Source organism: Lepidochelys olivacea, assembly GCF_965140295.1.
Source record: "Lepidochelys olivacea isolate rLepOli2 genome assembly, chromosome: 6".
Lineage (NCBI taxonomy): Eukaryota > Metazoa > Chordata > Testudines > Cheloniidae > Lepidochelys > Lepidochelys olivacea.
The window spans coordinates 10783783-10853950 of NC_140416.1; the positions used below are offsets into that span (position 1 = coordinate 10783783).

The 70168-nt window shown below is 52.6% G+C and overlaps 2 protein-coding genes and 2 pseudogenes across 4 annotated transcripts in view; all 4 read left to right on the forward strand.

Annotated features, from left to right (window-relative positions):
* Positions 1 to 2925: 2925 nt before the first annotated feature.
* On the forward strand, positions 2926 to 12639 carry LOC311522736 (zona pellucida sperm-binding protein 1-like; the record flags this gene model as incomplete). The annotated part of the gene is given in 19 exon segments (XM_084632219.1): positions 2926 to 3055; positions 4208 to 4396; positions 6273 to 6394; positions 6680 to 6832; positions 7403 to 7417; positions 7419 to 7445; positions 7447 to 7473; positions 7475 to 7547; positions 8328 to 8471; positions 9138 to 9322; positions 9408 to 9427; positions 9429 to 9503; positions 10415 to 10542; positions 10636 to 10657; positions 10659 to 10823; positions 10912 to 11062; positions 11892 to 11976; positions 12516 to 12595; positions 12598 to 12639. Coding segments are annotated over 19 exon segments (1833 nt in total).
* Positions 12640 to 19642: 7003 nt separating this feature from the next.
* LOC311523082 (zona pellucida sperm-binding protein 1-like) lies at positions 19643 to 30849 on the forward strand (annotated as a pseudogene). The gene is made up of 13 exons: positions 19643 to 19885; positions 20579 to 20691; positions 21097 to 21240; positions 22324 to 22777; positions 23980 to 24123; positions 24929 to 25113; positions 25200 to 25297; positions 28003 to 28130; positions 28224 to 28413; positions 28502 to 28652; positions 28864 to 28948; positions 29984 to 30109; positions 30676 to 30849. The product of its transcript is annotated as a zona pellucida sperm-binding protein 1-like (transcript).
* A 10418-nt stretch (positions 30850 to 41267) lies between these two features.
* LOC311521604 (zona pellucida sperm-binding protein 1-like) lies at positions 41268 to 53193 on the forward strand (annotated as a pseudogene). The gene is made up of 12 exons: positions 41268 to 41493; positions 43247 to 43368; positions 43538 to 44158; positions 46322 to 46465; positions 47284 to 47468; positions 47555 to 47652; positions 50343 to 50470; positions 50564 to 50753; positions 50842 to 50992; positions 51204 to 51288; positions 52324 to 52449; positions 53019 to 53193. The product of its transcript is annotated as a zona pellucida sperm-binding protein 1-like (transcript).
* A 10436-nt stretch (positions 53194 to 63629) lies between these two features.
* The window catches only part of LOC311521854 (zona pellucida sperm-binding protein 1-like), an 11608-nt gene continuing 5069 nt past the window's right edge, over positions 63630 to 70168 (forward strand). The window contains 7 exon segments of the mRNA XM_084630533.1: positions 63630 to 63855; positions 65609 to 65730; positions 65900 to 66491; positions 66494 to 66514; positions 68366 to 68509; positions 69327 to 69511; positions 69598 to 69695. Of these exon segments, the coding sequence (XP_084486659.1) occupies positions 63669 to 63855; positions 65609 to 65730; positions 65900 to 66491; positions 66494 to 66514; positions 68366 to 68509; positions 69327 to 69511; positions 69598 to 69695 (1349 nt within the window). The 5' untranslated portion in view covers positions 63630 to 63668.

A 70168-nucleotide genomic window follows, 5' to 3' on the forward strand; every position in this document is an offset into this window, starting at 1 on the left:
GCAGAAGTAACTGGTGGATAAGTGGTAGGGACAGTGCTGTACGGAGTGTATGGAATTAGCTGCTCCCTGTTTGTGGGGGGAGGGAGAATATGTTGCTTCGGATGGGGAAGGCTGAGGGGTGGGGAAAGGATGGAAAGATTTAGACTGGAGAAGTGAGAAATTGCCTCTTCCATCCCCCACTCCTTTAATTTCTCCCACCTAAATTCCACTCTCCCATCAAAGCCATTCCCGAGCCAGTCTCGCCCCTTTTTTTACCCAGCCTGGTTTTTCTCCTCCATTTTACAGTAGGAAGGGGGAAAAAACCAGGACAAGGGGGACTGGAGAGACAGAGCACCCCCAGCGAGGGCACTCAGCTACCCCCACCCTGCCCCAGGAGGAGCCGAGCTAGAACCAGGACAACCCTTCCATCATCCCAATGGGCAAGGAGCTACCAGGCACTCCCCACCCCTGTAACCCTGTTACTAACCCCACACAAACAGGGAGGCCTAGGTATGAACACGCACATGCCCAGGCTGGACAAACACAGGGAGTGGCATGAGAGGATATTGCCCAATCCCCACACACTGCACAGGAAGGGGAGCTGGAAGTCCCCACGCCAGCAGCAAATGTTTTCAATTTCAAACACACACTGAGGATTTGGTTAGGACCCATCTCAGTGATGTTTTTTCTTAAGCACAGTAAAGGGATCAAGTCCCCTCCCCCCGCATTCCTCTTTGTCACTTGCAGACTTTCCAAAGTTCTGGCTGCTGTACCTTAGACCCTGAGACAACATCTTTTGCTTTCCGTTTCTGCAGGCTGGGGCATTTTAGTCTGAATGCCAGGGGTTTTCCATGGTGATAACCCAAACATCCCCGAGGGAATGACCCAGGACAACAGAGCAGCACAGTAGGGTTACCATATTTGAATATTCAAAGAAGAGGACACTTCACGGGGGGTGGGGGGGAGGAGGAGGATTTGCCCCCCGGCCCTGCCCCAACTCCACCCCTTCCCCACCCCTTCCCCAAAGTCCGTGCCCCAACTCCGCCCCCTCCCTGCCCCATTGGACCCCTTCCCCAAATCTCCGCCCTGGCTCTGCCTCCTCCCCTGAGCGCACTGCATTCCCCCTCCTCCCCCCTCCCTCCCAGCTGCGCAAAACAGCTGTTTCACGGCGCAAGCGCTGGGTGCTAGGGGGGGAAAAGCAGGCACTCTCTCGAGGGATCAACATTCACTTTCCTTCTCAAATGATCAACATTCACTCTCTTTCTTGAATGATAAACTCTTCTTTGGGGAAAAATAATAATGGCAAAATCCCAGACGTTTTTAGATATTTAAAAATTCCTCCCGGATGGCGATTTAAGAACCAAAAAAGCTGGACATGTCCAGGAAAATACGGACTTATGGTAACCCTACAGCACAGCAGAACTGCCAGGCTAGAGCCATCAGAATAATAAACTGTGGATATGGGTCAGCTGCTACCTAAGGTAAGTGGGTGAGGTGGTTCTGCTGACTAACAAGGACACCTTGAAAGAAAGGGGTGAAGGAGGAACAAGGACAACAGTGCAAAAGAAAGCTTAAAATAAAGTTGAGTTTATTTAATTTTGCAAACTTGCCACCCGAACAATCCAGCTTTTCTCTTTATCAGTCTTTGTTTTTCTCCCCTTTTTCTCCCTTTTCACATTCTCACCATTTCCCCCTCTTTTTCTCTTATCCCTGACCCTGTTTTTTATCAGTCACTGAGATGATCTTTGTGCCTTTGAGACTGAGACCGATCTGGGTCGCCAAAAATTAGGTAAAAGGAGCCACTTGATTCTCAATCAGGTCTAAAATCCTCACCTTGTGAATGTTTAGGTTTCTTTCCCCGCACCCCACTCCACCCCACCCCACCCCAGTAGGATTTGTTTGAATTGCTTGAATTTGTTTGAAGGCAGTTGTTTCTGTAATGTTATTTCTGGATTCAAATCCTCAGTTGCCTCAGTGATAGAACAAGTGTGGTGAGACTTTGGGTATGTCTGACTTGGGTTTGATTCCAAGCCCCACTCCTGTCCACACACAAATCTGTCTGACTCAGGTCAGCAAGCACTCAGGACCCGGGTCCTAGGACCCTGCTAGGGAGGTGGGTCAGAGCCCAAGTCCTACTGCGATTCAGGTCCAAGTCCTATCATTTTGCAGTGTAGACACCGCTCAAGGCACAGGCCCGAGTCAGAAGGTCTGCGTAGTGTGGTATGGATGTATTAGCGTGGCTGAGAGACCTGGGTCTAGCAATTATAAACCCAGGTTTACAGTGCAGTATGTATGCTCAAGTGCAGGCTTGGAAACACGGAGTCCATAAGCCTGGATCCCACAGACGCAGGCTTAGTGTACAGTGTAGACATACCCTACATGGATCCATGCTGAGAAATGCTTCAAGTCCATCAAAAGGAAAGCATAATAGTGAAAGACGCCAAGGGTTGGAACCAAGAGAAATCCCTAGTGTAGACAAGGGCTAGGATCAGTAGCCTCTTGGGGCAAGGTTTGTGTCTGTATTTGTTTCGGGGAAATGCAAAACACACTTTTGGGCGCTACAAAATAATAAGTAATGATAATGGCTGGGTTGGGGGGGATACTGGGTGTAGCAGGTGGAATGTGTGGGGGTAGCAGGTGAGCATGATGGGTGCAGTAGTTGGGCATAACACCCTAATAGGCATTTTCTGGTGATAATGTCTCCAATTCTTCTGCTCCTCACCTGTCATGTTAGGTTAGTCAGAAGGACGGCTGCTCAGCAGTGCTGCAGGATTATCCCACCCATGTCTGCAAGGCTCCCTTGGAAAAGGCCGCCCACCCACAACCCTTCACCTTTGGCCCTGAACCACCGACCAACACCTGGGTGATCCTGAACATCATCTGCATAGACTAGAGAACACTGTGCATGGAAGCCAATCTCCAGTTAATCAGCTCAAGAAGCAGATCATGCAGAAGATGAAGTTTGGTGACTTGGGGTCCATTAATCTGCTGTATGAGGGCTGGGAACTGAAAGTCCCAGACAACCTGGAGCAGCAGGGAGTGAAGAACCAGCCCAACCTGGTCAGCTTATTCAGATGTGCAGGAGTGGGAGAGGAAGGGGAAGAAGGAAAAGGGTGGGGAGAGGGTCCCTTATCAGTAGAGCAGGAAATTGTTGGCATTTGAAGGAATCCAAACTGCTTGTATTTCTCCCAGGCACTTCTAGGGCACCAATCAGCATCACATCTAGGCACTGGTTGCTGTGTCCAGCTTTTCACACTACATAGGTTTGAAAAGTGTCATTTAAAAGACGGAATCTCAATGCTTTTTTCAAAATACAACCCTTGGATGGAAAATGGAAATAAACTAAGAAGAATATTAGCAAACCAGCTGAGTTTCTTTTCTCCTGTTTCTTCCATTCACCTTTTTGTTTTCAATTCTGGTCATGCTCCCCTCAGAGGAGGTTTTCAGACTTTCATGTTGAAAGAGGGGCAGTGTGATCTCCTGGTCTGTGCACGGCACATGCAATCAAGACCCCTGGGGTCTAATCTCAAGCCTGATGCTAATCCCCCTCTGTGACCTTGGGCATGTTGCTGTGCCGCCCTGTGCCTCAGTTTCCCCATCTGTGTAATGGGGATAATGATACTTATTTCTCTCACCAGAGGTGTAGTGAAACTCAATGAATGTATATCAAGAGCTCTGAGCAGCTTGGAGGGATGAGGATGTGGAGGAGGGAAAGAGAATAAATGTAGTCAAGGGAGGAAAATATATGACTGGAAAGGAAATTGTGGGACATAAAGTGCAATCCCCTGCTATCGCAGGCAACCTCATCAAACATGCCGCCTCCTCACTGGAGGATCAACCCCCAGTCACTTGCATGGCAGGCACAGATCTGCACCACTACATGAAAGAGGAACACAGAGAAACAGAGTGGAGAAAAAGATCATGTGGAGAAGGAAACTTCAATTCCCATCACAATATCAAAACAAGAACCGGGAGGAAGGCAGGAGGCTGGGGTTGCATTTGAAGATGGGGGTAGGAGCTTTGCTGACATTTTCTTTTCCCCCTGAGCTTTGCACTTGTGACCTGGCCCTCAGCAGCAGCAGGGAGCTCCCCAGGTGCAGCCTCTCTGCTCTCATGCTTCACACCCCTCCCCTTCCCACACGGATCCTATAAAGTCCCAGTCCCACAGCTTCCTTGTATGGGAAGTGGCTGCTGGGCAGGGTTTTACTAGCAGCGCCTGATACTATAGGGCTGGGCTATAGGCATTTTGTGGGCTTAGTGCTGCTCTGGTCCCTAGGGACAGCCCTTGGGCAGGGGGACTTCCGCAGGGTCAGTTTCTCTGTCTTGCAGCATGGATATGAGTATGACTGTGGAGACTATGGGATGCAGCTGCTGGTCTTTCCCAGCCAGGGCCGCACTGTCCGCTTCAAAGTTGTGGGTAAGTGGCTGCCTGGAGGGGTCCTCCTATGCCTTTCCATCTGCTAATGGTGTTAACTGGGAGCTTCTCTGACTTAATTACTTCTGTTGGGCAGGCTGGAGAAGAGATGTGACCTCTTCCTTTTGCCATGATCTCAGCTGGTCTGCCTGTTAACCTTAGATCTTGAGCTCATGGGCTAGTCTGATAGGGCAATTTCCTGCATATCCTTGGGAGGCTTTGTTGAATTAAATGAGTGTCCATTGTCCTAATGACTGGTCTAGGGCTAACTTATGCTCCCCTTCATGGGGGAGGGGCTACTGCAGCTCCTCCAGGAACTAAACAGTGGATGGCCATTAGGCAATCTGGCTGATTTGCCTTCTCCCCTGGAGAGGCTCCCATACACTAGTTCAAACTGGGCTCTCTGGGGACCAATAGACCAAGAAAGGACTGCTAGATAAAGAGCCTGAGTTTAAACTGACTCAGCAAAGGGACAGACCTGTCTCACCAAGGGTTCGGGGGGGATGCTTGGGGAAAGGTTGAAGGAGTGACACCTACCAGAGCTTGAGTTAGCAGTTGCGGTGACCTTTGGTCAGCTTCTTTGCATGCATGTAGGGTCTTATTTTTTAACATCTCCTCTGTCTCAAGAATAAATGTGCTTGCTTAGAAGATGCTGAGTGGTAACTTACAGCAGCTGGCAATACACTGGTCATAGCTAGGGCCCTACCAAATTCAGTCCATTTTGGCTACTTTCACAGTCATATATTTTTAAAATTGTAGAAACTTCATGATTTCAGCCATTTAAATCTGAATCTTTGTGGTGTTGAAACTGTAGGGGTCCTGCCCCAAAAAGGGTGCATGGGGGAAGAGGGGGGATTGTGTGGTATTCCTACTTCTGTGCTGCTGGTGGGGCGCTGCCTACAAAGCTGGGCACCCTGCCAACAGCTGCTGCTCTCCAGCCTCTCAGCTCTGAAGGCAGCTCAGAACTGAAGGTGGCAATACTGTGACACCCCCTAAAATAACCTTGTGACCTGCAACTTCCTTTTGGGTCAGGACCCCCAATTTGAGAAATGCTGGTATCACCATGAAATCTGTATAGTATAGGGTAAAAGCACACACGACCAGATGTCATGGTTGGTGACCATTTTTCATGGCTGTGAATTTGGTAAGACCCTACCTATTGGAAAGAAAGGAAAGAGCAGGTGCTGGCCATTTAGGCAGTCTGGCTTGCTGGGGATACTGCTGTGTAGGCAGGGAACACACTGGTCAGGAGGCTCAGAGGTGCAGGCCTCTGCCCAAGAGAGGTGATGGCTGAGGGCCTAGAGTGGATGTCCTCAGGGGACCACAAGGAGGGAATACAGGTGTAGTTACTCTGAACTGACACTCTCCTTTATGCCACACAGCACTTCCTGTGAATATCCTAGGCTGTATCTGGATGGCCTAAACAGACTGGTGCCAGACCTAACTCTCTTCCTTCTAGCTTATGTTATTGCACATGCTCCTGCTCCAAAATAAGCCTCTCAGTTGTGAGGCCTGGACAGAAGGCAGAGGACACAAGCCTTCTTGTAACCTCCCAAAGGATTGGCTTTGAGTTCTCAGCTGCTTATGTGGCCTAGGCTTGTCTTGTGGGATAACTTGACATTGGAGTCACTGCAGTGCTCTGAAAGGGCTATGTCCCAAAACCTCACTTGAGAGTCAGCTGATCCCTTATAAATGGGGAATCTCTCCATTTTAGGATCAGGCCTCCCTGAGCTGCACTGAGACTCCACAATGTAGTGGACCACTATCCCTCCTCCAAATAGGAGTACTTAAGAGACTTCTGCACTACTGGGGTGGGGAGTGGGTGCCAAAGGAACTCTCATGTCAAACTTCTCCTGCCACTTCCATGCTATCTCCACAGATGAGTTTGGGACAGCCTTTGAGGTTACCAACTGCTCCATCTGCCTCCACTGGGTCACATCTAACCAAGAAGGGGTGGTGACCTTCTCAGCAGGCTACAATGGCTGTCATGTGCTGAAGAAGGTGAGTTTCTGACCTCATGGCATTCTCTGTGATCCTGTTACGAAGACGTGTGCCTGCATCCCAGCAAAGCACAGTCCCTGGCTCTGGTCCAGAAACTGTCACTGAGCTATTGCAGCCATGAAGTGTTTAGTTGGACAGCCCACAGTAATCTTACTCTGACCTCTTCCATAACCCCCTGCAGAGAGGTACAGCTATTGGCTCCCTACTAGTCCCCCTGCACCTAGTTCTATTAATGCCTCAGGGTTGATTGACACACCTAATACTTCTACTTCCTTTTCTGTACAGGATGGCCGTAACCACCTGCAGGTCCGAGTGGAGGAACTGCTGAGCACCAGGGCTGTTGCTGCCACCCATGATGTTAACTTGACCTGCCCCAAGCCCACTGAACGTGACTTAACCCCAGAGGAGATGGTGCCCCAGCCGGGCCTGGTGCGCCCCGGTGCCCCAGCCGGGCCTGGTGCGCCCCGGTGCCCCAGCCGGGCCTGGTGCGCCCCGGTGCCCCAGCCGGGCCTGGTGCGCCCCGGTGCCCCAGCCGGGCCTGGTGCGCCCCGGTGCCCCAGCCGGGCCTGGTGCGCCCCGGTGCCCCAGCCGGGCCTGGTGCGCCCCGGTGCCCCAGCCGGGCCTGGTGCGCCCCGGTGCCCCAGCCGGGCCTGGTGCGCCCCGGTGCCCCAGCCGGGCCTGGTGCGCCCCGGTGCCCCAGCCGGGCCTGGTGCGCCCCGGTGCCCCAGCCGGGCCTGGTGCGCCCCGGTGCCCCAGCCGGGCCTGGTGCGCCCCGGTGCCCCAGCCGGGCCTGGTGCGCCCCGGTGCCCCAGCCGGGCCTGGTGCGCCCCGGTGCCCCAGCCGGGCCTGGTGCGCCCCGGTGCCCCAGCCGGGCCTGGTGCGCCCCGGTGCCCCAGCCGGGCCTGGTGCGCCCCGGTGCCCCAGCCGGGCCTGGTGCGCCCCGGTGCCCCAGCCGGGCCTGGTGCGCCCCGGTGCCCCAGCCGGGCCTGGTGCGCCCCGGTGCCCCAGCCGGGCCTGGTGCGCCCCGGTGCCCCAGCCGGGCCTGGTGCGCCCCGGTGCCCCAGCCGGGCCTGGTGCGCCCCGGTGCCCCAGCCGGGCCTGGTGCGCCAGCCGGGCCTGGTGCGCCCCATCTATCCTCCACTGAGTAATATAGGTACATTCTCCTGTGTCTCCTCCACTGGGATTCAGGGAAGCTGTCTTGGCCCTTCACCCTTGCCCAAGATACTGCAGAACACCTTCAAATTCAGAACTTAGCCCATCCTGACTCTGAGGCCTCTACCGAGAACTATCCTGGTTTGTGTCAGGGCTGGATGATAAAACCAGAACTATGACCTTTCTTGTAACTAATGTGCTTGGGAGTGGTGTGGATCTGAGCATGTGGTATCAGGTCCATGGGTATTGTGTAACCTGTTGTGGTGATTGGGTCTGCAAACTTACTCTAATTGTGAGATTGACTGTAAAATATGTGAAAGTTCATAACATCATGAAGTAGTGATGGGGGAAACACAGGGAAGGGATAAAGGAGACAGACTGAATTGGTCTAAATGAAAAGGCCTATTGATACAACTCAAGGACCAAGTTGAAACCATACTCAGTAAAAACAGATGTGGAACCAGAAACAAGTGCTCACTTGTTTACCAATGAGCCCTAATAAGGGTGAGCTAGTCTAAAAACCATAAGAAAATAGGTAAAGACAGTAGCTGTGGGAGAAGACCAAACAAATGAAGCCTACTAGAGCAAGCTTCACCATTATAGCTACCACCCCACTATCTCCTGGGGCCCTGGTCCTGAGGCATGCCCTAACCAGGCCAGAGAGGGATCCAGATGACCTCTCCACACAATCAGTGGTACCCAAAAGTATCTTGGAGTAGAAAAGTGGCCATGTACTGTGCTCCCAACAATCTTCAGTACTGTCTCTAACCTGATCTTCCAGGTGCCTGCCTAACACAGGAGCAGTGCCAAGTGGTGGCTGGGAAGATCCCCTGTGCAAATGCCCTTGACCAAGCTGCTTGCTTCCAGGCTGGCTGCTGCTATGATGGGACTGACCCAACTACTCCTTGCTACTATGGAAACACAGGTAAGGGACCAGCTGGAGGAGCTCTGGCCCACATTGCTCAGGGCATGTTAACATGATAACACTCAGTTGGAAGAGGGAGCTAGGCCACAAGTCAGCTGCCTCATTCCATTTCCACTGGGCAGGGTGAAGAAGCAGGGAATGGAAAGTGTCTCCAGGTCACTTATTCAGGGCCCAGAGTTGATGTAAACTAAGTACATCCATAGATGTTCATACTCAGGCTTGGGGTCCTTCCCATTTAAAGCATGGGAGCTCTCCACAACAATTCCCACTACCCCAACTGTAAAGGGCGGACAGGAAATGGCTCAAGAATACAAGCCTGAACACTCAACACCTGAGAAACCTCAGTCTATGAAGGGCCTACAGTGTGAGCTCTGCTACTGCAAAATAAGTGGAAAGAATCCATCTTATCTCTGGGGTTCCACTGTGGGAATATCCTGGCTCCAAGCCCTCTTTTCCATAGCCTTCTCTATTCTACTCAAGGAGAAATAAAACAGGGGGTGTACTAGCCTGTGTTCTGAGGCATGGTGAATATTGGCCTCTCCCTCAGTATGCCTGTGCCCAAACCTAACTCTGGCTTGTAATAAAGGGTTGGGAGTTCCTGCCCCCACATGTTCCAGCATCATTGGGTTGCAATTGCTGTGCTTAACCTACTCCTTTGTGTTGCAGTCACTGTTCAGTGCCTTATGGATGGTCACTTCATTCTGGTGGCCTCCAAGGACATGTCTGACCACCCCATCATCCTGGACAGTGTCCGGCTAGCCTATACCCAGGCAGGGTGTGATCCTATCAGGATGACTGAAGCTTTTGTGCTCTTCCACTTCCCTCTCACACAATGTGGCACCACAGTCCAGGTGACAATACATTCCCTGACATAGCACAGAACCCTTTCTGCTTCTCAAAGGGACTAAACACCTCCTGTTTCCCATTCCCCTCCAGATGATTGGGGACAAATTGATCTGAGAATCAGCTGATCTCTGGCATTGACATACAGACTGGGCCAGAGGGCTCCATCACTCGGGACAGCACCTTCACGTAAGTTGGTCTACTTCTGCCCTGGAAGAGTCTTTCAGTGAGACAAATCCATTCTTTCTGAGGAATCTAATAAACCACCTGTCAACTCCCTTTAGTTTCTAGTTCTTTTAGGACCAAAGAATCTCAGGGCTAAGAGTTGGTTGACAGCTGACTTTCCAGTACCCCCCAAACACTGTCTTTCAGTTCAGGACTGCTAACGAATACTAGAGCTTGACAACTCTACATTTCAGTGGGAGGGAAAACTGACTCTGGAAACCAGAAATCAAAATTCTGGACTCTAGTCTGTTAGAATTTGTCATCAAAGGCTAACTTTGATTAAAATCATTCTAAAATATTCTGTAGAAAATTGACACTTTTGACCAGCTCTTGGTGTGTGTGTCCAATTTCAATGAGAAGGAAGAATAAAACCACACTGAAATGTGGCTGAGATACTAGGGTAATGGCTTCTACTATGGCAAACCACCATGCAATTAATGGCGAGTAACTAGAGCCTCTTTCTGAACCTCCTAGTAATGACTGCCCACCTCTCCCTATACTAGGTTACTCACTTGGTGCTGACTCTCAAGAACACGTGTCAATGACTGAATTGTCAACTCTCCATTGGAGACTTCACTTGGATATCTTCCATCCAAGTGCTGACTTAAATCGGCCAACCAGGTTCAGTCTGACTAGATCACTGCTTGAGGCAGTAAGGCCAAAACCTGAGTGGGCTGAGAATGAGCAATTGTGTAGGATCTTATGCACTCAGTGAGTGGCCCTTGGATCTTGCCATGTTGAGCAGTGGTGGCCATTTAAACTGAATGGGTACAAATAGCCTCAGGGCAGGGGGAGGGTAAAGATGCACAATGTGACTCCTAAAACACCTTAGCTTGGCTAACAAACCTCAGCTCCATCTCCTCTCTCCTGTGCAGCCTCCATGCTCGGTGCATCTACAATGCCAGTGACTTTCTGCCAGTCCAGGTCGAGGTCTTCTTGCCCCCCACACCTGCTCCAGTCACCCAGGCAGGACCCCTCCGGCTTGAGCTGCGCATCGCCACAGGTAGGTGACCCCTCACTCCAGCACGGAGATCCCATCCCCCTGAAGGACCACAGGTGTCTCAGCTCTGCTCTCCTCCTACCCTCTCCCCCACAGACCCGAGCTACAGATCCTATCTCTCAGAGAGACTACCCTGTGGTGAAGGTGCTCAGGGACCCTGTCTACATGGAGGTTCGCATCCTGCACAGAACAGACCCGTCCCTGGTTCTGGTTCTGCACCAGTGCTGGGCCACCCCAAGCGCTAACCCCCTGCAGCAGCCTCAGTGGCCCATCTTGGTGGACGGGTGAGTGGCTGGGGGTGAAGGGAATTACTGGCTCTCAAGGAGTGGTAATCCTGGGAACCTGCTTAAATCTACCCTTCCTTGTTCCTAGGTGCCCATTCCTGGGAGACAACTACAGAACCCAGCTTGTGCCCATGGGCCCTGCATCATCTGAGCTGCCCTTCCCAACTCACCACCAGCGCTTCATCCTCTCCACCTTTGCCTTTGTGGACTCTGCTGCCCAGATGGTGCTTGAGGGACTGGTAAGGGGGTGAGGGGCTGAATGCCCATCTTTGGTAGCCATTCCTACTACAGCCAGGGTAGTGACCCCAAACAGCCTCTTTCTCGAAAGAAGAACATTGCCCATCCAACTGGAAAAGCTCCATTTTGGAGGGTGGTGCAGGCTGCAACCCCTGTAAGGAGGTGTGGTGAATCTTGGTACCTTGTTCACATTGTGGTAGGTGAGCATGTGGGGGCACCTGGCTCACATGTTCTGCAGCCCCTCTTCTCTTCAGGAGCAGTGCTCCTCTATCCTAAGAACATTGGTCTTCATCCCTATGACCACTGAACTGCATGGTTCTAGTCACTGCTGGCCTGGGTACAAGACTGACCTTGGGTGGAAGCAGCTCTAGCACAACCTGCATCAGCCTTCTACCAATTAGAAAATAGCATGGAGCTTTAGCTGCTGGAGTAGGGCCTCCTTGGGGTGAACAAATACCACCCCAGTTCTCAATCCAAGAATAGCCTACTCATAGGTTTTGCCTGCCCAATAAATCCACCGGAGGAACTCCTCCAGTGACTTGTACACACTGGCACCTGCTTGGCTGGTGATATACCAGGGTGCATTGCCCTCTGCTGAATGCCATGACTAGGGACTTCCCCAGTGAAGATGCAAGCCCAGTATTACAGTAACATGACCCTGAAGGTTAAAGGGGTGGGGGAGGGGGCTGAATGGCTATCTTTGGTAGTCATTCCTACTACAGCCAGGGCCAGTCCTTTTTTAGGAGATGCATGTTTGAGGCTGTGCACTTGCTGACTAGAATGACTGGCCAGTGCATTATCTAACTTGGGTTCCTGCCATGTCTGGTTTAGGTGTACATCTTCTGTAGTGCCTCAGCCTGCTCACCATCCCAGCTGGAGCCCTGCCAGACCATATGCCCATCAGGGGTGACTGCAAGTAAGTCTGGCCTCTCTGTGCTAGGCATGGATATGGCATGCTGCTGGTGCCAGACCCACACTAGCTGAAGCTTATCCAGAGCTCTCAATTAGCTATGTTCTAAGCCTAGAAAGTTGGCAAGGAGCATGAACTTTCGCTCAGACCAGTGGATCAACTGCATGAGTAAGGTACTCAACAGCTTCTAAGAGCATCAAATAGCTATACTGAGTTACTTCACACCAATGCATCTGACACAGACCACAAAGTCAGATTTCCCATCTGGCCATCCTTTTGGCAGCCATGATAGGACAATGGCCTGACTGTCCCCTGTAGCTGTGTAGGAACCAGTAAACGCTCCTTGGACTCCACAGGCCAGAGTCCTAGTTCTGTCTCCAGAACAGTCCTGAGGCCTAGACGTGTGAGCAGAGATCACTCCTTGTCAGCTCAGCAGCTGGTTCTGAGTGAGCTCTGCTTCAGCTTGCTGACTGCATCCTACTGGCAACCCTGAAGAGCCTCCAGACTCTCTAATTCTCTCTCTCCTTCTCCCCCTGCCCCCCCAGGAGGCCGTCGGTTCCTGACTATCCAAAATGGGATAGAGCCTCTCGATGTGGTGAGCTCTCATGGGCCTGTAATTTTTTTCCAGGACAGGCCAGAGGCATTCAAAGATTCAGTCTATGGGAATGAAGGTAACTCTCCTCTCAAACTCTCACCCCACTCAGTGGTGACTGGCACCATGGCCAGGCACATGGCAGTCCTGTCTTATTAGGAGGCACTGTCTCTTGCCAACATGTGAAGGGGTGAGGTGGGGACTGAATCAATGACCTGCCTTGTAGGAGGGAGCTGGTTAGATGCTTGGTGGTACCAGCAGAGGATGCATGGACTCCCATCTGGCCTGGCTCTTACTCATGCCCCCCTATTTGGAGAGGTGGGGGACACAGGACTGAGATAAGAGTAGCTGAGGATGTCCTATTCAAAAGCATGTAGCTGGGGTTTAAGTTGCTGGATAGCAGTGGCCCAAAGGGGCAGGGATTAATGCAAAGAACAATCTAACTGCATCCAATTTAGAATTAGTGAGTAGGGATGGAGTCAAACCACCATCCCTGGTGGGGATGGTAGGATACCTAGATTCACAATCTCCTGGCCACCTATGTAAGCTATAATCTCCTTTTCCCACAGATCCTGTCTCTAGACTAGATTTGTCCCCTGTGCTCCTGGTTGGGCTCTTGCTGCTGGCTATGATCTCCATTCTCACTGCTGTGATCATGCTCTGTAAGAGAAAAGGTTGGATGACAGGGTTCCAAAACCCTCATGAAGGAACATTTTAGCAAAAACCAATAAAACTGGTTGTATCCTACTGGTCACTTGTGGCCCTCATTCTCTTGGGGTGGGCTAGGGCATGTAGTACTCAGAAATAGCAGATGGCATCTTTCTGTAAACCAAAGGTGGTATCCTTCCCCACTGCCCCATGAGTAGACTTCTAAGGTTCTAGAGGCCCCACAAGTTCAGACTGCATGCATGCACCAGTCCCTCCAAGCAAATATTAACTGCATCAAGGCTGCCTCAACCAGCACAAGTTTCCATAGCTCAACTTGCAAAGAGCAAGAAACAAGCCTTGTGTATCTGCAACTATGGTAAGTGTCTGTTTGTTGCAAGTGTCTCCTTCAAGCATCCATGAGAAGAGGTGCTCCCTCTACACCACCTAAGGGCCAAAGTAGAGGAGCTCAGCTCTAAAGAGGTCCCTAGGAGAATTCCATTACCACCCTCAGAGGACCTCTACATAATATGCCAGGACTGAGGCACCATGCACTGAGTGAAGGGCAAAGGCAGCTGATATAGCCAGCTGCCACTACCATTCAGATCCTCCAAAGCAGAGGTCAAAAGTGCAGGGCAGTAGATTCCAGGTGTACAGCAGCCAAGAGCTGACACTCTAAATTCTTTAGAACTGAGCCCAGGTGTTTCACATTGCTGAGTTGGGAGAGCCTTTAGCAACCATGTGCTACACCACCAATGCATCTTAGTGGTGAAGTATGACTGGGGAGATTTTGACAGCCCAGCAAAATGTCTAGGCCAGGGCTAGTACTAGAATATCTTATGTTTATTGCCAAAAGCAGCTGGCAGCCTTACATAACTAGTCAGTAGGGGGTTGACCATAAGATGCGAGCATGAGCCTGCTGCCTTCCATGGTCAGCAATTTTAAAAGAGCTTAAGTCTGTCTTTTTTTAGGCCAACTAATGAACTGTTATGCAGGAATAGTCCTGCACCTGTAACATTAAAAATCCTTAAGTCTTTCTTTCTCTCCTGGACATGTTGATGTGATTTCTAGTAGTTTCTAATAGAAAGGAGCTAGACAGGTCTGAGGAATCTTGGATGTAACCTTTGGGACATCTCTTGGAATCCCCAGTGATGGGTGGATAGCTAGCCACTTGAGACCCTCCCTCCAGAGCATGGGTAACTCATGCTAAAGGGTTAGAGCACCCCAAACAAAAGTCCTTGACCTTAATAAACACTTGTTTTGGGGGTTTCTGGGATTAAAAGCAATTTGGGTTTGTGCTAATCTTTAATTAGACAGATGTGTTGTGTCCCTTTTACTTCTTCCTTGCAAAGGGTACAATTACCCTAAGGCTTGGGTTGAGAGATTCCCCAGGTAACATGACTGGATCAGCTGAAGCAAGCTCAGTGATTTAAGAGCTAATAGGGTAGGTCTGAACAAACAACCCACTGGCAGGTACAGCCAATTCTGCTGGTCAGTCCTCTGACCAAAAGGTTGGTGTGCAGAGACAATTTCTTGATACTTTAAATCACCACTTCTTGGAGTGGCTGGTACAGGAACCCACAAGGGGAGAGGCAATTCCTGATTTTAGTCCTGAGGGAGCACAGGATCTGGTCCAAGAGGTAACTATAATAGGACTGCTTGGAAATAGTGACCATAATATTTAACATTCCTGTAGTGGGAAGAACACCTCAGCAGCCCAACACTGTAAGGGGAACTATGCAAAAATGAGAAGGAAATTAAAAAGTACAGTGAAATCCCTGCCAGCTGCATGAACTCTCTTTGAAAGACACCATAATAGAGGCTCAACTTCAATGTGTACCCCAAACTAAAAAACACCATAAAAGAACTAAAGGGCCACTGTGGCTCAACAACCATGTAAAAAACACAGTGAGATAAAAAGGCATCTTTTAGAAAGTGGAAGTCAAATCCTGGTGAGGTGTAAAAGGGGCATAAACACTTACAAATTAAGTGTAAAAATGTAATAAGAAAAGCCAAAAAGGAGTTCTGAAGAACAGATAAAATGTTTAAGTACCTTTTGAGTTTTTGGTTATGACATCAGAAGCAGGAAGCCTGCTAAACAACCAGTGAGGCCCCCTGGACAATCAAGATGAAAAAAGAGCACTTAAAGACGATAGTCATTGTGGAGAAACTAAATGAATTCTTTGCTTCCGTCTTCATGGCTGAGGATGTAGGAAGATTCCCAACCTGAGCTGTCCTTTGTAGGTGACAAATCTGAGGAATTGTCAGACTGAAGTGTCATTAGAGGTGGTTTTGGAATTAATTGATAAACTTAACAGTAACCAGTCACCGGGACCAGATGGCATTCACCCAAGAGTTCCGAAAGAACTCAAATGTGAAACTGCAGAACTATTAACTATGGTTTGTAACCTGTCCTTTAAATCAGCATGTCTACCCAGTGACTGGAAGATACCTAATGTAACATCAACATTTAAAAAGGGCTCTAGAGGTGATCCCAGCAATTACAGACCAGTAAGTCTAACATCAGTACCAGGCAAATTAGTTGAAACAATAGTAAAGAATAAAATTGTCAGACACGTAGAACATAAATGGGTGGGAAAAAGTCAATGTGGTTTCTGTAAAGGGAGATCATGTCTTACTAATCTATTAGTTATTTGAAGGGGTCAACAAACAAGTGGGCAGGGGGGGATCCAGTGGATATAGTGTACTTAGATTTCTAGAAAGCCTTTGACAAGGTCCCTCACCAAAGGCTCCAACGTAAATTAAGTTGTCATGGGAAAAGAGGAAAGATCCTTTCATGGATTGAGAACTGGTTAAAAGACAGGGAACAAAGGGTAGGAATAAATAGTACATTTTCAGAATGGAGCAGGGTAACTAGTGGTGTTCCCCAAGGGTCAGTCCTAAGACCAATCCTATTCAACTTATTCATAAATGATCTGGAGAAAGGGGTAAACAGTGAGGTGGCAAAGTTTGCAGACAATACTAAACTGTTCAAGATAGTTAAGACCAAAGCAGACGGTGAAGAACTTCAAAAAGAGATCTTGGAGTCATTGTGGATAGTTTTCTGAAGACGTCCACACAGTGTGCAGCAGCAGTCAAAAAAGCAAACAAGATGTTAGGAATCATTAAAAAAGGGACAGAGAATAAGACGGAGAATATCTTATTGACCTTATATAAATCCATGGTACGCCCACATCTTGAATACTGCATACAGATTTGGTCTCATCTCAAAAAAGATACACTGGCATTAGAAAAGCTTCAGAGAAGGGCAACTAAAATGATTAGGGGTTTGGAACAGGTCCTATACGAGGAGAGATTAAAGAGGCAGGACTTTTCAGCTTGGAAAAGAGGAGATGAGGGGGGATATGATAGAGGTATATAAAATCATGAGTGGTGTGGAGAAAGTGAATAAGGAAAAGTTATTTACTTGTTCTCATAATATAAGAACTAGGGGCCACCAAATGAAATTAAGGGACAGCAGATTTAAAACAAATAAAAGGAAATTCTTCTTCACACAGCAAACAGTCAACCTGTGGAACTCCTTGCCTGAGGAGGTTGTGAAGGCTAGGACTATAACAGGGTTTAAAAGAGAAATAGATAAGTTCATGGAGGTTAAGTCAATTGATGGCTATTAGCCAGGATGGGTAAGGAATGGTGTCCCTAGCCTCTGTTTGTTAGAGGGTGGAGATGGATGGCAGGAGAGTGATCACTTAGACAGGACACTGGGCTGGATGGACCTTTGGTCTGACCCAGTATGGCCATTTGTATGACCACTAGATCTCTGCTAGAGAGTGCCAATTTTTCTTTATTTTCTTCTTGCTGTTTGCTCACTACAAATTTAAAAAAAAAAAAAAAGCCCCAAGCCTTTCTGGACACTTCCTCTTCTCCAGCCAGACTACATCTTGTGATGCTATGCCACTGCGATGCTTGCTGGGGTACCCAGGTTTGTAGGAGACTTTGCTACCATCTTCCCTTAGCATGAGCCAGCCTTGTCTGTGCCTGCAGTAGGTTAGCTCCCCAATGTCAACAGCTTCTGACATTTCCGGTCTCTGCAGGTCCCCTTCTCTCTGTACAGATTAACAGGCACGCTCCAACCTCTGAGCATCCAGCCCCAACTCCATTGGATGCTCACAGAATTCAGAGCTGGTACTCCCAAAGAAGTACACCCCAGCCTACCAGTTCCACCTCAGCTCACTGCTCTGCTTAACACACAGCACTTGGATAAGTTTGCAGAAAAAACAAAAATAAATTTATTTAACAAAGATCAGAAATTCATGATGAAGCGAGTAGAATTAATGGAAACAAATGGTTACAAACAGTGGTGTAGTCCTAATCTGCTATTCCCCCACCAGCCTGATCCTCTCACCCTACCCCCATGCTGCTTTCACCCTACCCCCTCGCTTCAGGGGGAGGGGCCATAGTGGTTTAGTGGTAGCGGAGCCTGTGTGCGCCTGACCCACCACACCTTTCGTATAAAACAAAATCATAGCATGCTGTCTAGAGCCTAAACTTAACTGACAAGACATTCCTCTGTCTCATAAAGATTAGTGCAGCCAAAGTTTGTCTCCCAGCATCAAACAGCTGTGATCTTCTGTTCATAACACAAGCTAGCTGGCAGCTTGTCCCCTTGTGAAAGATAACTGGGTGTATCGCTGCACCCCCAGTTATAGTACCAATGAGCCATTGTCTTCACTTGCAGACAGGATAGTCTCCTGCTTGTTTATTTCTTCCTGTAAACTCCCTTTCTTGAAGATATCATACTCCCTTCCCTAGTATTCAGCTTAGACTGTAGCTGGGCATCTGTTGTGATTTTAATGTACATGTGGTCAGACAGATAAGCGTCTCTTGTCTGAAAGAAACTTTTTATCACCTTCTGGTGACCCGCCCCAAGTCACAGACCTGAAGAACATAATTTTCAGTATATATTCATATCTCCTTACACATTGTCCATCCATACATTCTGCAATGATTATGAGGACCAATGGGGTACAGGCTTTCAGGAAAGACCTTCCATAACACCCTTTGATAAACTAGTATGTTGACATGAGACCCAGTGATCTCTGTAACCCTTTACACCCCTTTGCCCTCTGCCAGTTGGCTCCAATAGTTCCCCGGGTCCCAAACTCCCATGGTGCAATGTGGTACCTCAGCAGAGAGAAGACTGTGGTGTATCATGGGAAATGTAGTCCTTCTAGACAGCACAGCCCATAGAGGAGAATGGGACCATGAGGCACCTGAACTACACCTCCCACAAGACACCATGACAGTATTTCCCTGTCAAAATGTTGTTTTCAGTTGAAAATTAGGGCCCAGAAATGTTTGGTTTTTCACCAACATTTTTTCAGTTTTAGTCTGAAAATTTGGGGTTTTTCAATATTTCACCAAATAGTCAAAAGTTTCTATAGGGGAAAAAACCAGTTGCAGAGCAGCTCTAACCCTTACTTACACTGAGCAGTAACTTGCTCTGGGAACAGTCCCATTTAAATCAACAGGAGGATGGGATGCAGAATCTGGCCCTTGGGGCAGGAACTGCTTCTTACTAGGCGTTATGTCCGGCACCCAGCACAATGGGGCCTTGACCTCAATTGGAGCCTCTGGGTGCTGCTGTAATACAAATAATAATAACAGTCAAGTGACTTGCCCAAGGGCATGGAGAATCTGTGGCAGAGCCACATTCAAATTCAGACCATAATGGCAAAGCCCTGGCTGGGATGATTTAGTTGGGGTTGGTCCTGCTTTGAGCAGGGGGTTGTACTAGATGACCTCCTGAGGTCTCTTCCAACCCTGATCTTCTATGATTTAGTGATTCTATGACTCACAGTCCTGGATCCACCCAGACCAACCTGCCCCCAAAAGTCACTGTACTGACCTGGGACTAGTGTGCTGCCCCTTCCTGTATCTACTGCAGAATTGGTCACAGGCCAGGAATGGCTGTTATGGTGACACAAGGGAGGTCACAGGTTAGGATAGATGAGGACTGGAAATGGTGGGCATTAGGCCAAGATCGGGGCAGGTCTCCAATTATTCCCTCTCAATAGCAGTTTCTTCTAGCTCCTCCTCTCCCACTGGGAAGAGAGTGACTCTTGGAAGGAGTTTCCCTTCCCTCCCACTGACACCTCGCAGTGTGAGAGAGCGAAAAGGGGGAGAGTGAAGGTCACAGGGAAGGAGAGGGAGAGAAAGACAGAGCAAGAGAGGGGACATCCCAAAAGCCAGAGTAACACTAGGATTCACTGTGAGGGGTTTTTGTTTATTTGATTTTGGTTGGGGGATTCAAAGGTTATGTTTCCGTTTCATCCTGAGCTTTGCACTTTTTACCCAGCCCCTCAACAGCAGCAGACAGCTCCCCAGGTGCTGCCTCTCTGCTCACCTGGTTCACATGCCGGTCCCACCTCTCCGCTCACCCTACAAAGCCCCACACCCACAGGTTCTCTAGCTATGAGAAGTAGCTGTGGGGTTGCTGGGCTTCTTCTTTAGTACCTTCAGCTATGGGGCTGGGCTGTAGGTATTTTGTGGGCTTAGTGTTGCTCTGGTCCCTGGGGACAGCCCTTGGGCAGGGGGACTTCCGCAGGGTCAGTTTCTCTGTCTTGCAGCATGGATATGAGTATGACTGTGGAGACTATGGGATGCAGCTGCTGGTCTTTCCCAGCCAGGGCCGCACCGTCCACTTCAAAGTTGTGGGTAAGTTGCTGTGGGGCTTACTTAATAAGCAGCCAAGGACACTCCCATCTATGCTCAGGGTCCTTTTTAAACAAACATGCTGGAGGGTTTCTTAGAGGCTATTGAATGTTCCCCTGTCTCCAGTGGGTAACTCTAGCCTGGCAGGAGGACTTCCTTTCTCTATTAATTGTGGATCTAATTTTTCAGTGTCTACTATAACTCTTTCTCACTTAGTTGCTGTCCTTAACCCTAGGAGGTGCTTCTGACTGAGGAAGCCAGCAGGTATTATCTGGCTGACTTCAGTGGTGCCTCGTCTGACTGTAAGACAAGAGTGCCTGATGAGGGTAATACTCTGAAGGGAGGCCTCCCAAACTCTGGCTTGGCCCCCTGAAATGTCTCCACTCTATCACACAGTCAGGTGGGAGTCCTAGAAGCTAGTATTGCTGTTGCCATGCATTGCTGCAAGACAGCGCTTGTACTGCCAGGGTTTGGGGCCCTTCCACTCTCCTTGGTGGATTTAGGAGAAACTTGGCAAATAAAGACTAATTTGGGGGTGGCTGGAAACCCAAATCCAGCTACCCAAAGATACCACTGATGGAGCAAGACATAGTCCCTGCTTCATACGTTACAGCCTTCCTATGTCTCTGAACTAGAGTGCCTTAACTTACCCTTGCCCATGGATGAAGGTTTGTTTGAGTGTGACTCTATCCACAGATGAGTTTGGGACTCGCTTTGAAGTTACAAACTGCTCCATCTGCCTCACGTCTGGCGAGAAGGGGGAGGTGACCTTCTCCACTGGCTATAACGGCTGCCATGTGCTCAGGCAGGTGAGTGAGTTGGCACAAGAGGCTTCAGTGTCTCCATCATCCCTGCTGCTACATTCAACACTTGCCTCTAAATCACAATGTATTGATGTAGAGAGGTTCTTGGCCTCATATGTAGGACAATTGACAGCCACGTTCTTGATGAGCTCCAGCTACTGTACCCAGGCTGCTGCAGTTCCCTACCTACTGTCACACAGCCTGTGCTAAGCTTGCCAACCCTCCTGGATTCTCCTCGGTCTCCAGGAATTAACACTTAATCTTTAATTAAAGACTGTCATGTGACACAACCTCCGGGGACATGGCCAACCAAAATTGGCGACCCTAGCCTGTGCAGAGGGGGCCTGGGCTGAGCAACCAGGGACACTCCATTTCACCACAACCTTACTAATCCTTCTGCTTTCATTGCAGGATGGCCATAACCACCTGAGGGTCCAAGTGGAGGAACTACTGAGCACCGGGGCCATAGCTGCCACCCGTGACGTGAACATGACCTGCCCCAAGCCCACTGAACGTGACTTAACCCCAGAGGAGACCATGCGCTACATGCCGCAGCCGGGCCTGGTGCGCCCGGTGCCCCAGCCGCAGCCGGGCCTGGTGCGCCCGGTGCCCCAGCCGCAGCCGGGCCTGGTGCGCCCGGTGCCCCAGCCGCAGCCGGGCCTGGTGCGCCCGGTGCCCCAGCCGCAGCCGGGCCTGGTGCGCCCGGTGCCCCAGCCGCAGCCGGGCCTGGTGCGCCCGGTGCCCCAGCCGCAGCCGGGCCTGGTGCGCCCGGTGCCCCAGCCGCAGCCGGGCCTGGTGCGCCCGGTGCCCCAGCCGCAGCCGGGCCTGGTGCGCCCGGTGCCCCAGCCGCAGCCGGGCCTGGTGCGCCCGGTGCCCCAGCCGCAGCCGGGCCTGGTGCGCCCGGTGCCCCAGCCGCAGCCGGGCCTGGTGCGCCCGGTGCCCCAGCCGCAGCCGGGCCTGGTGCGCCCGGTGCCCCAGCCGCAGCCGGGCCTGGTGCGCCCGGTGCCCCAGCCGCAGCCGGGCCTGGTGCGCCCGGTGCCCCAGCCGCAGCCGGGCCTGGTGCGCCCGGTGCCCCAGCCGCAGCCGGGCCTGGTGCGCCCGGTGCCCCAGCCGCAGCCGGGCCTGGTGCGCCCGGTGCCCCAGCCGCAGCCGGGCCTGGTGCGCCCGGTGCCCCAGCCGCAGCCGGGCCTGGTGCGCCCGGTGCCCCAGCCGCAGCCGGGCCTGGTGCGCCCGGTGCCCCAGCCGCAGCCGGGCCTGGTGCGCCCGGTGCCCCAGCCGCAGCCGGGCCTGGTGCGCCCGGTGCCCCAGCCGCAGCCGGGCCTGGTGCGCCCGGTGCCCCAGCCGCAGCCGGGCCTGGTGCGCCCGGTGCCCCAGCCGCAGCCGGGCCTGGTGCGCCCGGTGCCCCAGCCGCAGCCGGGCCTGGTGCGCCCGGTGCCCCAGCCGCAGCCGGGCCTGGTGCGCCCGGTGCCCCAGCCGCAGCCGGGCCTGGTGCGCCCGGTGCCCCAGCCGCAGCCGGGCCTGGTGCGCCCGGTGCCCCAGCCGCAGCCGGGCCTGGTGCGCCCGGTGCCCCAGCCGCAGCCGGGCCTGGTGCGCCCGGTGCCCCAGCCGCAGCCGGGCCTGGTGCGCCCGGTGCCCCAGCCGCAGCCGGGCCTGGTGCGCCCGGTGCCCCAGCCGCAGCCGGGCCTGGTGCGCCCGGTGCCCCAGCCGCAGCCGGGCCTGGTGCGCCCGGTGCCCCAGCCGCAGCCGGGCCTGGTGCGCCCGGTGCCCCAGCCGCAGCCGGGCCTGGTGCGCCCGGTGCCCCAGCCGCAGCCGGGCCTGGTGCGCCCGGTGCCCCAGCCGCAGCCGGGCCTGGTGCGCCCGGTGCCCCAGCCGCAGCCGGGCCTGGTGCGCCCGGTGCCCCAGCCGCAGCCGGGCCTGGTGCGCCCGGTGCCCCAGCCGCAGCCGGGCCTGGTGCGCCCGGTGCCCCAGCCGCAGCCGGGCCTGGTGCGCCCGGTGCCCCAGCCGCAGCCGGGCCTGGTGCGCCCGGTGCCCCAGCCGCAGCCGGGCCTGGTGCGCCCGGTGCCCCAAATATATCCTCCACCAAGCAACATAGGTGTGTGGGGGTGTCTGTGACCTCTAACTGGTTTGAGTGCATGTGGGTCCCCTCTAATGGAAGGTTTCATGGTCCACTCCTGACTCCTGTGGTGGCCTTCAGAGGAGCTGAACCTTGTCTTGAGCTGGTGTTGACAGTGTTGTAAGCCATAATCAAAAATGAGATTCGTTTAGAAATCATGCTCTTCCCCCACCCGCCCCCAGTTTATTTGAAGGGGAAGGGGTGGCTATTTGCCTTCTGGTTTTTCAAAGTTTAGGGGGAAGGCACTTGCTTCCAAAGTCTGTGAGCTTCTTTGGCTCAAAATCCAGTCACACATGCACCAATGTGTCTTTGCCATTGGCTGCTCAGAGGGGCTTCCCCTGTTCCTCCAGTATCCCAGGGTTTGGGATCTGATGTTGTATCCCTTCATATCTCACCCCCACATCTGCTTGCAATCTGTCTCCTTCACACACACAACCCAAGTGTCTCTCACAGGCTCTTCTCAGCTCTTAGTCCCTCACTCTCCTAGAGTCCTGTCTAGCCCTCCCCCTAAACCAGAGTGGCATCCACTTTGCCTGTAGGTACAGCTTCAGTCTCATGAAAGAAATTTGCAGCCATGTTTATGAGGGACACTTTCCTCTGATCGGCTATGGGGAAATGGTGGCCAACCTGCTAGCTTCTGCCCCATCATCCGTAAAGGGAGATGGTGACTTCAATAAAGGAAAAATTCATAGAGCAGGCGTCTGCTCACTATTTCATGAGATGGCTCGAGAAACCCACCTCAGAACTGCTAAGTGATAAATTACAGTTGACCACACTGCTGGCTGTGTTGAGGGGGCTGTAGGGTGCAGGTGGGGGCTCTCCTCTGACACAGCAGCAGATCAGGAGCCTGAATTTCCAAGTGACATGTTAAGCCTGCTATCAGAGAAGGGCAACATGCTACATCTGGAGGACAGGGGTGGGGATCTGAGCACAATGCTGTCTGAGGTGGTATGTGGTTTGAGGTTATGGTTGTGGTTGTGGGGGGCAGGGTGAGCTGGGATGGAGGACCACTGTGGGAGCTCTTGCAGCCCTTTGGGGAAGGGGAGGAGGGTTGGACTGGTGTTGAGGTCAGCCACTTGTCCAGAGGTCACTACAGATCTTAAAAAGTCTCTGGGGAAGGGTCTCTTGTGATCTCTTTAGAGGCTCTCTAGCTCTCCTTAATCCACACCCTGCTGTTCTAGGGGCGCATCTCACAGAGGAGCTGTGCCGTGTGGTGGCTGGGAAGATGCCCTGTGCGGATGCCCCAGGCCAAGCTGCTTGCTTCCAGGCTGGCTGCTGTTATGATGAGACTGACCTCACCACTCCCTGCTACTTTGGCAACACAGGTGGGAGACCTGCCCTCATGTCAGGTTATGGAGCCTTTTGTCATCTCTGTCCTGGGAAGCTTGGTGACACACCGTACGTCTCAGATGAGTTTGGTCACCACCTACTAGCATGGTGAACTAGACTTGGATGCAATGTCTTTGTAACTCTCACCCTAGGCTGCAGCTGGCATCAGTTGTGTGCAAAGGGGTTCCTTCCTACATCACGGTCTCTCCTCAGTTGCCTAATGCCTGGCAGATCTTGAGAGCCAACACCAAATGTGTGGTGGCAGAGGAAGACCCACCTGGTGCTCCATCATCAGATCGATGGATAACTTTGCCGGCTTGTGTCTCGTTCCTGCACAACATGAGCTGCAATCATGCTGTCTCAGACAAACCCACTTACCCCCATGGGGCTTCATTTGATAGATTCCAAAGCCAGAAGGGACCATTGTGATCATTAGTCTGATTTCCTGTATAACACAAGCTATAGGATTTCCCTGAAATAATTCCTCCAGCAGATCTCTTGGCAGACATCCAGTCTTGCCTTGTCAGTGATGGAGAATCCACCATGACCCTGGACAAACCATTCCAAGAGTTAACTACCCTCGCTCTCAGATCTACACCTTATTTAAATACTTAGACTGTAATCAAGTCACCCCTTAACCTTCTCTCTGTCTAAAGAGACAGAATTTGGTCACTACAAGGCCTGTTTTCTAATATTTCTCATGGCTCTTCTCCAATCTATCATCCTGAGTGTGGCATGGAACTCTTGCCCAATTCCTCTACCAGGAACATCTATACTTAATCCTGCTCCTTTGTGTTGCAGTCACTGTTCAGTGCCTCCTGGATGGTCACTTTGTTCTGGTGGTCTCCAGGGACATGTCTGATCACCCCATCATCCTGGAGAGTGTCCGGCTAGCCTATGCCCAGGCAGGGTGTGACCCCATCAGGATGACTGAGGCTTTTGTGATCTTCCGCTTCCCCCTCATGCAGTGCGGCACCACAGCCCAGGTGAGGGGACACCCACGGGAAGCCAGGGTGAGTGCTCTGCTCAGGGGTTTGGGGGACTAACCTGCCCCATGTCTCCACTCTTCCAGGTGATCCATGACAAACTGATCTATGAGAACCAGCTGATCTCTGGCATCGACATCCGGACTGGGCCGGACGGCTCCATCACCCGGGACAGCACCTTCATGTAAGTTGGCCTGCTCTGTTGACTAGCAAGGAAGTGATGGTGAGCAGTCTTCAGCCCTTCCACAGTGGAAGTGTGAGGCCAGATCCTTTCCCCTGGCAAAGATCTGATCCATCAATTTTCCAGCAGCCTCTCCTGACCACCAAAGGACTTAGGGGATGTTCTACAGGTATGGATTCCCTGCAGTCACAGACATCCCCTTTTCTGAGTGGGGCAATGCACCTGATCCCTAATGGGGCATGGGGCAAAATCTTGCTTTGTGAAGGGAAGGACACTCTGTGCAGCTGACTGTCCAAGAGTCAGGGTTTTACGTTGTCTGATCAAATGCCAACATTGGTCAGCCTCACCTCAGTCCCTGGAAAAATCCTGCAGCAGGTTGTCAAGGAATCCATTCTGAAGCACTCGGAGGAGAGGAAGGTGATCAGGACCAGCCAAAATGGATTCACCAAGGGCAAGTCGTGCCTGACCAACCTGATTGCTTTTTATGATGAGAACTGGCTCTGCGCATGTGGGGAAAGCGGTGGACATGATATACCTTGACTCTAACAAAGTTTGTTACAGTCTCCCACAGTGTTCTTGACAGCAAGTTAAAGAAGTAGGGGCTGGATGAATGAATTAAAGGTGGCTCGAAAGCTGGCTAGATCATCAAGGTCAACGGGTAGCAATCAACAGCTCTGTCTAGTTGGCAGCTGGTATCAAGCGGCATGCCCCAGGCGTCTGTCCTGGGGTTGGTTTTGTTCATTATCATTAATGATCTGGATGATGGGATGGCTTGCTGAGGGTGTAAGTTAATGGATAACACTAAGTTGGGGGGAGAGATCTAGAAAAATTGAAAATTGGGCTAAAAGAAATCTGAGCTTCAATAAGGACGAGTGCAGAGTCCTGCACTTAGGAGGGAAGAATCCCATTCACTGGTACAGGCTGGGGACCGACTGGCTAAGCAGCAGTTCTACAGACAAGGACCTGGGGATTACAGTGTACGAGCAGCTGGCTACGAATGAATAGTGGGCCCTTCTTGCCAAGAAAGCTACTGGTATATTGGGGTGCATTAGTAGGAGCATTGCCAGCAGATGGAGGGAAGTGATTCCCCTCTCACCAGCAGTGGTGAAGCCCATCTGGAGTACTGTGTCCAGTTTTGGGCCCTCACCAACAGAAAGGATGTGGAAAAATTGGGAGATTGCCCAGCAGAGGGCAACAAAAATGATTAGGGGGTTGGGGCACATAACTTATGAGGAGAGGCTGAGGGACCTGGGCTTATTTAGTCTGCAGAAGAGACAAGTGAGGGGGGATTTGATAGCAGCCTTCCCCTACCTGAAGGGGTTCCAAGGAGGATGGAGCTTGGCTGTTCTCAGTGATGGCAGATGACCGAACAAAGAGCAATGGTCTCAAGCTGCAGTGGTGGAGGTCTAGGATGGCTATTGAGGACGGGACTATCCCTCTAGGAGGATGGTGAAGCACTGGAATGGGTTACCTAGGGAAGTGGCAGAATTTCCATCCTTAGAGGTTCTGAATACCTGGCTTGACCAAGCCCTGGCTGGGATGATTTAGTTGGGGTTGGTCCCGCTTTGAGCAGCAGGTTGGACTAGCTGACCACCTGAGGGCTCTTCCAATCCTAATCTTATGATTGTAAATGCCACTTGCTGTGCGATCTCCAATGACAAGTAGGCACAGCCAGCCTGACCCGAGAAGGGCTCCATGGGGCCACCCTGAGGGACTAATAACTCCCTACAGGGTTGGTAGAAAGAAAGCTTGATGTAGGGACTGTTGCCCCCTTACTAACATTCAGTGAGGTGTACTGGTTGGCTAGCTCCCAGTACTAAAAGGGGAAGGATCTATGGGAAATCAGGACCCTGAGAGTGACAGTCCCCAGGAACAATGGGGAGAGGCCAGTGCTCCAGGTCAGCCTGACTGACAGGGTGGGCAGGCTAATCAGAGTCAGGAGGCCAGGGAGGTCCTGTCCTCCGTGTGAGCTGGATTTGCCTGGGTCACACAGTCAGGTCATGTGTTTCCTTTAACCTTTCCCATGTTTCCTTCTTTCTAAAATAGTTGATTAGATAACTTACATACAAGGTAAAGCAAATGCAATGCTCATGGGTCAGAAGTGCCCAGTGCAGAGAGTACCCCGGAGTGGGGACACCCTAGCCCCAGTCCTAGGTGACCACAGCAGGGTTGGGGGTCGAGCCCCCTCTCCCCCCACCTCCCCCCAAGAATCCTGGGCCTAGCCTTGTTGGGGTTACGAGGACTCTGCCAGACAGGAGAGTGGAGGGGAGCCCTGAAGGGCAGGGAGGCCACTGGATAAAGGAAGTGGGAGCGAGGACTCGGATCCTTTCGCTAGCCCACTTCACCGGGGTAGTGCAGAAGCCAGGAAAGTTCCCCACAAGAGCAGGACTATTCCCCTGCTTACATTGAGAATGCTGCCGAAAGAGATGTGAGGACAAGTAAGCAGGTGCTTCTAGCCTGTCTGAGAAGGCCCCCATGTGGCCGTGCTCAGACACTCCTGCTGAGTCCCTGAGTTGGAGGGAAGAACATCTGAGTTGCTAAAAGGGTTGATCCACTTGCATCCTTGGATGTCTCCCATCCAAGTACTGATAGGGCCTGATCCTGCTTGTCTCGAGCACTAATAAGGTCACTGCCAGACACCACGTGGCCTCAAGCTGAAGTCACAGAGCATCAGCCCCTGTCTCCTCCCTCTGCTCTCTCCTGTGCAGCCTCCATGCTCGCTGCATCTACAATGCCAGTGACTTTCTGCCAGTCCAGGTCGAGGTCTTCTTGCCCCCCACACCTGCTCCAGTCACCCAGGCAGGACCCCTCCGGCTTGAGCTGCGCATCGCCACAGGTAGGTGACCCCTCACTCCAGCACGGAGATCCCATCCCCCTGAAGGACCACAGGTGTCTCAGCTCTGCTCTCCTCCTACCCTCTCCCCCACAGACCCGAGCTACAGATCCTATCTCTCGGAGAGAGACTACCCTGTGGTGAAGGTGCTCAGGGACCCTGTCTACATGGAGGTTCGCATCCTGCACAGAACAGACCCGTCCCTGGTTCTGGTTCTGCACCAGTGCTGGGCCACCCCAAGCGCTAACCCCCTGCAGCAGCCGCAGTGGCCCATCCTGGTGGACGGGTGAGTGGCTGGGATGGAGGGGGAGCATGGCTTGGGGAGGAGGAAGGCGGTTTCCTTGGTCCACCCTTCTCTCATGTCTTGCTCCCAGGTGCCCGTTCCTGGGAGACAACTACAGAACCCAGCTTGTGCCCGTGGGCCCTGCCTCATCTGAGCTGCCCTTCCCGACTCACCACCAGCGCTTCGTCCTCTCCACTTTTGCCTTTGTGGACTCCGCCTCCCAGGTGGCACTTGAGGGAGAGGTGAGAAGGGGCCCACATATAAAGCGGGTGAGGAGGGGGAAGTCGGAGTGCAGGGGCAGGAGCTCCTATTTTAGTCAGGTCCTGACCTCCTCAGTCTCTGCTGAGGCGCTGCACATGCAGAACCAAACCGATAGCTGTGGATCTACTTCCTGCCTCCTACCAGCACGGGCCAGTCACTCACTAACTCCATTCTCACTTGTGTGGATTTTAGGTGTACATTTACTGTAGCGCCTCAGCTTGCTACCCCTCCCGGCTGGAGCCCTGCAGGACCCTGTGCCCATCAGGAGCTGCTACAAGTAAGTCGGAGTGGTCTGAAATCCATGTGGGTTTCTACAAGCTCCCATCCCAAATACCAGAGGACTCATAGTGAACAGAGATCTGCCTGTCCTGCTATATCAGAGGTGGGCAAACTACCAAGCACAGGACCATCCTGCCCAGCCCCTGAGTTCCCGGCCGGGGAGGCAAGCCCCCAGCCCCTCCTGTGCTGTCCCTCTCCCTCGCAGCCTCAGCACGCCTCCAGCACTCTGCTCCGGTAGGAGCTGTGAGCTCCCACTGCTCTGAGCAGCATCATAAGGGGGCTGGGATTGGAGAAGGGGCAGAGGGTGTCAGGGGGCAGTCGGGACAGGGGCTGGTTGGAGTGGGCAGAGGTTCGGGGGGGGCAGTCAGGGGGCATTGGATAGTCATTGGAGTCCAGCAGGGGCTGTCAGGGAGCGGGGGGTTGGATAGGGGTGTGGTCCCATTGGGCAGTTAGGGGCAGGGGTCCTGGGAGGGGGCAGTCAGGAGACAAGGAGTTGGGGGGCAGAGGGGGTTTCTGAGGTGGGCAGTCGGGGGGCAGGAATTGGGAGGGAGCCAGGCTCTTTGGGGAGGCACAGCCTTCCCTACCTGGCCCTCCATATAGTTTTACAGTGCTAATGTGGCCCTCAGGCCAAAAAGTTTGCCCAGCCCTGTGCTATACACTGACTGCAAGGCGTTCAGCCCAGCTCGTTATGTACCTCTACCATGTCCTGTAGCGCTAGCTAGGGTATGATGGGCTAAGACGAAGAGGTAAATGGCCTAATCTCCTACAACTGCCCTATGTAGGAGACAATACTAGAAATTGCCTCTGGAGAGTGGAGTGTCTGCTGCTCCTGATGAAATGGCCTTTCTTCCCAACTTCTCCCACACTTCAAATAAGCAATTCAGGAAGATCTAATACCTGGTACCACAACCTGTCAGGAGGCCTGTAAGGACTCATGGTTGAGTCCATGGTGACGCTGCATTTCATCACGATGGGCCCTCTGGTTGGAGTGCGCTGGACAGACAGCTCCCTAACTCTCCATTCCATCTGCCAGGAGGCCGCCGGTTCCTGGATATCAACAATGGGACAGGAGAGCCCCAGGACCTGGTGAGTTCTCCTGGCCCTGTGATCTTCCAGGAGAGCCCTGAGCCGTGGAGAGAGCACGTCTATGAGAACAAGGGTGAGGTTTCTGTTAAACCCTAGTAGGACAACTGGCATCTTGCACAGTAACCTGGAATACAGCAAGTCAATGCTGTCTAGGGGGTTCTAATATAAATGTTCATGGGGGGAGGGGGGCTACATGCAGAAGTCACTCCTTGATGATCCATATGTAAGCTAATGCTGGCTGACACCATACCTGTGAGTGCTTCCTATGAGTGGGCCAATGGTGGGTTATATCCTTATCCTATGGACATTCATAGGATGTCTCAAAAACCAGCAAACTTGGGGGAAGCGGGGGGGACACTATGGCACCTCAGTGGTGACTTGTATGCCCTGAGCCTCTGTGGCACTCAATGCACTGGGGCTAGCATTGCCTCAGCCCTCTATTGGATGGCTATCAATGGGATGGTGGTGCTGGCTCACAGTCTAAAAAGTGAGTTGACAATTCAAGTATCTTTCTGATGAAGGCTGGCCTAAGCGGTAGGGGGAGCACCACTGGGGCAGGGAAGTCTAGGTGTCATCTCCACACTTTAGACCCTACAGAAATCTGGATTGTCTTAACCTCTCCTCCTCCTCCTCCTTCAGACCCTGTCTCCAGACTAGACCTGACCCTGGTGCTTCTGGCCATGCTTTCATTGGTGGCTGTGGCTTCTCTCGTTACTGTGACACTACTCCATAGGAGAAGCAGCTGGATGACAAGGTCCCAAATCTTCCATGGCAGATGACTGTAAAATAAGGGAGAGGAGCAGAAATAAAATCTCTGGAGTGCACTAATGTCTTGTGGTAGCGTGTGTCCCTCTGGGGGAGGGAACAGCAGTTGTTGAGGCCAGGGGTCTGCTACTAGCCTTGTAGCTCTTCCCCATTCAGCAGCAGAACAGACCTCTCTGCAGGGATAGACACCAGAATAGGATGTGGCATAGAGGACAGGAAGAAGACTGCAAGCTAGCACTAGACAAGGTAAATCAAATGGCTTTCTCTCACTCCTGGGGTCCTATCTGGGGGGAGGGGAAGCCACTCAGCCGAACTAGAGACTTTTTGATTAACTTTACTGTGAATAGCTGGATTCTAACTCCCCTGGGCACGCAATAAGAACTACTGGCGCTTGCCAGTCTCACATGAAGTCCGCCTAAGTCTGGTAACTAGAAACCCTTGTGTCTTCTGTGGGGGCTGTGGCAGGAGGTGGAGAAGATTTCCCCATTGTGTTAGTGACTGGGAAACCTGATGCTTCAAGACCTTAAGCATCCTGCCTGAGAGCTGGGATCTGCCCCATAACTGGTATCTCCTGCTTCTTGACCCTTAAGCTATATCTCTGGGGCACTCCAAAGCATGGCTGTAGTGCGCACACACAGACCCAAGTGAGCTAGCTTTCATCAAGCTAGTTGAAATAACGGTAGTGGAAGCATGGCCTATACAAGACTAGCTGGGACTCTGGGTCGTACTCCAGTGGGTAGCCTGTGCTGCTGTTGCTCTACTGCTTGATCTGGCTAGGCCAAAGCTACCTCGGCTACATCTACGCACTCGCCTCTGTCTACACGGCAATCTACCCTTCTCCATTGGCATTAGTTTCCTTCCATCTCGCCTGGGGAAACTACAGCCCTCCAGCTCCTCTCCAAATCCCCTTCCAACAGCTAAAATCCTCTCCCACTGCTCCTACCACGTCAACACCCTCCACCTACTGTAGAACCCACAGGGACTGTCACGCTAACGTGGTGTAACTGTTCTAACCCCTCTCTGAGCACCTTCTAGGGTAGCCTACTGTGGGACCGGATCCTGCAGACACTTAATGTGCATGTGGTAATGACTTCACGCATGCATGGAGTTAAGCACGTGCTGAGGGCTGGCCAAGCAACACAAACTGTTCATTAAATGTCAATGTTCATCCTGCAGTAGGCAAAACCAATGCCTCAAAACTCTTCATGGAAAAAGCAGAAAGGCATGTGTATCCAAGAAATGCATGGGCACTCGCCTGAGATGTAGGAGACATTGGTTTGAGTCCCTGCTCTGCCTGACTGGGTGCACATGTGTACTCCTGCATCCCAAAATGGAGTGTTCCAAGGTCAGAGTCTTGGACTGTAAGAAGATGGCAGCAGGGATCATGCTTTTTGTTACTCTCTGCAAAAAGCATTGTGTGATGGCTTGGCACAATAATGAATGGAAGCCTGGTGGTTTATAGGCACAAGGCAATGAATTTGCCATTTGCTAAAATTTCAAAGTAGCATAAAGATCGTGCTGTAGTTGTAAAGGCCGTTGCTTCTGTGCTTAAATCATGTACTTGGAGACTAACCATGAGAATTATTGCTGAAAACTGGGCACTTATCTCCTAGAAGCAACAGAGAAGGAGAAAGACTTGGGTGTATTGCTTGATCACAGGATGACTCTGAGATTTCACTCTGATGCAGCTGGGAACAAGGCTAACCCAGTCATGGGATACTCGGGTGAGGTATTTCCAGTGGAGACCGGGAAGTGCTAGTACCATTATACAAGGCACTGGTGAGACCTCATCTGGAATAATGTGTGCAATTTTGGTCTCCCATGTGTAAGATGAATTCAAACTGGACCAGATATGGAGAAGGGCTACTAGTATATCCAGAGAAATGGATAACCTCACTTAGGAGAGGAGACTGAAATACTTTCATTTAGCCTAACCAAAAGAAGGCTGAGGAGAGAGAGATGACTGCTCTCTCTAAATGCATCAGAGGGATTACTATCAGAGAGGACTTAACATAAGCACCAACGTGGACACAAGAACAAATGGATATAAACTGGCCATAAGCAAGTCTAGGCTTTAGATTAGACAAAAGTTTCTCCATCAGAGGAGTGAGATTCTGGAGCAACCTTTGAAAGGGAGTGGGGGGGCGGTAAAAAGCATAACTGGCGTCAAGACTGAGCTTGATAAGTTTATGGAGGGGAGGGGAGGATGAGACTGCCTACAATGGCACACGAGCGCTCTGTGACTGCGAGCTGGAAAGATCTCCAAGGGCTGGTTTAAAGGACACCAGATGGGGAGGGCTCTGAGTTACTATAGAGAATTCTTTCCCCAAGGTATCTAGCTGGTGGGTCTTGCTCACATGTTCAGGGTCTCACTGATCACCATTTTGGGGATTGGGAAGTAATTTCCCCCATGTCAGAGACCCTGTCGGTGGGGGTTTGCCATCCTCTCCAGCACAGGTCACGGGTCACTTGCAGGTTTAAACTAATGTAAATGTGGGGATTCTGTTTAGTTTTGTCTTTATATCATTATTTGAGGACATCGCTAACTCAGACAGAGGTCATGGGTCTATTGCAGGAGTGGGTGGGTGAGGTTCTGTAGCCTGTAATGTGCAGGGGCTCAGACTACTCAGGAGCTCAGGTCCCTTCTGGCCTTAAAGTCTGTGACAGAAGAGAGGGGGTTCCCTGAAAGCTCAATAGTGGCAGCGGACAGCCAACTATAAGCAGTAACGCAACACTGGAGATACAAGTTGCATGCAGCTGGATGGGTGCCTGTGACTTTCCTTCTACCAGCTAAATGATGTGACAATGCAGTCAGCATAGACAATCCTGCACATGAAAGACTTGGTATCATCTTGGCACAGAAGTAAGACATATAATTGCCTTAGGGTACCAGAAACAATCCAAAGGGAGTGGTGCAAGCTACAATGTTTGAATGAGGATTGCCAGCACTGATCTGTGCCAGGATAGAACAATAGCAATAAGCTGTTTCCTCCAACAACTCAATGGTGTATTTAAATGATGCAAAACTGGGGGTCAATACTGGCTGCTGGGCAGTTATGGGGGGGGGGGCAGCAGTGTGCTTTCCAGGACTACAGTGATGGAAGGGGAAGGCTTAGCTAACCAAACTACCCTGGAGCCAATACAATAGGGTGGCAGCAGAAGAACAAGTTTCAGACACAAGGGTGTAAGTTCTGTATTTCTGCTACTGCTCCCTATTAAAATCTTTAAACGGAAAAACCTGGCCATCCCTAATTCTAAAGGCAGGGTGAAGAAGAAGGGAGGCCTCAGTAGTCTACTGAAAGGCCAGTTCTGAAGATGTGTAAAATGTCATTGCGTGGGGTTTCTTCCAGACACTGAAGGTGAGGGATGATTTTCCCGTGACAGAAAAGGTCTGCTTCAAAGTCCATGGGAATCCTTCCATTGACTTCTGGGGCAGAGACACCAGACAGGAGAGAGTTGGAGGAGAGGATGAAACTTCTCCACTTAGGGGAAAAGTGCTGAGTATGATAGAAAAATGGCCAAATGTTTCTCCTGCTGAAGTAGGGAGATTTGGGCCTGGTCTACAGTACGCAGTTATTTCAGAATTAGGCGAGTTACCTCGAAATAAAACTGGTTCCATCCACACGACCAAACCAGTTTTTTCAATTTAAAGGGCTCTTTACTCCGATTTCTGTACTCCACCTTGGCAAGTGGAGTAACACTAAAACTGAGATCGCAGTTCCGGGTTAGAGGTACTGTGGACGCAATTTGACAATATTAGCCTCCAGGAGCTATCCCAGAATGCTCCCTTGTGACCGCTCCGGACAACTCTCTGAACTCCAATGCACGAGCCAGGTAGACAGTAAAAGCCCCTGGAACTTTTGAATTTCCTGTTTGGTCACCATCAGCACAGTCCACCAGCACAGGAGACCGTGCAGAGTCCACCATCTCAAGAGACCACGCAGTCCAGGATTCGCAGACAAGCTCCAGCTTGGTCTGAACGGGAGGTACTGGATCTCATTGCATGTTGGGGAGACGAATCTCTTCTAGCACAACTATGTTCCAAAAAAAGGAACGCAAATACGTACATTAAACTCTCCACTGCCATGACGGAAAGAGGCTACTCCAGGGAAACAGAACAGTGTCGTACAAAAAAAATCAAGGAGCTGCAAGCTGAATTCTGTTGCCCGGCCGCATGTGATGGCTTACTCACACCAAAGTGGCAAGCACTTCAGTCTGAGAGGCAAAATGAGACCTTGTACAGAAAGAACACGTGCTGTGTATTATGAATTGCCTGTTTCACTGAGAAACAGCGTCCCCTTTGTTCTCTAAACTGTATCTTTTAAAATACTACCCTCCCTTTTTCTTCTCCTGCAGCAGGCGCAAATGTTTCAATGCAGCCCCTATCTACTCCGTCCCAGATTAGAAGGTGGAAAAATGAACTCGGGACAACGATTGCTGAGCTCTTGCAGTCCTCCCGCATTGATAGGGCCCAGTTGAGTGTATGGAGGCAAACAATTGCAGAGTCGTGTAAAGCGTTACATGAATATGAAGAGAGGAAGGACGTGGGCGATGAGAGCAGGCAGGATGCTATGGTCAAGCTCATGGGGGAGCAAACTGATATGCTCCGCTGTATGGTGGATCTAATGCGGGAAAGGCAGCAAGACCATAGACTGCCACTGCAGCCCCTGGATAACCGCCCTCCCTCCTCCCCAAGTTCGATAGCCTCCTCACCCAGATGCCCAAGAACATGGCGGGGGGGAGGGGGGGAGGCTGCGGGGACCAACACAGTCAACCCCAGAGGATTGCACAAGCAGCAGAAAGCTGGCATATCCTAAATTTTGATTTGGTTTCTGGACTAGTCCTTCCCTCCTCCTCGTCCACCCCCCTAACCCAATACCCCCCTCTAGCTTCTGATTTCTCTCAATGTTTTGTGCAACAACTAATACAGAACGGTTTTTAAACAATTGTGACTTTATTTCCTTTCATATATATATATGGGGGGGGGCAGGTAACTTTAAGAGAAACAACAACTCCTCTCACAGCGTACCCTGGCCAGTCATGAAACTGGCTTTCAAAACTTCTCTGATCTGCAGCGCGCCCTGCTGCGCTCTTCTAATCGCCCTGTTGTCTGGCTGTGTGAAACTTGTCGCCAGGCAAGTTGCCTCAACCTCCCACCCCGCCATAAATGTCTCCCCCTTACTCTCACAGATATTGTGGAGCACACAACAAGCAGCAATTACAATTGGAATATTGGTTGTGCTGAGATCTAACCGAGTCAGTAAACTACACCAGCGTGCTTTCAAACGTCCAAATGCACATTCTGCCACCTTTCTGCACTTGCTCAGCCTAGAGTTGAACTGCTCCTTACTACTGTCCAGGGTGCCTATGTACGGCTTCATGAGCCATGGCATTTAGGGGTAGTCTGGGTCCCCCAAGATAACTATAGGCATTTCAACATCCCCAACAGTAATTTTCGGTCTGGGAAGTAAGTTCCTTCCTGCAGCTGTTCAAACAGACCAGAGTTCCTGAAGATGCGAGTGTCATGCACCTTTCCAGGTCATCCCACATTGATGTCAGTGAAACGTTCCTTGTGATCCACCAGTGCTTGCAGCACCATGGAAAAGTACCCCTTGCGGTTTATGTACTGGCTGCCCTGATGTTCCAGGGCGAAGATGGGGATATGTGTTCCGTCTATTGCCCGCCGCACTTAGGGAATCCCAGCGCATTAAAGCCATCCACAATGGTCTGCACGTTTCCCAAAGTCACTCGCCTTGATAGCAGCTGGTCATTGATTGCATTGGCTACTTGCAGCACAGCAGCCCCCACAGTAGATTTCCCCACTCCAAACTGATTCCCGACTGACCGGTACCTGTTGGGCATTGCAAGCTTCCACAGGGCTATGGCCACTTGCTTCTCAACTGTGAGGGCTGCTCTCATTTTGGTGTCTTTCCACTTCAGGGCAGGGGACAGCAAGTCACAAAGTTCCATGAAAGTGGCCTTACGCATATGAAAGTTTCGCAGCCACTGGGAATCATCCCATACCTGCAATACTATGCGGTCCCACCAGTCTGTGCTTGTTTCCTGGCCCAGAATCGGCATTCCACCGCATGAACCTGCCCCATTAGCACCATGATCTCCCAATCGCCACATGCCGTGCCATCTGTGTCCGTGTCCTCATCAGTATAGTAATCGTGCTGTCATCACTTCCTTGACCAGTCTTGCAGGTACTGCACATACTGCTGGATAATGCATGAGGTATTTACAATGGTCAAAATGCAGCAGAGATCTGATCGGGCTCCATGGCTATGGCGCTTGCATGGGTAATCCTGGAAAAGGGGTGCGAAACGCAGGAGAGCAGAGTGGCAGCGGAAGCTGTGCTGTTTGGGTCACGGTAGCCGAACAAAGGCTGACAATGGTTGTCTTCTGTGGCTTTCACAGAGGTGGGAGCCCAGGACAGACAACATGGAGAAGCTTGCAAGCGTGGCAATAGCGGGAGAGCAGAGTTGGCGGCAGAAGCTGTGTTGCTCGATTCACAATGGCCAAGCAGAGTTGAGTTGGAGAGGTGGATTCATCGTAGCAGGAGAGCAGCGGTGCACCGTCTGCTGAAAGCAGTATGGCGTCTGCATGCCAAAAAGGGGCGAAACGATTGTCTGCCGTAGCTTTCTGGTGACACACACCCAGAAACACCCGCCAGAATGTTTTTGCCCCATCATGCTTAACTGGGAGCTTAACAGAGAATTCCAATGGGCGGCAGGGACTGTGGGAACTGTGGGATAGCTACCCACAGTGCACCGCTCTGACATTTGATGCCAGCCTTGGTACTGTGGACGCAATCTGCCAAATTCACCCGCTTTAGTAGGGACACAGAAGACCGAACGTATAAAATAGCTTCCGAAAATTCGAATAGAATAATTTTGAAATAATTTTGTACTGTAAACGTACTGAGGGGTAGCAGTGCCATGAGAAAAAGACAGACGGAGCCTAGGAAAACCACCAGGCAAGAGAAGCTCAAGAGGCCTAAGCCTATTGAGGTGTCCTTGCAGCGCATCCTCAGGTTTCACACAGCTCAGGCTGAGGCCTGCCTCGGTCTGTGGAGCTCCATACTTGGCCAGGTTAGGTTTCTTCAAGGCCTGGTATGAGGCCTCCCTAATTTATGACTAGTTTCACCCCTAACTTGCACTCTGCACAGGCCACTAGGGCTAACCCCCTTAATCTTATTTTAAAAGAGCTATAAAATCATTAACAATCATGGGCCTCAGTTCCACACCTCATCAGAACAATGGCACCTCCATCAGCCCCTGGCACCACGCCAGAGCCCTGTTCCAACACCGACTCAGACAGAACGCAGTGACTCCTAGTGAATTAACACCACTGTTTTCTGGACCTCCAGGGTTTTGCCCACAGATCCCCCTACTCAGCACTGAGGAGGCCTGATCCTTCCAAAGGTATGACATGTAATGTTAGGTCTCAGCAGCTGTCCCTTATGGGGTTGGTGATGGGATAAAGCACCAGGGTGACTAGGGGCCAGGACTACACCTGTACGGAGATGACGATGTCACCCGCATGAGGGGAGCTTGGGGATCTGTTGCTCTCTAGGGGCTGGTTCACATGGATGTTAATGAGTGTGCTACAGCCACTCCCTAGAGATGGTTAGTCCTTTTCGTTCAGAATCGCCTGGTTTTTGCTCTGAAGATCATGGAGTTTAAATCTCAGTGTGGGCCCAAGCAGGAGCAGTTAAAATTGCAAGCCAGAGATTGACATACAGGGCAAGGGGGTGCAGAGCAGTGGGACAGAAGACCAGACTAGCAGCATGTGTGTAGGTCAGAGTTAAGAGTACAAGCAGAGCTGTGGGGGAGGCGTGTTTGGCATCTGTTAGCATCAGGCTCAGGGGCCCGTTCTCCATCCCCCAGTCACAGGAGCAGTTTCTCTACACACCTTGCTTGCCCTGCCACAAAGATAAAGCATCTTTGAGTGAGTTTTACATTCCTCCCCCGATGCCCCCCCGCCCCAGTGTTCACAACACAACAGGGAAGTAGGGAAGAAGCAGAGACGGAGTTACCAACTCTCATCATGTTATTGTGAGTGATGCAATACTTTGTGCTTTTCTTAAAGCTCCAGCTCCTGGAGTCAGGTGAACATACCAGAACATCAGCTTTCCTTTTAAAAAAAGGGTTTCAAGCCTCATCTTTTTGTTTTATGTTTGTATGGCGCCTGGCCCAATGGGGTCCTGCTCCATGACCGGAGCTCTTAAGCACTGCAGGAATACAAATACATAATAACTGTAGAGACAGAGAAGCTTCAAAGCATGACCTCCGCAGATTCAAAAGCCAGAAAAGCATTTTAAAATAGCCACAAATTTGTTATTTTTAAAATCTCATGATTTTTAAGGGAAGCTCAGGAGTTTGGGGGGACTCATGATTTTTGAGCGCTCAGGGTTGGCGATATTCTCAGCAGTGAGAAGGGCAGAAAGAGTAAGGGAGATGAGACGGGGAGCCCCAACCCCAAAGAGCCAAAAATCAAGAGATTGCTGCAAAAATCATGAGATTTTTCACACAAAAAATACACTTGAGCGATTTTTTTCATAGGTTCATGGATTTTCAGGCCAGAAGGGACCCTTAGATCAACCAATCTGACCTCCAGCAGAGCACAGACCAGAGAATGTCACCCTGTTACCTCTGCATGGAGCCCGATAACTTGTGTCTAAGTAAAGCGTCTTCCAGACAGGCCGCCTGTGGGCTGGTCTACACTAGAAAGTTAGGTTGACCCAGGTGTGTCCCTCAGGGCTGTGAAAAATTCACCCTCCTGAGAGACGTAGTTAATCCAACCTCTCTCCCAGGGTAGATGCCATGAGCTCACTGGAAGAACTCTGCCATCGTCCTACCTCTCGGAGCGGTGGATTTACGACAGCGTTGCTGCAGTATGTCTCAGCACTACAGGGCAGCACTGCAGCTGTGTAGACATAGCCTGATTGAGACTCCATCACTTCCAGTGGTCGTCTGTTCCAAGGGTTAGTCACCCTTCAAAATGTGTGCCTTACGTCTACCTTAGATTTGGCCATGGACGGTGGGTGAACCACAGGCTTGGGGAGGCTAGCCCCTGGCCCGGCCCACCCTTCAGCCTGAGGCCCCACCCCAAAGCCCAGAATCCCTCCCTTCCACGGCTACCAGACCCCCCTTCCAATCCCGGGTTGCCCAAGCACCACCAGCCCCAAAGCGCCAGGGCACACACACCCACCCAGAGCACCAGACAGGCTGCCCCATCAGCCCCGCAGCACTGGGTGGGTGGGCTGCTCCCCAGCACCAGACCACTGGGTGGGCGTCGGGCAGCCCTCCTTTTCCCCCCAGCCCTGGAGAACTGGGTGGTGCGGCCCCAGCCACCCCAAGTCCTAGCCGCCCTAGCCCCAGCCCCAGCCCAGCAGGCTTCCCGGAAGAGGAGCAGGCTGCTTGCCTGGGCTGGGGCCAACTACCAGCAGCAGAAGGAGGGGGCCTTGGGCGGAGCATGGGCAGGGCCACGCGGGGCTCTTTGCGGAGGTACAGCCTCCCCAGGCTATTGTACGCATCGTCCATGGATTTGGCTGGCTCCAACTTCCAACCGCTGGATCTTGTTCTACCCTTCTCCACTCGATTAAAGAGCCCTTTAATAGCCAGTCTTTTCGCCCTATGAATGTACTTGGGCACTGTACTTGAGCTATTCTTGATCTCCTTTTCGATAACCTAAACTGACTGAGCACTGAGAATCTCTTGCTAGCCGGCACTTCTTCCAGCCGGCAAATTGCATTTGTGACTCTTCTCTGTATCCACTCCAGTTTTTCAATAACCTAATCCCACAGAACAAGAAAGAAAAAGGCCTCATTCAATACCATGGCCACCTACACACTGACTCGACCTAGTGCCTGCCCGCCCGCTTCGAATCATAGAATATCAGGCTTGGAAGGGACCTCAAGAGGTCATCTAGTCCAACCCCCTGCTCAGAGCAGGACCAATCCCCAACTAAATCATCCGATCCCAGAAGGATACACTGACTAGACCCCTCGATTCCAGGCAACTTGGCCTTCTGATTTTTGGGGCACTTGGGGTGTGCTTGAGCCCTGTTTTTAAGCTTTTCTCTGCAACTGTGCGGGCAAGAAACCTATTTTTCTTTTGAATGCACACTGAGGTTCTCAGCTAGTTCCTTGTTTCCAGGAGATGGGGCTTGAAATAAAACATCAGTTACCATGGGACTTGCAATAAAATCCTGAGAGCTGGCAACACTGAAAAGGTAGCGTAACAGGAGGCTTCAATGGGAGGGGGGTCTTAGGGCTGAAGGGTTCGATGGTTATGTTTCCCTTTCACCCTGAGCTTTGCACTTTTCACCCGGCCCCTCCCCACCACCAGGCAGCTCCCCAGGTGCTGCCTCTCTGCTCATCTGATTCACACCCCGCCCCCTCCCCACCACTCACTCACCCTACAAAGCCCCGCTCCCACAGCCTCTCCCCTTATGAGAAGTGGCTGCTAGACAGGGCTTCTTTCTTAGCATCTTCAGCCATGGGGCTGGCCTGTAGGTATTTTGTGGGCTTAGTGCTGCTCTGGTCCCTAAGGATAGCCCTTGGGCAGGGGGACTTCCACAGGATCAGTTTCTCTGTCTTGCAACATGAATATGACTGTGGAGACTATGGGATGCAGCTGCTGGTCTTTCCCAGCCAGGGCCGCACCGTCCGCTTCAAAGTTGTGGGTAAGTAGCTGCCTGGCTGCTTCATGAGAAAGCTAAGAAGCCTCCTGCTCGTCTGCCCTCTTAGACATGCAGGAGGGTTTTATGGGTCTCTTGTGGAAACCTCTTACTTCTACAGTATGTAATGAGAGCTTTAGGAAGGGAACAAGAAGGTCCTACTCTAGTGCTTTTTGGTGGCCTGGCTCTTGCCCTCAAATCTTGAGTACCCTGGTCTCCTGAAGTGAGAGTCTGTGGCTTCTGTCCCCTGGAGAAAAGACTGGAGATAGCCCTAACCGTTGAATCCAGGTAGCAAAGTCTTTCCTCACAACAGCCTGCTGACCGTGACCCACAAAATAGCAGAGGGTAAAGAGGGAACCCTGCTGGGGGGAGACTGTAAAAGGACATACCAAAATGTGGCTGGGTATCCCAAGCTCTGGTGTAACTTGGCCCTTTGAGCTCCAGACGCCTGGATCCTGCGCCCTCTGTGGGCGATCACCTCCCTGTTGTCATGCCCAAGCATGGGATGGGATGGTCTGGCCTGCCTGGCTCGGCCACTATCAGCCCTCCTTTTTAGGGGGCTTATTCCTTCACCCACTTACTTCCCTGGTCCTTCTCGCATGAACAGAGAGCAACAATACCCGAAGTCCAAAGATGCAAACAATTCAAAGTTTATTGGGGGGAACTTCCAGCAAGCATGATTGCAGTTTCCTTCCTTAGTGTCCTCCTTCCCAGCTCTGACACCACAGAGCCTTACACCTGTGTCCCTGTTCCCATTCCTGCCCATAGCCAAACATGATTCCAATTTCCTTACCCCCATTCCCTGTTCCCATTTCCCCCTTTAGCAAAACATGATTCCAATTTCCGCACCCCTGTTCCCATCCCCTCCCACCCATGCCCACTCACTTCCTTATTGACTACAGATTATATAGTCAAACTTGAGTTCTGCTTAGCTATACCTTAACCAATCATTTTCCTGAAATGTAACTAACCAATCCTAACACATTGGTACATGATTATGTGCCCAATTATATCCCACCACCTTAATGAGTTTACACCCAGCAAAATTAATTATACAGCAGACAGAAACCATCACAGAACCAGACAGAGATTATACAGACAGACAAACAATAGGAAAGTGGGAACTATAAATGACAAAAACAATACAGGAATGAGGATTTCACATCCCAGCTATTGATGAGTGAGTTCTTGCCAGACAGGATGCTATCAAACTAAGTTTCCTTTTACATTTTCTAGGCCCTTCCCTTTCTCTGGAGGTGATAGGAATACAATCCTGTCCTGATAGTGCCTAACAGCCCAATAGCACCTTATTTCAATGTGACTAGTTTGGAATGTGAGGATGTGACCGTTCGCTTCCCAGCTTATGGCTGCCTCTGTTGCTTAGCCAAAGGCCTTAGCCTAAGAACAGGGCCTCAGACTGTCACAGTAAGAGAAGGCCCTTACACCAGCAGACAGTGATTTTGATTCTTTCTCTTATACCTCTAGAACTAGCCAAGTGATAAGAATACACCTAAATTCTGAGAGTATAGGCCTTTACAGACAGGCCTGAACATCTATATCCTAACACTCCTGGCTCTAGGTCAGACTTGGTAAATGATGGCCGTCCTGTATCTTTGGAGCTGCTTCCCACCATGCTAAACTCCACTAAACTGAAGGATGTGACAAACCACAGTCGCTGTTCCAAACATGGCTACTTGGCTAAGCTTCATCAAGGGCTTTAACTCTTCCTTACCCACGACCTGTATGACTCTCTCCACAGATGAGTTTGGGACACCCTTCGAAGTTACCAACTGCTCCATTTGTCTCCATTGGGTCACATCTGGCGAGCAAGGAGCGATGATCTTCTCAGCTGGCTACAATGGCTGTCATGTGCAGAAGAAGGTGAGGGGGGTTGGCACGCCTCACCCCAGTGTACCTGAGCAACAACAGAAGCTGGAGATGGGTCCATACCTGCAGTCACAGCAGCCTGTGCAGCTGGGGGGCGCTGCGCTTAGCGCCTACAGAGTCTGTTAGGCCACAATACTGACTGATTGGTGTCTCTTCATTGCAGGATGGGCGTAACCACCTGCAAGTACGAGTGGAGGAACTGCTGAGCGCCAGAGCCGTCGCTGCCACCTATGATGTGAACATGACCTGCCCCAAGCCCACTGAACGTGACTTAACCCCAGAGGAGACCATGCGCTACGTGCCCCAGCCGCAGCCGGGCCTGGTGCGCCCGGTGCCCCAGCCGCAGCCGGGCCTGGTGCGCCCGGTGCCCCAGCCGCAGCCGGGCCTGGTGCGCCCGGTGCCCCAGCCGCAGCCGGGCCTGGTGCGCCCGGTGCCCCAGCCGCAGCCGGGCCTGGTGCGCCCGGTGCCCCAGCCGCAGCCGGGCCTGGTGCGCCCGGTGCCCCAGCCGCAGCCGGGCCTGGTGCGCCCGGTGCCCCAGCCGCAGCCGGGCCTGGTGCGCCCGGTGCCCCAGCCGCAGCCGGGCCTGGTGCGCCCGGTGCCCCAGCCGCAGCCGGGCCTGGTGCGCCCGGTGCCCCAGCCGCAGCCGGGCCTGGTGCGCCCGGTGCCCCAGCCGCAGCCGGGCCTGGTGCGCCCGGTGCCCCAGCCGCAGCCGGGCCTGGTGCGCCCGGTGCCCCAGCCGCAGCCGGGCCTGGTGCGCCCGGTGCCCCAGCCGCAGCCGGGCCTGGTGCGCCCGGTGCCCCAGCCGCAGCCGGGCCTGGTGCGCCCGGTGCCCCAGCCGCAGCCGGGCCTGGTGCGCCCGGTGCCCCAGCCGCAGCCGGGCCTGGTGCGCCCGGTGCCCCAGCCGCAGCCGGGCCTGGTGCGCCCGGTGCCCCAGCCGCAGCCGGGCCTGGTGCGCCCGGTGCCCCAGCCGCAGCCGGGCCTGGTGCGCCCGGTGCCCCAGCCGCAGCCGGGCCTGGTGCGCCCGGTGCCCCAGCCGCAGCCGGGCCTGGTGCGCCCGGTGCCCCAGCCGCAGCCGGGCCTGGTGCGCCCGGTGCCCCAGCCGCAGCCGGGCCTGGTGCGCCCGGTGCCCCAGCCGCAGCCGGGCCTGGTGCGCCCGGTGCCCCAGCCGCAGCCGGGCCTGGTGCGCCCGGTGCCCCAGCCGCAGCCGGGCCTGGTGCGCCCGGTGCCCCAGCCGCAGCCGGGCCTGGTGCGCCCGGTGCCCCAGCCGCAGCCGGGCCTGGTGCGCCCGGTGCCCCAGCCGCAGCCGGGCCTGGTGCGCCCGGTGCCCCAGCCGCAGCCGGGCCTGGTGCGCCCGGTGCCCCAGCCGCAGCCGGGCCTGGTGCGCCCGGTGCCCCAGCCGCAGCCGGGCCTGGTGCGCCCGGTGCCCCAGCCGCAGCCGGGCCTGGTGCGCCCGGTGCCCCAGCCGCAGCCGGGCCTGGTGCGCCCGGTGCCCCAGCCGCAGCCGGGCCTGGTGCGCCCGGTGCCCCAGCCGCAGCCGGGCCTGGTGCGCCCGGTGCCCCAGCCGCAGCCGGGCCTGGTGCGCCCGGTGCCCCAGCCGCAGCCGGGCCTGGTGCGCCCGGTGCCCCAGCCGCAGCCGGGCCTGGTGCGCCCGGTGCCCCAGCCGCAGCCGGGCCTGGTGCGCCCGGTGCCCCAGCCGCAGCCGGGCCTGGTGCGCCCGGTGCCCCAAATATATCCTCCACCAAGCAACATAGGTGTGTGGGGGTGTCTGTGACCTCTAACTGGTTTGAGTGCATGTGGGTCCCCTCTAATGGAAGGTTTCATGGTCCACTTCTGACTCCTGTGGTGGTCTTCAGAGGAGCTGAACCTTGTCTTGAGCTGGTGTTGACAGTGTTGTAAGCCATAATCAAAAATGAGATTCGTTTAGAAATCATGCTCTTCCCCCACCCGCCCCCAGTTTATTTGAAGGGGAAGGGGTGGCTATTTGCCTTCTGGTTTTTCAAAGTTTAGGGGGAAGGCACTTGCTTCCAAAGTCTGTGAGCTTCTTTGGCTCAAAATCCAGTCACACATGCACCAATGTGTCCTTGCCATTGGCTGCTCAGAGGGGCTTCCCCTGTTCCTCCAGTATCCCAGGGTTTGGGATCTGATGTTGTATCCCTTCATATCTCACCCCCACATCTGCTTGCAATCTGTCTCCTTCACACACACAACCCAAGTGTCTCTCACAGGCTCTTCTCAGCTCTTAGTCCCTCCCTCTCCTAGAGTCCTGTCTAGCCCTCCCCCTAAACCAGAGTGGCATCCACTTTGCCTGTAGGTACAGCTTCAGTCTCATGAAAGAAATTCGCAGCCATGTTTATGAGGGACACTTTCCTCTGATCGGCTATGGGGAAATGGTGGCCAACCTGCTAGCTTCTGCCCCATCGTCCGTAAAGGGAGATGGTGACTTCAATAAAGGAAAAATTCATAGAGCAGGCGTCTGCTCACTATTTCATGAGATGGCTCGAGAAACCCACCTCAGAACTGCTAAGTGATAAATTACAGTTGACCACACTGCTGGCTGTGTTGAGGGGGCTGTAGGGTGCAGGTGGGGGCTCTCCTCTGACACAGCAGCAGATCAGGAGCCTGAATTTCCAAGTGACATGTTAAGCCTGCTATCAGAGAAGGGCAACATGCTACATCTGGAGGACAGGGGTGGGGATCTGAGCACAATGCTGTCTGAGGTGGTATGTGGTTTGAGGTTATGGTTGTGGGGGGCAGGGTGAGCTGGGATGGAGGACCACTGTGGGAGCTCTTGCAGCCCTTTGGGGAAGGGGAGGAGGGTTGGACTGGTGTTGAGGTCAGCCACTTGTCCAGAGGTCACTACAGATCTTAAAAAGTCTCTGGGGAAGGGTCTCTTGTGATCTCTTTAGAGGCTCTCTAGCTCTCCTTAATCCACACCCTGCTGTTCTAGGGGCGCATCTCACAGAGGAGCAGTGCCGTGTGGTGGCTGGGAAGATGCCCTGTGCGGATGCCCCAGGCCAAGCTGCTTGCTTCCAGGCTGGCTGCTGTTATGATGAGACTGACCTCACCACTCCCTGCTACTTTGGCAACACAGGTGGGAGACCTGCCCTCATGTCAGTTTATGGAGCCTTTTGTCATCTCTGTCCTGGGAAGCTTGGTGACACACCGTACGTCTCAGATGAGTTTGGTCACCACCTACTAGCATGGTGAACTAGACTTGGATGCAATGTCTTTGTAACTCTCACCCTAGGCTGCAGCTGGCATCAGTTGTGTGCAAAGGGGTTCCTTCCTACATCACGGTCTCTCCTCAGTTGCCTAATGCCTGGCAGATCTTGAGAGCCAACACCAAATGTGTGGTGGCAGAGGAAGACCCATCAGACGGTACAGGCTGGTGCTCCATCATCAGATCGATGGATAACTCTGCCGGCTTGTGTCTCGTTCCTGCACAACATGAGCTGCAATCATGCTGTCTCAGACAAACCCACTTACCCCCATGGGGCTTCATTTGATAGATTCCAAAGCCAGAAGGGACCATTGTGATCACTAGTCTGATTTCCTGTATAACACAAGCTATAGGATTTCCCTGAAATAATTCCTCCAGCAGATCTCTTGGCAGACATCCAGTCTTGCCTTGTCAGTGATGGAGAATCCACCATGACCCTGGACAAACCATTCCAAGAGTTAACTACCCTCGCTCTCAGATCTACACCTTATTTAAATACTTAGACTGTAATCAAGTCACCCCTTAACCTTCTCTCTGTCTAAAGAGACAGAATTTGGTCACTACAAGGCCTGTTTTCTAATATTTCTCATGGCTCTTCTCCAATCTATCATCCTGAGTGTGGCATGGAACTCTTGCCCAATTCCTCTACCAGGAACATCTATACTTAATCCTGCTCCTTTGTGTTGCAGTCACTGTTCAGTGCCTCCTGGATGGTCACTTTGTTCTGGTGGTCTCCAGGGACATGTCTGATCACCCCATCATCCTGGAGAGTGTCCGGCTAGCCTATGCCCAGGCAGGGTGTGACCCCATCAGGATGACTGAGGCTTTTGTGATCTTCCGCTTCCCCCTCATGCAGTGCGGCACCACAGTCCAGGTGAGGGGACACCCACGGGAAGCCAGGGTGAGTGCTCTGCTCAGGGGTTTGGGGGACTAACCTGCCCCATGTCTCCACTCTTCCAGGTGATCCATGACAAACTGATCTATGAGAACCAGCTGATCTCTGGCATCGACATCCGGACTGGGCCGGACGGCTCCATCACCCGGGACAGCACCTTCATGTAAGTTGGCCTGCTCTGTTGACTAGCAAGGAAGTGATGGTGAGCAGTCTTCTGGCCTCACGCTTCCACTGTGGAAGGGCTGATCCTTTCCCCTGGCAAAGATCTGATCCATCAATTTTCCAGCAGCCTCTCCTGACCACCAAAGGACTTAGGGGATGTTCTACAGGTATGGATTCCCTGCAGTCACAGACATCCCCTTTTCTGAGTGGGGCAATGCACCTGATCCCTAATGGGGCATGGGGCAAAATCTTGCTTTGTGAAGGGAAGGACACTCTGTGCAGCTGACTGTCCAAGAGTCAGGGTTTTACGTTGTCTGATCAAATGCCAACATTGGTCAGCCTCACCTCAGTCCCTGGAAAAATCCTGCAGCAGGTTGTCAAGGAATCCATTCTGAAGCACTCGGAGGAGAGGAAGGTGATCAGGACCAGCCAAAATGGATTCACCAAGGGCAAGTCGTGCCTGACCAACCTGATTGCTTTTTATGATGAGAACTGGCTCTGCGCATGTGGGGAAAGCGGTGGACATGATATACCTTGACTCTAACAAAGTTTGTTACAGTCTCCCACAGTGTTCTTGACAGCAAGTTAAAGAAGTAGGGGCTGGATGAATGAATTAAAGGTGGCTCGAAAGCTGGCTAGATCATCAAGGTCAACGGGTAGCAATCAACAGCTCTGTCTAGTTGGCAGCTGGTATCAAGCGGCATGCCCCAGGCGTCTGTCCTGGGGTTGGTTTTGTTCATTATCATTAATGATCTGGATGATGGGATGGCTTGCTGAGGGTGTAAGTTAATGGATAACACTAAGTTGGGGGGAGAGATGTAGAAAAATTGAAAATTGGGCTAAAAGAAATCTGAGCTTCAATAAGGACGAGTGCAGAGTCCTGCACTTAGGAGGGAAGAATCCCATTCACTGGTACAGGCTGGGGACCGACTGGCTAAGCAGCAGTTCTACAGACAAGGACCTGGGGATTACAGTGTACGAGCAGCTGGCTACGAATGAATAGTGGGCCCTTCTTGCCAAGAAAGCTACTGGTATATTGGGGTGCATTAGTAGGAGCATTGCCAGCAGATGGAGGGAAGTGACGATTCCCCTCTCACCAGCAGTGGTGAAGCCCATCTGGAGTACTGTGTCCAGTTTTGGGCCCTCACCAACAGAAAGGATGTGGAAAAATTGGGAGATTGCCCAGCAGAGGGCAACAAAAATGATTAGGGGGCTGGGGCACATAATTTATGAGGAGAGGCTGAGGGACCTGGGCTTATTTAGTCTGCAGAAGAGACAAGTGAGGGGGGATTTGATAGCAGCCTTCAACTACCTGAAGGGGTTCCAAGGAGGATGGAGCTTGGCTGTTCTCGGTGATGGCAGATGACCGAACAAGGAGCAATGGTCTCAAGCTGCAGTGGTGGAGGTCTAGGATGGCTATTGGGGACGGGACTATCCCTCTAGGAGGGTGGTGAAGCACTGGAATGGGTTACCTAGGGAAGTGGCAGAATCTCCATCCTTAGAGGTTCTGAATACCTGGCTTGACCAAGCCCTGGCTGGGATGATTTAGTTGGGGTTGGTCCCGCTTTGAGCAGCAGGTTGGACTAGCTGACCACCTGAGGGCTCTTCCAATCCTAATCTTATGATTGTAAATGCCACTTGCTGTGCGATCTCCAATGACAAGTAGGCACAGCCAGCCTGACCCGAGAAGGGCTCCATGGGGCCACCCTGAGGGACTAATAACTCCCTACAGGGTTGGTAGAAAGAAAGCTTGATGTAGGGACTGTTGCCCCCTTACTAACATTCAGTGAGGTGTACTGGTTGGCTAGCTCCCAGTACTAAAAGGGGAAGGATCTATGGGAAATCAGGACCCTGAGAGTGACAGTCCCCAGGAACAATGGGGAGAGGCCAGTGCTCCAGGTCAGCCTGACAGGGTGGGCAGACTAATCAGAGTCAGGAGGCCAGGGAGGTCCTGTCCTCCGTGTGAGCTGGATTTGCCTGGGTCACACAGTCAGGTCATGTGTTTCCTTTAACCTTTCCCATGTTTCCTTCTTTCTAAAATAGTTGATTAGATAACTTGCATTTGCTTTACCTTGTATGTAATGGTCATGGGTCAGAAGTGCCCAGTGCAGAGAGAGTACCCCGGAGTGGGGACACCCTAGCCCCAGTCCTAGGTGACCACAGCAGGGTTGGGGGTCGACCCCCCCCCCCGAATCCTGGGCCTAGCCTTGTTGGGGTTATGAGGACTCTGCCAGACAGGAGAGTGGAGGGGAGCCCTGAAGGGCAGGGAGGCCACTGGATAAAGGAAGTGGGAGCGAGGACTCGGATCCTTTCGCTAGCCCACTTCACCGGGGTAGTGCAGAAGCCAGGAAAGTTCCCCACAAGAGCAGGACTATTCCCCTGCTTACATTGAGAATGCTGCCGAAAGAGATGTGAGGACAAGTAAGCAGGTGCTTCTAGCCTGTCTGAGAAGGCCCCCATGTGGCCGTGCTCAGACACTCCTGCTGAGTCCCTGAGTTGGAGGGAAGAACATCTGAGTTGCTAAAAGGGTTGATCCACTAGCATCCTTGGATGTCTCCCATCCAAGTACTGATAGGGCCTGATCCTGCTTGTCTCGAGCACTAATAAGGTCACTGCCAGACACCACGTGGCCTCAAGCTGAAGTCACAGAGCATCAGCCCCTGTCTCCTCCCTCTGCTCTCTCCTGTGCAGCCTCCATGCTCGCTGCATCTACAATGCCAGTGACTTTCTGCCAGTCCAGGTCGAGGTCTTCTTGCCCCCCACACCTGCTCCAGTCACCCAGGCAGGACCCCTCCGGCTTGAGCTGCGCATCGCCACAGGTAGGTGACCCCTCACTCCAGCACGGAGATCCCATCCCCCTGAAGGACCACAGGTGTCTCAGCTCTGCTCTCCTCCTACCCTCTCCCCCACAGACCCGAGCTACAGATCCTATCTCTCGGAGAGAGACTACCCTGTGGTGAAGGTGCTCAGGGACCCTGTCTACATGGAGGTTCGCATCCTGCACAGAACAGACCCGTCCCTGGTTCTGGTTCTGCACCAGTGCTGGGCCACCCCAAGCGCTAACCCCCTGCAGCAGCCGCAGTGGCCCATCCTGGTGGACGGGTGAGTGGCTGGGATGGAGGGGGAGCATGGCTTGGGGAGGAGGAAGGCGGTTTCCTTGGTCCACCCTTCTCTTATGTCTTGCTCCCAGGTGCCCGTTCCTGGGAGACAACTACAGAACCCAGCTTGTGCCCGTGGGCCCTGCCTCATCTGAGCTGCCCTTCCCGACTCACCACCAGCGCTTCGTCCTCTCCACTTTTGCCTTTGTGGACTCCGCCTCCCAGGTGGCACTTGAGGGAGAGGTGAGAAGGGGCCCACATATAAAGCGGGTGAGGAGGGGGAAGTCGGAGTGCAGGGGCAGGAGCTCCTATTTTAGTCAGGTCCTGACCTCCTCAGTCTCTGCTGAGGCGCTGCACATGCAGAACCAAACCGATAGCTGTGGATCTACTTCCTGCCTCCTACCAGCACTGGCCAGTCACTCACTAACTCCATTCTCACTTGTGTGGATTTTAGGTGTACATTTACTGTAGCGCCTCAGCTTGCTACCCCTCCCGGCTGGAGCCCTGCAGGACCCTGTGCCCATCAGGAGCTGCTACAAGTAAGTCGGAGTGGTCTGAAATCCATGTGGGTTTCTACAAGCTCCCATCCCAAATACCAGAGGACTCATAGTGAACAGAGATCTGCCTGTCCTGCTATATCAGAGGTGGGCAAACTACCACCCACAGGACCATCCTGCCCAGCCCCTGAGTTCCCGGCCGGGGAGGCAAGCCCCCAGCCCCTCCTGTGCTGTCCCTCTCCCTCGCAGCCTCAGCACGCCTCCAGCACTCTGCTCCGGTAGGAGCTGTGAGCTCCCACTGCTCTGAGCAGCATCATAAGGGGGTTGGGATTGGAGAAGGGGCAGAGGGTGTCAGGGGGCAGTCGGGACAGGGGCTGGTTGGATTGGGCAGAGGTTCGGGGGGGCAGTCAGGGGGCATTGGATAGTCATTGGAGTCCAGCAGGGGCTGTCAGGGAGCGGGGGGTTGGATAGGGGTGTGGTCCCATTGGGCAGTTAGGGGCAGGGGTCCTGGGAGGGGGCAGTCAGGAGACAAGGAGTTGGGGGGCAGAGGGGGTTTCTGAGGTGGGCAGTCGGGGGGCAGGAATTGGGAGGGAGCCAGGCTCTTTGGGGAGGCACAGCCTTCCCTACCTGGCCCTCCATATAGTTTTACAGTGCTAATGTGGCCCTCAGGCCAAAAAGTTTGCCCAGCCCTGTGCTATACACTGACTGCAAGGCGTTCAGCCCAGCTCGTTATGTACCTCTACCATGTCCTGTAGCGCTAGCTAGGGTATGATGGGCTAAGACGAAGAGGTAAATGGCCTAATCTCCTACAACTGCCCTATGTAGGAGACAATACTAGAAATTGCCTCTGGAGAGTGGAGTGTCTGCTGCTCCTGATGAAATGGCCTTTCTTCCCAACTTCTCCCACACTTCAAATAAGCAATTCAGGAAGATCTAATACCTGGTACCACAACCTGTCAGGAGGCCTGTAAGGACTCATGGTTGAGTCCATGGTGACGCTGCATTTCATCACGATGGGCCCTCTGGTTGTGAGTGCGCTGGACAGACAGCTCCCTAACTCTCCATTCCATCTGCCAGGAGGCCGCCGGTTCCTGGATATCAACAATGGGACAGGAGAGCCCCAGGACCTGGTGAGTTCTCCTGGCCCTGTGATCTTCCAGGAGAGCCCTGAGCCGTGGAGAGAGCACGTCTATGAGAACAAGGGTGAGGTTTCTGTTAAACCCTAGTAGGACAACTGGCATCTTGCACAGTAACCTGGAATACAGCAAGTCAATGCTGTCTAGGGGGTTCTAATATAAATGTTCATGGGGGGAGGGGGGCTACATGCAGAAGTCACTCCTTGATGATCCATATGTAAGCTAATGCTGGCTGACACCATACCTGTGAGTGCTTCCTATGAGTGGGCCAATGTTGGGTTATATCCTTATCCTATGGACATTCATAGGATGTCTCAAAAACCAGCAAACTTGGGGGAAGCGGGGGGGACACTATGGCACCTCAGTGGTGACTTGTATGCCCTGAGCCTCTGTGGCACTCAATGCACTGGGGCTAGCATTGCCTCAGCCCTCTATTGGATGGCTATCAATGGGATGGTGGTGCTGGCTCACAGTCTAAAAAGTGAGTTGACAATTCAAGTATCTTTCTGATGAAGGCTGGCCTAAGCGGTAGGGGGAGCACCACTGGGGCAGGGAAGTCTAGGTGTCATCTCCACACTTTAGACCCTACAGAAATCTGGATTGTCTTAACCTCTCCTCCTCCTCCTCCTCCTTCAGACCCTGTCTCCAGACTAGACCTGACCCTGGTGCTTCTGGCCATGCTTTCATTGGTGGCTGTGGCTTCTCTCGTTACTGTGACACTACTCCATAGGAGAAGCAGCTGGATGACAAGGTCCCAAATCTTCCATGGCAGATGACTGTAAAATAAGGGAGAGGAGCAGAAATAAAATCTCTGGAGTGCACTAATGTCTTGTGGTAGCGTGTGTCCCTCTGGGGGAGGGAACAGCAGTTGTTGAGGCCAGGGGTCTGCTACTAGCCTTGTAGCTCTTCCCCATTCAGCAGCAGAACAGACCTCTCTGCAGGGATAGACACCAGAATAGGATGTGGCATAGAGGACAGGAAGAAGACTGCAAGCTAGCACTAGACAAGGTAAATCAAATGGCTTTCTCTCACTCCTGGGGTCCTATCTGGGGGGAGGGGAAGCCACTCAGCTGAACTAGAGACTTTTTGATTAACTTTACTGTGAATAGCTGGATTCTAACTCCCCTGGGCACGCAATAAGAACTACGGGCGCTTGCCAGTCTCACATGAAGTCCATGTGAGCCAGCTGGGGGACACGCCTAAGTCTGGTAACTAGAAACCCTTGTGTCTTCTGTGGGGGCTGTGGCAGGAGGTGGAGAAGATTTCCCCATTGTGTTAGTGACTGGGAAACCTGATGCTTCAAGACCTTAAGCATCCTGCCTGAGAGCTGGGATCTGCCCCATAACTGGTATCTCCTGCTTCTTGACCCTTAAGCTATATCTCTGGGGCACTCCAAAGCATGGCTGTAGTGCGCACACACAGACCCAAGTGAGCTAGCTTTCATCAAGCTAGTTGAAATAACGGTAGTGGAAGCATGGCCTATACAAGACTAGCTGGGACTCTGGGTCGTACTCCAGTGGGTAGCCTGTGCTGCTGTTGCTCTACTGCTTGATCTGGCTAGGCCAAAGCTACCTCGGCTACATCTACGCACTCGCCTCTGTCTACACGGCAATCTACCCTTCTCCATTGGCATTAGTTTCCTTCCATCTCGCCTGGGGAAACTACAGCCCTCCAGCTCCTCTCCAAATCCCCTTCCAACAGCTAAAATCCTCTCCCACTGCTCCTACCACGTCAACACCCTCCACCTACTGTAGAACCCACAGGGACTGTCACGCTAACGTGGTGTAACTGTTCTAACCCCTCTCTGAGCACCTTCTAGGGTAGCCTACTGTGGGACCGGATCCTGCAGACACTTAATGTGCATGTGGTAATGACTTCACGCATGCATGGAGTTAAGCACGTGCTGAGGGCTGGCCAAGCAACACAAACTGTTCATTAAATGTCAATGTTCATCCTGCAGTAGGCAAAACCAATGCCTCAAAACTCTTCATGGAAAAAGCAGAAAGGCATGTGTATCCAAGAAATGCATGGGCACTCGCCTGAGATCTAGGAGACATGGGTTTGAGTCCCTGCTCTGCCTGACTGGGTGCACGTGTGTACTCCTGCATCCCAAAATGGAGTGTTGCAAGGTCAGAGTCTTGGACTGTAAGAAGATGGCAGCAGGGATCATGCTTTTTGTTACTCTCTGCAAAAAGCATTGTGTGATGGCTTGGCACAATAATGAATGGAAGCCTGGTGGTTTATAGGCACAAGGCAATGAATTTGCCATTTGCTAAAATTTCAAAGTAGCATAAAGATCGTGCTGTAGTTGTAAAGGCCGTTGCTTCTGTGCTTAAATCATGTACTTGGAGACTAACCATGAGAATTATTGCTGAAAGCTGGGCACTTATCTCCTAGAAGCAACAGAGAAGGAGAAAGACTTGGGTGTATTGCTTGATCACAGGATGACTCTGAGATTTCACTCTGATGCAGCTGGGAACAAGGCTAACCCAGTCATGGGATACTCGGGTGAGGTATTTCCAGTGGAGACCGGGAAGTGCTAGTACCATTATACAAGGCACTGGTGAGACCTCATCTGGAATACTGTGTGCAATTCTGGTCTCCCATGTGTAAGATGAATTCAAACTGGACCAGATATGGAGAAGGGCTACTAGTATATCCAGAGAAATGGATATCCTCACTTAGGAGAGGAGACTGAAATACTTTCATTTAGCCTAACCAAAAGAAGGCTGAGGAGAGATAGATGACTGCTCTCTCTAAATGCATCAAAGGGATTACTGTCAGAGAGGAATTAACATAAGCACCAACGTGGACACAAGAACAAATGGATATAAACTGGCTATAAGCAAGTCTAGGCTTTAGATTAGACAAAAGTTTCTCTATCAGAGGAGTGAGATTCTGGAGCAACCTTTGAAAGGGAGTGGGGGGGCGGTAAAAAGCGTAACTGGCGTCAACACTGAGCTTGATAAGTTTATGGAGGGGAGGGTAGGATGAGACTGCCTACAATGGCACACGAGCGCTCTGTGACTGCGAGCCGGAAAGATCTCCAAGGGCTGGTTTAAAGGACACCAGATGGGGAGGGCTCTGAGTTACTATAGAGAATTCTTTCCCCAAGGTATCTAGCTGGTGGGTCTTGCTCACATGTTCAGGGTCTCACTGATCACCATTTTGGGGATTGGGAAGGAATTTCCCCCATGTCAGAGACCCTGTCGGTGGGGGTTTGCCGTCCTCTCCAGCACCGGTCACGGGTCACTTGCAGGTTTAAACTAATGTAAATGTGGGGATTCTGTTTAGTTTTGTCTTTATATCATTATTTGAGGACATCGCTAACTCAGACAGAGGTCATGGGTCTATTGCAGGAGTGGGTGGGTGAGGTTCTGTAGCCTGTAATGTGCAGGGGCTCAGACTACTCAGGAGCTCAGGTCCCTTCTGTCCTTAAAGTCTGTGACAGAAGAGAGGGGGTTCCCTGAAAGCTCAATAGTGGCAGCGGACAGCCAACTATAAGCAGTAACGCAACACTGGAGATACAAGTTGCATGCAGCTGGATGGGTGCCTGTGACTTTCCTTCTACCAGCTAAATGATGTGACAATGCAGTCAGCATAGACAATCCTGCACATGAAAGACTTGGTATCATCTTGGCACAGAAGTAAGACATATAATTGCCTTAGGGTACCAGAAACAATCCAAAGGGAGTGGTGCAAGCTACAATGTTTGAATGAGGATTGCCAGCACTGATCTGTGCCAGGATAGAACAATAGCAATAAGCTGTTTCCTCCAACAACTCAATGGTGTATTTAAATGATGCAAAACTGGGGGTCAATACTGGCTGATGGGCAGTTATGGGGGGGGGGGGGCAGCAGTGTGCTTTCCAGGACTACAGTGATGGAAGGGGAAGGCTTAGCTAACCAAACTACCCTGGAGCCAATACAATAGGGTGGCAGCAGAAGAACAAGTTTCAGACACAAGGGTGTAAGTTCTGTATTTCTGCTACTGCTCCCTATAAAAATCTTTAAACGGAAAAACCTGGCCATCCCTAATTCTAAAGGCAGGGTGAAGAAGAAGGGAAGCCTCAGTAGTCTACTGAAAGGCCAGTTCTGAAGATGTGTAAAATGTCATTGCGTGGGGTTTCTTCCAGACACTGAAGGTGAGGGATGATTTTCCCGTGACAGAAAAGGTCTGCTTCAAAGTCCATGGGAATCCTTCCATTGACTTCTGGGGCAGAGACACCAGACAGGAGAGAGTTGGAGGAGAGGATGAAACTTCTCCACTTAGGGGAAAAGTGCTGAGTATGATAGAAAAATGGCCAAATGTTTCTCCTGCTGAAGTAGGGAGACTTGGGCCTGGTCTACAGTACGCAGTTATTTCCGAATTAGGCGAGTTACCTCGAAATAAAACTGGTTCCATCCACACAACCAAACCAGTTTTTTCAATTTAAAGGGCTCTTTACTCCGATTTCTGTACTCCACCTTGGCAAGTGGAGTAACACTAAAACTGAGATCGCAGTTCCGGGTTAGAGGTACTGTGGACGCAATTTGACAATATTAGCCTCCAGGAGCTATCCCAGAATGCTCCCTTGTGACCGCTCCGGACAACTCTCTGAACTCCGATGTACGAGCCAGGTAGACAGTAAAAGCCCCTGGAACTTTTGAATTTCCTGTTTGGTCACCATCAGCACAGTCCACCAGCACAGGAGACCGTGCAGAGTCCACAATCTCAAGAGACCACGCAGTACCGGATTCGCAGACAAGCTCCAGCTTGGTCTGAACGGGAGGTACTGGATCTCATTGCATGTTGGGGAGACGAATCTCTTCTGGCACAACTATGTTCCAAAAAAAGGAACGCAAATACGTACATTAAACTCTCCACTGCCATGACGAAAAGAGGCTACTCCAGGGACACAGAACAGTGTCGTACAAAAAAAATCAAGGAGCTGCAAGCTGAATTCTGTTGCCCGGCCGCATGTGATGGCTTACTCACACCAAAGTGGCAGGCACTTCAGTCTGAGAGGCAAAATGAGACCTTGTACAGAAAGAACACGTGCTGTGTATTATGAATTGCCTGTTTCACTGAGAAACAGCGTCCCCTTTGTTCTCTAAACTGTATCTTTTAAAATACTACCCTCCCTTTTTCTTCTCCTGCAGCAGGCGCAAATGTTTCAATGCAGCCCCTATCTACTCCGTCCCAGATTAGAAGGTGGAAAAATGAACTCGGGACAACGATTGCTGAGCTCTTGCAGTCCTCCCACATTGATAGGGCCCAGTTGAGTGCATGGAGGCAAACAATTGCAGAGTCGTGTAAAGCGTTACATGAATATGAAGAGAGGAAGGACGTGGGCGATGAGAGCAGGCAGGATGCTATGGTCAAGCTCATGGGGGAGCAAACTGATATGCTCCGCTGTATGGTGGATCTAATGCGGGAAAGGCAGCAAGACCATAGACTGCCACTGCAGCCCCTGGATAACCGCCCTCCCTCCTCCCCAAGTTCGATAGCCTCCTCACCCAGATGCCCAAGAACATGGCGGGGGGGAGGCTGTGGGGACCAACACAGTCAACCCCAGAGGATTGCACAAGCAGCAGAAAGCTGGCATATCCTAAATTTTGATTTGGTTTCTGGACTAGTCCTTCCCTCCTCCTCGTCCACCCCCCTAACCCAATACCCCCCTCTAGCTTCTGATTTCTCTCAATGTTTTGTGCAACAACTAATACAGAACGGTTTTTAAACAATTGTGACTTTATTTCCTTTCATATATATATATAGGGGGGGGGCAGGTAACTTTAAGAGAAACAACAACGCCTCTCACAGCGTACCCTGGCCAGTCATGAAACTGGCTTTCAAAGCTTCTCTGATCTGCAGCGCGCCCTGCTGCGCTCTTCTAATCGCCCTGTTGTCTGGCTGTGTGAAACTTGTCGCCAGGCAAGTTGCCTCAACCTCCCACCCCGCCATAAATGTCTCCCCCTTACTCTCACAGATATTGTGGAGCACACAACAAGCAGCAATTACAATTGGAATATTGGTTGTGCTGAGATCTAACCGAGTCAGTAAACTACACCAGCGTGCTTTCAAACGTCCAAATGCACATTCTGCCACCTTTCTGCACTTGCTCAGCCTAGAGTTGAACTGCTCCTTACTACTGTCCAGGGTGCCTATGTACGGCTTCATGAGCCATGGCATTTAGGGGTAGTCTGGGTCCCCCAAGATAACTATAGGCATTTCAACATCCCCAACAGTAATTTTCGGTCTGGGAAGTAAGTTCCTTCCTGCAGCTGTTCAAACAGACCAAAGTTCCTGAAGATGCGAGCGTCATGCACCTTTCCAGGTCATCCCACACTGATGTCGGTGAAACTTTCCTTCTGATCCACCAGTGCTTGCAGCACCATGGAAAAGTACCCCTTGCGGTTTATGTACTGGCTGCCCTGATGTTCCAGGGCGAAGATGGGGATATGTGTTCCGTCTATTGCCCGCCGCACTTAGGGAATCCCAGCGCATTAAAGCCATCCACAATGGTCTGCACGTTTCCCAAAGTCACTCGCCTTGATAGCAGCTGGTCATTGATTGCATTGGCTACTTGCAGCACAGCAGCCCCCACAGTAGATTTCCCCACTCCAAACTGATTCCCGACTGACCGGTACCTGTTGGGCATTGCAAGCTTCCACAGGGCTATGGCCACTTGCTTCTCAACTGTGAGGGCTGCTCTCATTTTGGTGTCTTTCCGCTTCAGGGCAGGGGACAGCAAGTCACAAAGTTCCATGAAAGTGGCCTTACGCATATGAAAGTTTCGCAGCCACTGGGAATCATCCCATACCTGCAATAATATGCGGTCCCACCAGTCTGTGCTTGTTTCCTGGGCCCAGAATCGGCATTCCACCGCATGAACCTGCCCCATTAGCACCATGATCTCCCAATCGCCACATGCCGTGCCATCTGTGTCCGTGTCCTCATCAGTATAGTAATCGTGCTGTCATCACTTCCTTGACCAGTCTTGCAGGTACTGCACATACTGCTGGATAATGCATGAGGTATTTACAATGGTCAAAATGCAGCAGAGATCTGATCGGGCTCCATGGCTATGGCGCTTGCATGGGTAATCCTGGAAAAGGGGTGCGAAACGCAGGAGAGCAGAGTGGCAGCGGAAGCTGTGCTGTTTGGGTCACGGTAGCCGAACAAAGGCTGACAATGGTTGTCTTCTGTGGCTTTCACAGAGGTGGGAGCCCAGGACAGACAACATGGAGAAGCTTGCAAGCGTGGCAATAGCGGGAGAGCAGAGTTGGCGGCAGAAGCTGTGTTGCTCGATTCACAATGGCCGAGCAGAGTTGAGTTGGAGAGGTGGATTCATCGTAGCAGGAGAGCAGCGGTGCACCGTCTGCTGAAAGCAGTATGGCGTCTGCATGCCAAAAAGGGGCGAAACGATTGTCTGCCGTAGCTTTCTGGTGACACACACCCAGAAACACCCGCCAGAATGTTTTTGCCCCATCATGCTTAACTGGGAGCTTAACAGAGAATTCCAATGGGCGGCAGGGACTGTGGGAACTGTGGGATAGCTACCCACAGTGCACCGCTCTGACATTTGATGCCAGCCTTGGTACTGTGGACGCAATCTGCCAAATTCACCCGCTTTAGTAGGGACACAGAAGACCGAACGTATAAAATAGCTTCCGAAAATTCGAATAGAATAATTTTGAAATAATTTTGTACTGTAAACGTACTGAGGGGTAGCAGTGCCATGAGAAAAAGACAGACGGAGCCTAGGAAAACCACCAGGCAAGAGAAGCTCAAGAGGCCTAAGCCTATTGAGGTGTCCTTGCAGCGCATCCTCAGGTTTCACACAGCTCAGGCTGAGGCCTGCCTCGGTCTGTGGAGCTCCATACTTGGCCAGGTTAGGTTTCTTCAAGGCCTGGTATGAGGCCTCCCTAATTTATGACTAGTTTCACCCCTAACTTGCACTCTGCACAGGCCACTAGGGCTAACCCCCTTAATCTTATTTTAAAAGAGCTATAAAATCATTAACAATCATGGGCCTCAGTTCCACACCTCATCAGAACAATGGCACCTCCATCAGCCCCTGGCACCACGCCAGAGCCCTGTTCCAACACCGACTCAGACAGAACGCAGTGACTCCTAGTGAATTAACACCACTGTTTTCTGGACCTCCAGGGTTTTGCCCACAGATCCCCCTACTCAGCACTGAGGAGGCCTGATCCTTCCAAAGGTATGACATGTAATGTTAGGTCTCAGCAGCTGTCCCTTATGGGGTTGGTGATGGGATAAAGCACCAGGGTGACTAGGGGCCAGGACTACACCTGTACGGAGATGACGATGTCACCCGCATGAGGGGAGCTTGGGGATCTGTTGCTCTCTAGGGGCTGGTTCACATGGATGTTAATGAGTGTGCTACAGCCACTCCCTAGAGATGGTTAGTCCTTTTCGTTCAGAATCGCCTGGTTTTTGCTCTGAAGATCATGGAGTTTAAATCTCAGTGTGGGCCCAAGCAGGAGCAGTTAAAATTGCAAGCCAGAGATTGACATACAGGGCAAGGGGGTGCAGAGCAGTGGGACAGAAGACCAGACTAGCAGCATGTGTGTAGGTCAGAGTTAAGAGTACAAGCAGAGCTGTGGGGGAGGCGTGTTTGGCATCTGTTAGCATCAGGCTCAGGGGCCCGTTCTCCATCCCCCAGTCACAGGAGCAGTTTCTCTACACACCTTGCTTGCCCTGCCACAAAGATAAAGCATCTTTGAGTGAGTTTTACATTCCTCCCCCGATGCCCCCCCGCCCCAGTGTTCACAACACAACAGGGAAGTAGGGAAGAAGCAGAGACGGAGTTACCAACTCTCATCATGTTATTGTGAGTGATGCAATACTTTGTGCTTTTCTTAAAGCTCCAGCTCCTGGAGTCAGGTGAACATACCAGAACATCAGCTTTCCTTTTAAAAAAAGGGTTTCAAGCCTCATCTTTTTGTTTTATGTTTGTATGGCGCCTGGCCCAATGGGGTCCTGCTCCATGACCGGAGCTCTTAAGCACTGCAGGAATACAAATACATAATAACTGTAGAGACAGAGAAGCTTCAAAGCATGACCTCCGCAGATTCAAAAGCCAGAAAAGCATTTTAAAATAGCCACAAATTTGTTATTTTTAAAATCTCATGATTTTTAAGGGAAGCTCAGGAGTTTGGGGGGACTCATGATTTTTGAGCGCTCAGGGTTGGCGATATTCTCAGCAGTGAGAAGGGCAGAAAGAGCGAGGGAGATGAGACGGGGAGCCCCAACCCCAAAGAGCCAAAAATCAAGAGATTGCTGCAAAAATCATGAGATTTTTCACACAAAAAATACACTTGAGTGATTTTTTTCATAGGTTCATGGATTTTCAGGCCAGAAGGGACCCTTAGATCAACCAATCTGACCTCCAGCAGAGCACAGACCAGAGAATGTCACCCTGTTACCTCTGCATGGAGCCCGATAACTTGTGTCTAAGTAAAGTGTCTTCCAGACAGGCCGCCTGTGGGCTGGTCTACACTAGAAAGTTAGGTTGACCCAGGTGTGTCCCTCAGGGCTGTGAAAAATTCACCCTCCTGAGAGACGTAGTTAATCCAACCTCTCTCCCAGGGTAGATGCCATGAGCTCACTGGAAGAACTCTGCCATCGTCCTACCTCTCGGAGCGGTGGATTTACGACAGCGTTGCTGCAGTATGTCTCAGCACTACAGGGCAGCACTGCAGCTGTGTAGACATAGCCTGATTGAGACTCCATCACTTCCAGTGGTCGTCTGTTCCAAGGGTTAGTCACCCTTCAAAATGTGTGCCTTACGTCTACCTTAGATTTGGCCATGGACGGTGGGTGAACCACAGGCTTGGGGAGGCTAGCCCCTGGCCCGGCCCACCCTTCAGCCTGAGGCCCCACCCCAAAGCCCAGAATCCCTCCCTTCCACGGCTACCAGACCCCCCTTCCAATCCCGGGTTGCCCAAGCACCACCAGCCCCAAAGCGCCAGGGCACACACACCCACCCAGAGCACCAGACAGGCTGCCCCATCAGCCCCGCAGCACTGGGTGGGTGGGCTGCTCCCCAGCACCAGACCACTGGGTGGGCGTCGGGCAGCCCTCCTTTTCCCCCCAGCCCTGGAGAACTGGGTGGTGCGGCCCCAGCCACCCCAAGTCCTAGCCGCCCTAGCCCCAGCCCCAGCCCAGCAGGCTTCCCGGAAGAGGAGCAGGCTGCTTGCCTGGGCTGGGGCCAACTACCAGCAGCAGAAGGAGGGGGCCTTGGGCGGAGCATGGGCAGGGCCACGCGGGGCTCTTTGCGGAGGTACAGCCTCCCCAGGCTATTGTACGCATCGTCCATGGATTTGGCTGGCTCCAACTTCCAACCGCTGGATCTTGTTCTACCCTTCTCCACTCGATTAAAGAGCCCTTTAATAGCCAGTCTTTTCGCCCTATGAATGTACTTGGGCACTGTACTTGAGCTACTTCTTGATCTCCTTTTCGATAACCTAAACTGACTGAGCACTGAGAATCTCTTGCTAGCCGGCACTTCTTCCAGCCGGCAAATTGCATTTGTGACTCTTCTCTGTATCCACTCCAGGTTTTCAATAACCTAATCCCACAGAACAAGAAAGAAAAAGGCCTCATTCAATACCATGGCCACCTACACACTGACTCGACCTAGTGCCTGCCCGCCCGCTTCGAATCATAGAATATCAGGCTTGGAAGGGACCTCAAGAGGTCATCTAGTCCAACCCCCTGCTCAGAGCAGGACCAATCCCCAACTAAATCATCCGATCCCAGAAGGATACACTGACTAGACCCCTCGATTCCAGGCAACTTGGCCTTCTGATTTTTGGGGCACTTGGCGTGTGCTTGAGCCCTGTTTTTAAGCTTTTCTCTGCAACTGTGCAGGCAAGAAACCTATTTTTCTTTTGAATGCACACTGAGGTTCTCAGCTAGTTCCTTGTTTCCAGGAGATGGGGCTTGAAATAAAACATCAGTTACCATGGGACTTGCAATAAAATCCTGAGAGTTGGCAACACTGAAAAGGTAGCGTAACAGGAGGCTTCAATGGGAGGGGGGTCTTAGGGCTGAAGGGTTCGATGGTTATGTTTCCCTTTCACCCTGAGCTTTGCACTTTTCATCCGGCCCCTCCCCACCACCAGGCAGCTCCCCAGGTGCTGCCTCTCTGCTCATCTGATTCACACCCCGCCCCCTCCCCACCACTCACTCACCCTACAAAGCCCCGCTCCCACAGCCTCTCCCCTTATGAGAAGTGGCTGCTAGACAGGGCTTCTTTCTTAGCATCTTCAGCCATGGGGCTGGCCTGTAGGTATTTTGTGGGCTTAGTGCTGCTCTGGTCCCTAAGGATAGCCCTTGGGCAGGGGGACTTCCACAGGATCAGTTTCTCTGTCTTGCAACATGAATATGACTGTGGAGACTATGGGATGCAGCTGCTGGTCTTTCCCAGCCAGGGCCGCACCGTCCGCTTCAAAGTTGTGGGTAAGTAGCTGCCTGGCTGCTTCATGAGAAAGCTAAGAAGCCTCCTGCTCGTCTGCCCTCTTAGACATGCAGGAGGGTTTTATGGGTCTCTTGTGGAAACCTCTTACTTCTACAGTATGTAATGAGAGCTTTAGGAAGGGAACAAGAAGGTCCTACTCTAGTGCTTTTTGGTGGCCTGGCTGTTGCCCTCAAATCTTGAGTACCCTGGTCTCCTGAAGTGAGAGTCTGTGGCTTCTGTCCCCTGGAGAAAAGACTGGAGATAGCCCTAACCGTTGAATCCAGGTAGCAAAGTCTTTCCTCACAACAGCCTGCTGACCGTGACCCACAAAATAGCAGAGGGTAAAGAGGGAACCCTGCTGGGGGGAGACTGTAAAAGGACATACCAAAATGTGGCTGGGTATCCCAAGCTCTGGTGTAACTTGGCCCTTTGAGCTCCAGACGCCTGGATCCTGCGCCCTCTGTGGGCGATCACCTCCCTGTTGTCATGCCCAAGCATGGGATGGGATGGTCTGGCCTGCCTGGCTCGGCCACTATCAGCCCTCCTTTTTAGGGGGCTTATTCCTTCACCCACTTACTTCCCTGGTCCTTCTCGCATGAACAGAGAGCAACAATACCCGAAGTCCAAAGATGCAAACAATTCAAAGTTTATTGGGGGGAACTTCCAGCAAGCATGATTGCAGTTTCCTTCCTTAGTGTCCTCCTTCCCAGCTCTGACACCACAGAGCCTTACACCTGTGTCCCTGTTCCCATTCCTGCCCATAGCCAAACATGATTCCAATTTCCTTACCCCCATTCCCTGTTCCCATTTCCCCCTTTAGCAAAACATGATTCCAATTTCCGCACCCCTGTTCCCATCCCCTCCCACCCATGCCCACTCACTTCCTTATTGACTACAGATTATATAGTCAAACTTGAGTTCTGCTTAGCTATACCTTAACCAATCATTTTCCTGAAATGTAACTAACCAATCCTAACATATTGGTACATGAATATGTGCCCAATTATATCCCACCACCTTAATGAGTTTACACCCAGCAAAATTAATTATACAGCAGACAGAAACAATCACAGAATCAGACAGAGATTATACAGACAGACAAACAATAGGAAAGTGGGAACTATAAATGACAAAAACAATACAGGAATGAGGATTTCACATCCCAGCTATTGATGAGTGAGTGCTTGCCAGACAGGATGCTATCAAACTAAGTTTCCTTTTACATTTTCTAGGCACTTCCCTTTCTCTGGAGGTGATAGGAATACAATCCTGTCCTGATAGTGCCTAACAGCCCAATAGCACCTTATTTCAATGTGACTAGTTTGGAACGTGAGGATGTGACCCTTCGCTTCCCAGCTTATGGCTGCCTCTGTTGCTTAGCCAAAGGCCTTAGCCTAAGAACAGGGCCTCAGACTGTCACAGTAAGAGAAGGCCCTTACACCAGCAGACAGTGATTTTGATTCTTTCTCTTATACCTCTAGAACTAGCCAAGTGATAAGAATACACCTAAATTCTGAGAGTATAGGCCTTGACAGACAGGCCTGAATATCTATATCCTAACACTCCTGGCTCTAGGTCAGACTTGGTAAATGACGGCCGTCCTGTATCTTTGGAGCTGCTTCCCACCATGCTAAACTCCACTAAACTGAAGGATGTGACAGACCACAGTCGCTGTTCCAAACATGGCTACTTGGCTAAGCTTCATCAAGGGCTTTAACTCTTCCTTACCCACGACCTGTATGACTCTCTCCACAGATGAGTTTGGGACACCCTTCGAAGTTACCAACTGCTCCATTTGTCTCCATTGGGTCACATCTGGCGAGCAAGGAGCGATGATCTTCTCAGCTGGCTACAATGGCTGTCATGTGCAGAAGAAGGTGAGGGGGGTTGGCACGCCTCACCCCAGTGTACCTGAGCAACAACAGAAGCTGGAGATGGGTCCATACCTGCAGTCACAGCAGCCTGTGCAGCTGGGGGGCGCTGCGCTTAGCGCCTACAGAGTCTGTTAGGCCACAATACTGACTGATTGGTGTCTCTTCATTGCAGGATGGGCGTAACCACCTGCAAGTCCGAGTGGAGGAACTGCTGAGCGCCAGGGCCGTCGCTGCCACCTATGATGTGAACATGACCTGCCCCAAGCCCACTGAACGTGACTTAACCCCAGAGGAGACCATGCGCTACGTGCCCCAGCCGGGCCTGGTGCGCCCGGTGCCCCAGCCGCAGCCGGGCCTGGTGCGCCCGGTGCCCCAGCCGCAGCCGGGCCTGGTGCGCCCGGTGCCCCAGCCGCAGCCGGGCCTGGTGCGCCCGGTGCCCCAGCCGCAGCCGGGCCTGGTGCGCCCGGTGCCCCAGCCGCAGCCGGGCCTGGTGCGCCCGGTGCCCCAGCCGCAGCCGGGCCTGGTGCGCCCGGTGCCCCAGCCGCAGCCGGGCCTGGTGCGCCCGGTGCCCCAGCCGCAGCCGGGCCTGGTGCGCCCGGTGCCCCAGCCGCAGCCGGGCCTGGTGCGCCCGGTGCCCCAGCCGCAGCCGGGCCTGGTGCGCCCGGTGCCCCAGCCGCAGCCGGGCCTGGTGCGCCCGGTGCCCCAGCCGCAGCCGGGCCTGGTGCGCCCGGTGCCCCAGCCGCAGCCGGGCCTGGTGCGCCCGGTGCCCCAGCCGCAGCCGGGCCTGGTGCGCCCGGTGCCCCAGCCGCAGCCGGGCCTGGTGCGCCCGGTGCCCCAGCCGCAGCCGGGCCTGGTGCGCCCGGTGCCCCAGCCGCAGCCGGGCCTGGTGCGCCCGGTGCCCCAGCCGCAGCCGGGCCTGGTGCGCCCGGTGCCCCAGCCGCAGCCGGGCCTGGTGCGCCCGGTGCCCCAGCCGCAGCCGGGCCTGGTGCGCCCGGTGCCCCAGCCGCAGCCGGGCCTGGTGCGCCCGGTGCCCCAGCCGCAGCCGGGCCTGGTGCGCCCGGTGCCCCAGCCGCAGCCGGGCCTGGTGCGCCCGGTGCCCCAGCCGCAGCCGGGCCTGGTGCGCCCGGTGCCCCAGCCGCAGCCGGGCCTGGTGCGCCCGGTGCCCCAGCCGCAGCCGGGCCTGGTGCGCCCGGTGCCCCAGCCGCAGCCGGGCCTGGTGCGCCCGGTGCCCCAGCCGCAGCCGGGCCTGGTGCGCCCGGTGCCCCAGCCGCAGCCGGGCCTGGTGCGCCCGGTGCCCCAGCCGCAGCCGGGCCTGGTGCGCCCGGTGCCCCAGCCGCAGCCGGGCCTGGTGCGCCCGGTGCCCCAGCCGCAGCCGGGCCTGGTGCGCCCGGTGCCCCAGCCGCAGCCGGGCCTGGTGCGCCCGGTGCCCCAGCCGCAGCCGGGCCTGGTGCGCCCGGTGCCCCAGCCGCAGCCGGGCCTGGTGCGCCCGGTGCCCCAAATATATCCTCCACCAAGCAACATAGGTGTGTGGGGGTGTCTGTGACCTCTAACTGGTTTGAGTGCATGTGGGTCCCCTCTAATGGAAGGTTTCATGCTCCACTCCTGACTCCTGTGGTGGCCTTCAGAGGAGCTGAAACTAGTCTCTTGCTTGTGGCAAGAAGGGGAAGGGGTGGCTATTTGCCTTCTGGTTTTTCAAAGTTTAGGGGGAAGGCACTTGCTTCCAAAGTCTGTGAGCTTCTTTGGCTCAAAATCCAGTCACACATGCACCAATGTGTCCTTGCCATTGGCTGCTCAGAGGGGCTTCCCCTGTTCCTCCAGTATCCCAGGGTTTGGGATCTGATGTTGTATCCCTTCGTATCTCACCCCCCACATCTGTTTGCAATCTGTCTCCTTCGCCCCCCATGTGTCTCTCACAGGCTCTTCACAGCTCTTAGTCCCTCCCTCTCCTAGAGTCCTGTCTAGGCCTCCCCCTAAACCAGAGTGGCATCCACTTTGCCTGTAGGTACAGCTTCAGTCTCATGAAAGAAATTCGCAGCCATGTTTATGAGGGACACTTTCCTCTGATCGGCTATGGGGAAATGGTGGCCAACCTGCTAGCTTCTGCCCCATCGTCCGTAAAGGGAGATGGTGACTTCAATAAAGGAAAAATTCATAGAGCAGGCGTCTGCTCGCTATTTCATGAGATGGCTAGAGAAACCCACCTCAGAACTGCTAAGTGATAAATTACAGTTGACCACACTGCTGGCTGTGTTGAGGGGGCTGTAGGGTGTAGGTGGGGACTCTCCTCTGACACAGCAGCAGATCAGGAGCCTGAATTTCCAAGTGACATGTTAAGCCTGCTATCAGAGAAGGGCAACATGCTACATCTGGAGGACAGGGGTGGGGATCTGAGCACAATGCTGTCTGAGGTGGTATGTGGTTTGGGGTTATGGTTGTGGGGGGCAGGGTGAGCTGGGATGGAGGACCACTGTGGGAGCTCTTGCAGCCCTTTGGGGAAGGGGAGGAGTGTTGGACTGGTGTTGAGGTCAGCCACTTGTCCAGAGGTCACTACAGATCTTAAAAAGTCTCTGGGGAAGGGTCTCTTGTGATCTCTTTAGAGGCTCTCTAGCTCTCCTTAATCCACACCCTGCTGTTCTAGGGGCGCATCTCACAGAGGAGCAGTGCCGTGTGGTGGCTGGGAAGATGCCCTGTGCGGATGCCCCAGGCCAAGCTGCTTGCTTCCAGGCTGGCTGTTGTTATGATGAGACTGACCTCACCACTCCCTGCTACTTTGGCAACACAGGTGGGAGACCTGCCCTCATGTCAGGTTATGGAGCCTTTTGTCATCTCTGTCCTGGGAAGCTTGGTGACACACCGTACGTCTCAGATGAGTTTGGTCACCACCTACTAGCATGGTGAACTAGACTTGGATGCAATGTCTTTGTAACTCTCACCCTAGGCTGCAGCTGGCATCAGTTGTGTGCAAAGGGATTCTTCCTACATCACGGTCTCTCCTCAGTTGCCCAATGCCTGGCAGATCTTGAGAGCCAACACCAAATGTGTGGTGGCAGAGGAAGACCCATCAGACGGTACAGGCTGGTGCTCCATCATCAGATCGATGGATAACTCTGCCGGCTTGTGTCTCGTTCCTGCACAACATGAGCTGCAATCATGCTGTCTCAGACAAACCCACTTACCCCCATGGGGCTTCATTTGATAGATTCCAAAGCCAGAAGGGACCATTGTGATCACTAGTCTGATTTCCTGTATAACACAAGCTATAGGATTTCCCTGAAATAATTCCTCCAGCAGATCTCTTGGCAGACATCCAGTCTTGCCTTGTCAGTGATGGAGAATCCACCATGACCCTGGACAAACCATTCCAAGAGTTAACTACCCTCGCTCTCAGATCTACACCTTATTTAAATACTTAGACTGTAATCAAGTCACCCCTTAACCTTCTCTCTGTCTAAAGAGACAGAATTTGGTCACTACAAGGCCTGTTTTCTAATATTTCTCATGGCTCTTCTCCAATCTATCATCCTGAGTGTGGCATGGAACTCTTGCCCAATTCCTCTACCAGGAACATCTATACTTAATCCTGCTCCTTTGTGTTGCAGTCACTGTTCAGTGCCTCCTGGATGGTCACTTTGTTCTGGTGGTCTCCAGGGACATGTCTGATCACCCCATCATCCTGGAGAGTGTCCGGCTAGCCTATGCCCAGGCAGGGTGTGACCCCATCAGGATGACTGAGGCTTTTGTGATCTTCCGCTTCCCCCTCATGCAGTGCGGCACCACAGTCCAGGTGAGGGGACACCCACGGGAAGCCAGGGTGAGTGCTCTGCTCAGGGGTTTGGGGGACTAACCTGCCCCATGTCTCCACTCTTCCAGGTGATCCATGACAAACTGATCTATGAGAACCAGCTGATCTCTGGCATCGACATCCGGACTGGGCCGGACGGCTCCATCACCCGGGACAGCACCTTCATGTAAGTTGGCCTGCTCTGTTGACTAGCAAGGAAGTGATGGTGAGCAGTCTTCAGCCCTTCCACAGTGGAAGCGTGAGGCCAGATCCTTTCCCCTGGCAAAGATCTGATCCATCAATTTTCCAGCAGCCTCTCCTGACCACCAAAGGACTTAGGGGATATTCTACAGGTATGGATTCCCTGCAGTCACAGACATCCCCTTTTCTGAGTGGGGCAATGCACCTGATCCCTAATGGGGCATGGGGCAAAATCTTGCTTTGTGAAGGGAAGGACACTCTGTGCAGCTGACTGTCCAAGAGTCAGGGTTTTACGTTGTCTGATCAAATGCCAACATTGGTCAGCCTCACCTCAGTCCCTGGAAAAATCCTGCAGCAGGTTGTCAAGGAATCCATTCTGAAGCACTCGGAGGAGAGGAAGGTGATCAGGACCAGCCAAAATGGATTCACCAAGGGCAAGTCGTGCCTGACCAACCTGAT